Raw genomic sequence first — 72,089 nt, 5'->3', positions numbered from 1 at the left:
TTTAAGATTTATCCGAAATTTGATGACATCTGTTATTGGAGTTTTTGGGCTTAGAATTAATTAGTTAATGCTATTTGGGAGTTTTAAAGCTCCACCCTGTGACAGTTACTGGGACAATTGATTGATAAGCTGTTAAAAATCAATTGCTTATGTTATATTATAGTTATGTTCTTGAATTTTTCCTTCTGTAACTGATCTCTCTCTGATCAGAGCAATGGTCAATAGAATTGTTAATGCAATTCAATTATGTCAAGCTTTGCTATTTTCAGTCTGGTTATATGTAATCATTGTATCCTAAATGATAAGTGGACAATTAACAGGGGTCTGTAAGACTGCACCCATTTGCTTGGCTCTTCACATAGGAAACTGCTGGCCAATTTATTTTGGCCTCCTCGTATTTTGCAGCAGTCTGGTGAACTGAGTCTATCTGAGACTGATCTAATCTTTGTGTTAGATTTGTGTTTTTGTTCTAGATTTTGGTCAAATTACAGATATTGACTTGCTTCTGGAACCTGGATCAGCTTTGATCAGCTTTGATTGCCAGCATGACACACCCACTCTGCAAGGAATGAGAGCCTCCTGTCACTTCACAGCCTGAAGCAGCAGTTTTAAAAATGAGACCATGGACTGGACCCTGCATCGAGAGTACTTTGGACTGATATGAGGGACTTTGGGAATGGTGGTTGACTGACTGTTAAACCTTACCTGGATCATCTATTACTGTGTGTTTAAGACTTGGGATGGGATTTGTTAAAACTGTAATTATTGCTGTTATGTTTGAGGGCTTTTTAGGAAATGCTACTGTATTAGTCTGTTATGTACAGGGATTTTGATTTGCTCTTGGGATTTATATGGGGAATGTCATTTGATAATTCCTTTCCGTGAGAAAAAAAAAAGGAGGTAGAGATAGAACATTGGGGAAACTGATATATTTTTTTCAAAATACCTGAAAGAATGGGAACCCCTAGCTTCCTATTCACTTTGCCTTAGGCATTTCTGCCCCACCCCCTATCTCACTAGTTCAGATTGAATTTGGATGTTTTAGTTTTAGAATCCCTTATTTTGTTAAAATTTCCCTGGCAGACTCGTTTTTGGGATTATTTTTTTAGAAAAGTTTTAGAAATCAGACACCTGTCGTGACACTGGCAGTCTCTGATCTGTTTTTCCATTCCTGTAACCCCAGTTCATTAAGTATTTCAGCATTTCAAAGGACCTTGAAGTTTGGCTTGAGGCACCTAAAAGTTTGGAGTTTGCCTGCCTTGATGGTCTAACTGTGCATAATCTGCTCAGAAATCTATATTCTAGTAGCAGCGCTGCCTGTTTCTCTGGGTGGGGACGGGTGGAGCTACTACAAGCCTCATCCTTCCCCCATGGAGAGGGCTGCCTCTCTGAATGGGCCTTGGACCCTGCTGCTTTGTAAGCAGAGACTGAGTTAAGTGCACAAATGATCACAGACCTAACTGTCCATCTCAAACTGGATTCTCTGGCTGAGATGGTGCTCCAGAACTGGAAAGGGCCTGACATGCTTGCAACAAGGGAGCCTTTGTACAGCTGTTAACTCTGGGGTTATCAGGGAGAGACTTGCTCTTGCCATATAAGTCCTTACATTTTTTCTAGTTTTATTTTTGGCTCATTTGCTTTACATAAGGTGGGTCAAAGACCTCCTGGATACCTAGAGGAAGGTGCTAAGATTCAAAGGTTTGAATATTTAGGAGAAAGAGTGTGGAATGTTATGCCACAGTTTTCTTTAACTGTCCTGACTCAGTTTCCCTGTCTCAGTTTCCTTAACTGTTCTGTCTCTGACCCAGTAAAACTAAGGATTATTTGCTCTTGGGTTGTAAATTAGCAAGATAAAAGAGTAGCTCTCCTGACTCTTTTATGGATTTACAATATTCCTTTAGAATATTCCAAGACCAACCCATGATATCTTTACTTCTTTGTCTCTGGAATTTTTAGGTTTTATGGCTTCCCCTCCCTGATAAAAAAAACTTTCCCTCCCTTTCTCTTCTTTGTCTCCAAAAAGGTATTTAAGAAGTTGGGGTTCCTCCATTCATTGCTGGAGAATGGCATCTGGCAGCTGTATGCTGGACGCTGGGTTCTTTGGGTCCTCCAGCCCTGGGACCAATATGGATTCCTTGGTCCCAGTATACTTATCTCTGTCTGACTGGATAATCTGAGACAAGAGTCCTGTCCAGTCAATCTTACTCTCCCATTAATAAAATATTAAAAACTCTCTAATCTCTCTCCTGCCTCAGTTTCTCCAGCATTACAACCCTGGGCAAACCACTTAACTCAATTGCCACAGGGGGGAAAAACAAGAATGCTGCTCCTGGGTCCAGGAAGATTGAATTCAACCTCAGCCACATGACACTGGACAAGTAATTTATCCTCTCTCTCTCTCTCTCTCTCTCTCTCTCTCTCTCTCTCTCTCTCTCTCTCTCTCTCTCTCTTCCTCTCTCTTTTTCCCTCTCTTTCTCTCTCTCAGTTTGTTCATCTGTACAATAGGGACAAAAATAATGCCTATCTTCCAAGTTTTTCATAAGGATCAAATGAGATCATATTTGTGAAATATGTTCTAAACCTTTAGAGTATTAAATAAAGGCTTAGCTATGATTACTGTTCCATAATGGGAGAAGCTGTTTTATGGAGCTAATCACACATCCTAAAAGAAAATAAACACAGTCAAAGCAGTTATAAAAGACACTTTTGGCTTTTACGGTTAGTTTGTCTTATTCCTTTATATTTGCCTCATAAAACATGGATTCTGTTGTACTTGGTGATGATGGGAGTTAAGAGGCTAGCAGTGATGTAAATACTAGTAGGTTGTCCCTTTCCTACTGATCATATGCCAGTGAATCTCACAAAGAGGCCCAGGAAATTGGTTTTCCATGTTCTTCCCTAGAACTTAAACTACATTTCTTAGCTCCAGGCATTTTCTTTGGCAGCTCCCCTGGTTTGGAAAATTCTCCCCCCTCTTTTTCAATTTCTGACCTTCCTTTAAGTTCCAGTTAAAATTTTGTCTTCTACAAGAAGGGTTCCCTAAACCCATTTAATTCCACTGCCTTCCTTCTTTTAATTTAGATCCTGTGGTGTTTGGAGATTGGAATAGAAAGGGTGTTATTAGGAAAAGAGTATAGCATAGCAAGGATTAGTTAAAAATGCATTGAGTAGCTCATGGCAAACCTTGGAACCCCTGGCCTCTACTCCCTACTAGTCCCCCAATTTTCCTTCCTTTATAAAATCCCAGAGTTCTCTCCCAGCACTCTCAATCTCTTAAAAAAGATAGGTTTATTTGGATGTTAACTAAGTTACACTGGCACAGAAAGGAGGAAAGAAGTACCTCATTAAAGTCTTTTGTGTTTTTTTTTTTTTTTGACAAAGCAATTGGGGTTAGGTGACTTATTCAGGGTCACACAACTAGTAAATGCTAAGTATCTGAGGTCAGATTTGAACTCAGATTCTTCTGACTTCAGGACTAGTGCTCTATCTACTCTGCCATCTATCTTCTCCTAGTCTCCTATGAATTATTAAAAAGAAAATAAGAATAAAAATTAACTTGAAGTTTTAGCTGAAAAGGTACATGAGTCTAGGTTTTTGTTTTTGTTTTTTTTTTTAAACTAGAGGGTAGATTGATACCTGCTCAGGAGTGTTTCTCAAAACATAATTTCAGTAGGTAGCATAGAAGAAACTTCTAATCTAATTTCAGATATCACCTTCAAGAGCCTTAGTTTTTCTATCAACTGTAAAATGTGGATAACTGTATTGGATCCCTTTTGTAATTGTTGTAATGAAAGCATACTGCAAATCTTAAAGTGCTTAATAGTTGAATAATTGTTATTAATGGGAAAAAAATTGGACTGGATATAAGAAGCAGATATTCTGATCCTGACTTTATGTTGGTTTTGCAATGTGGGACAAGTTATATTCCCTACCTGTATCTTGTTTTTTTCATCTGTAAAATGGGATAATTTTTTTTGGGGGGAGGCAAAATCATCACTAGGGACCCTTCCAGTTTTGAACTCTAAAAGTATTTTCCCAGAAGTCTTCTTACCAGGTGATTCATCCCTTGCTATATACTGTGGTGGCTAATTTCCAACTAATAAAACGTTGAGAATAAGTGATCAGAATAGCTATTTAGCCATTGAGTCTTGTATATCATCTGTGAACTTTTTTTCAGAATAAGGTTGATGGCTAATTACTAATCTTTAAATCATCCTAGTTACACCTGTAGAATTTTAACTGAAAAAGGTTTCAATAGGAATGGATGTTTGGCATGCAAAAATTAATCAAAGGTTCCTTCCAGCCACGTACTGATGAAATTCATTGGCACTGGATCTCTGAGAAGTCAAGTCTTAAAAGTGGGGTTATACAATTCTCTAGACTGATTTTTGAGATGTTGGTTTATGAACAAATCCCTCTAAATAAGGAAATAAGGAATACATTGATAATCATTTGTGAATAATTTCTGTCTTTCTGTCTCTCTCTTTCTCTCCCTCTCCCTAATTTCCTTTTCTCCTTCTCTCTCTTTCTGTCTCTCTCTCAGCTAAGCAATCAGGGTTAAGTGACTTGCTCAGGGTCATACAGTTAATACTACCAAGTGTCTGAATCTGCATTTGAAATCAGGTCCTCTTGACTCCAGGGCTGGTGCTCTGCCCACTAAAACACCTAGACTCTCTTTTACACTATTTATCAATTTACTCTTTTGTTTCTTCTTCCTTCCATTTAACTCTAAGATTCCATTACTAGACAAATCTTTTAAAAATTCTACTTTGTATATCATTCTCCTGCCCAGAAACTATCAGTGCTTCCCACTACTGCCTACAGATTGAAGTCTGCATATTGTTTCAAATACTGCACAATTTGTCAAATTCTGTTTCCTACTACTTTCCTACAATAATACTCTAATTCCAAGCATTCCCCAAAGATGTTTTCCCCTTCTTCTGGATGATTGAGATTTAAACCCAATAATTTCTGAGGTCCCTCACAATTCCCCAGTACTTGTCATCTTCTGTACTCCTAGAATAGTTTCTGCTTGAGCTATTCTTCTGATATATAGCCACTTCAATTTTGTAGTTGGAGTTAACTTTTTAATGTGCATATTCTGTCTCATTGCATTTGTAAGTTTATGAATGATGAGTAGTATTATATACCATTTAGAATTTAAAATTTTCAATATCTAGCACAGATTTGTAGTCAAGGAAGATGTGGATTTAAATCATACCTCAGAAATTGGCTAGATATATGAGTCTAGTTAAAATCACTTAACTGGGTTCATTGGAAAGAAGAGTGGATTTGGAGTTGGAGGACCTCTATTCTAAACTTGACTGCCATTGGCTGTTTGTGGGATCTTGAACAATCACTTAACCTATATGCATCTCAGTTCTTCCTTAGTAAAAGGAAAGCAGCTGTTCTTAAAGTGTGATCTGGAGCCTCCTGGGAGCTTCTGAGATCCTTTTAGATGATCCTAGAGGTCCAAACAATTTTTATAATAATACCAGAATGTCTTAATTTCTAAAACAATAAGTGCCAATAGATACAATCCACATGAATGAAAGTTCTTTGGGGGCTCCTAAATAATTTTAAGTGTGTACAGGGGATCTGAGATCCCCCAAATTGAAAACCACTAGGCTAGAGGAACAGTAAAGTCCTTTTCAGCATTAATTCTGTTATCCTAGAATCATTTGAACTTTCCTGAATATGACTTTTCTCTTCTGTAAAGTAGGGGTTACAATGTCTATAAAACCTTGTCAAACAGAGTTGTTATGAGGTTCATAAGACATAATGTATATAAATATTTTACACACTTCAAAATGCCATTTAAATGTCAGTTATCTTTAATATTGTTTTTAGGTGTGTGTAAAGTATTTTAAAGACCCAGAATACTAGATAAACACTTAAACACTCAAATCTGTGATCTCTTTCATTTGGATACTCCCTCCAGTGGTGACCACAGACTATCTGTGTCTGCCATCTCACTTTTCCTTTTCTCATACATTGCTATCTGGAGTTCTACTTAAATGTTCTGGAGCTCTTTCTCCATTTCTCTTCATAGTGAGATAATACCAGTGGGGCATTAAGGATATATAAGTATAAGTTGTTATGATTATGATTATTTGGGGCAACTAGGTGGCTCAATGGATAGAATGTAAGATTTAGCATTAGGAAGACCTGAATTAAAATCCAACCTCAGTTACTTCTTGGCTGAGTGGCTCTTAATCTTCTTTTTTCTTTAATTTCCTCATCTATAAAATTAGATTAATAATAGTACATATCTCCCAGGATTTTTGTGAGAATCAAATGACATAATATTTGTAAACTTCTTAGCACTATATCTGGTACTTAGTAATATCAGCAATTTTTGTTATTCTAAGAATAATCAATAGTGATAAAGTGGTCTCATGATGGTAGAAGTAATAAGTCCAATAAAGAGATACTTGACACTAAATCTAGATTGTTCTGGAATCTGCATCCCTAAAAGAAAAAAAGAGAGTTTGCAATCTGATTATAATGAATTGTATTTTGTAAAGATCTGAATTTTTTTCAATAGTCTCTTCTCTTTGGGGTTCAGAGGAAGATGGCAATATTTTAAATTCAATAAAAACAGAAAGAAAACCCAAAAGAAACAGACAGGAATGTGTGAGATTCCAACTCCTGCTTAAAGGGTTGGCATTAATAAAGAATGAGGGCTGCTGTCATGGGTCAGAGGATCCTGGTTTTTGTTACATGTAAGGTTCCCCATCCTAGATGAAAATCTATTTCCTTAAAAAGGCTAATCATTGTGAACTGCAGGGTTTTAACTGATAAGGGAGATAGAAAGCATTGAACAGAAAGACTTGGAATTTATGAGGAGAGCTGTTTCTTGTCTCCCTGGCATTTCTTTGTCACTAAACCACGGCAAGGAACTCAATTCTGGTATAAGAGTGTGTGTGTGTGGGTGTAGTGTATAAATACATATATGTATGAAAAGAATGTAAATATACCTAATCCCTTCCAATATAACTGGAACATCTCAAAGAAGATCAGAGAAACATGAAGAAATGTTTAACCCAATAATTATGGGCAGAGGATTTTAAGGGTTTTTGGGACAAAAAAATCTTTTAGCAGTTTAGTGTCTTTACTTAAACAGATGAAAAAAAGTTTTTTTTTTTTTAATATTATTAGGATCATATAAATCTTTTGCCTTTCCATCTTTCTTTGATATCTTTAAGGGATAGACCTGAAAGTAGCATATCTGTGTCAAAAAGTATGAATAGGTGAGTGACTTGCGGGAATTTAGCTGTTCACTGTCAGTGCAGGAAGGAAAATAACTGCTTCGGATTTGTTTAGGAGGTGTTTGTTCATTTTTTCTTTGCCCTTTGGCTGATTGAAGTCAAAGAAAATCCTACTGAATTCTTTACTAAACAGGATTGTATCCCTGGCTAAAGATCAGTAGCAAAACTTCATAACAAAGAACTAGAAACTAAGTGAGTACCTTTCAACTGGGGAATGGCTGAGCAAATTAAGTTAAATGAATGCTGTGGAATACTATTGTGTCACAAAATAATGATGAAAGGCATGGTTTTTGAGAAACTTGAAAAGGTTTGTACAAACTAAGACAGAGGGAAATGAGCAGAACCAAGAGAATAATTTTTACAGTAACATCCTTGTAAAGAAAACCAACTTTGGAAGACTTAAGAACTCTGATCAAATGCACTAATCAACCACTATGTCAAGGAATTGATGATAATCCATGAAGAAAAATCTGTTATCTGTAAAACCCAATTCATTATAATTAGTTTGAAAACTTTTTTTCTTTAGCGATGCAGATTCCAGCACAATCTAGATTTAGTGCCAAAAATCTCATTACTGGACTTACTACTTTTACCACCATGAGACCACTATCACCACTCTGATTATTCCTAGAATAACAAAAATTGCTGATATTAATATGTAATAGATACTGTGCTAAAAAGAGATTAAACCTGAAAGAGAGTGTATGAATTCAAAGTGTAGAATGAGCCATAAAATTTTGGATACTGCCAATTTGATAATTTTATTTTTTAACTATACATATTTGGTTAAAAGAGTTTTTTTTTTTTTTAATTTTAAATTGATAGGTATAAAGCTTAAAAAAAGTTAGTTGCTAATTGAAAAATAAAAGAAATTAAAACAAAAGGAAAAGTAAAACATATACTATTTTCAAGATTTTCCATAACAAAGAAAGCATTATCTCCAATGTCAGCCTCTGTGCTTAATTTTAGCTTTGTAAAGGTAATTATAATGAAAGAAGTAGTTGAATCTTGAGGTTAGGTCATTGGTGAATGAAAATTGCTTTCATTTTGAAAATACGTTGATTTTTTTAGGCTTTCCATTTCCCAAATTCTACCTAACAATAACTGCATAATAACAAGAAAAATGCTGTATTTCTATCACATTTCAAAATCTGCATAATGCTCTCCTTGCAATCATCAGGTGAAGCTGGTAATAACAAAGACTGAGTACTGCTCCTCCCCTTTCCCCAAGGGGGCTGAATGCACGGTGGCCTTGATTAATTCTTACTGACTGATAGAACCGTGCTGGTAAGGTAGGTGTTGGAGTTGTCCCTAAATGCCAGCATTGTTAGAGCTGTTCCAATGTACTTTCATTTGGTATCACTATGGATCAAGGCAGATGGCATTAATAAAATAAATAATTGTTCTCTGAAGCATACTCAAAAGCATAATGGATAAATGTTTTTTTTTCCTTGATGAGGTGGACATTGTATTACTTTGGATTTCAGTTGTAATGTTACCCTTAAATACGTGAGCATTCACACACACACAGAGACAATGCACAAACACAACTCTCAACTACAAATATTACTCTGGTAATGGGCAATTGTGCAAAATAAAATTGGTTAAAACTAGATTATTGTTTGTGAAACAGTTTTCTGCTTACAGTGAGCAGAGTGTAGTCAGGCAGATCTTAGTCCAAAACCTGGCTCAGATATTTACTATCTGTGTGACCTTGGCAAATCAATTAACTTCCCTTAGATTTAGTTTCTTTATCTTTAAAATGAGGAGGTTGGACTCAATGGATTCCAAGGTACAATCCAGCTATAAACCTATAATTTTTTCCACTACAATTTGAGTCCAAAAATTACCAGTGTATCAAAATTGGATATGAAAGTCAGGGATGCTTTGGGTATGTATGAAGGCATAATATCTTTTATTTTATCAGAAGACATAATCAATAGTTCATTATTCCCCCCACACACACCATTTTATTCTGAATTTAATAAAACAAGCATCTCCCTAACATAGTAGAATAGGGGGGAAATGATTATTCAATCTTTTAAAATTGTTAAAATTTATCATAACTAACTTTTACAATTCATTTTAGAAATGAATTGTAATTGAATTATGCAATATGGGCTCATAGAAAGGAAATAGGAGTGCTTATTCTATAGAAGAAGCATAGTCTTAGGAAGGAATATACTAACTTTTCAAATATTTGAAGGCATGTCCTATGGAAGAGAGGACAGACTTGTTCTATCTGATTTGAGGATGGAACTAGGACCAACATTTGAAAGATACAAAAACATAAATCAATCAAGCACTAAATAATCATTTATTAAATGTCTGATGTATATTAAACACTATGCAAAAGAGACTCATTGAATATTAAGACAACTCAAAACTAAGATCTGTTTTAAAAAATAGAATGGACTTCCTTAGGAGAACTGAAAGTCTTTAAGTAAAAATTGGATGGTTATTTTTAGGAAAGGGATTCATGTTTCATCAAGAATTAGATGATGTCATTTCAAATTTAATGATTCAATGACTTCCCACCTGGATGTTTTATCTTCACCTCAAGCTTAATAGCTTTAAAAATGAATCAGCCATTAATTTCTTTACTTACAATAACCCCCTGAAAATCTTATTACTTTATGAAAAAAATGCTTTATAAAAACTTAATGTTAACACCCCATAATCAACCACATTTACATCATTATAGCCAACCATATTTACTTGTATTTTTATCCAAATAAATTAATTTAAATATATCAAATAACATGTTATCTCTTCTACCTAGAAAATACTTTCTAATCACCTTTGACTCAGAGAATCTTTCTCTTCCTTAAAAATGCTGTTCTACCACCATTTTTGACATCAAATTTTTACTGATCATGTATTTAACTGTTTTGTATTTTTGGAGTCTTTTACACACACACACACACGCACACACACGCACACACACACGCACACACACTCGAAAGTCTATTTATTGTCTCCACTATTAGAATATAAGCTCCTTTCCAGTAACTTATTAGCAGTCAGTTGATTGATAACCTTTTAGTCATTCCTTCTAAATTGTCATCAGTATTCTTCCTTTGTCTATCCATTCTCTTGATGTTCTCCTCTTACATGACCATAATAATAATGAGATTTATTTTTGCAAAGTTTCTTAAACTGTGAGTTGTGATCCCATATGGGGTTGTGCCACTGAATATGGGGGTCATGAAAAGTTTGGCAATGATAGAAGGTTTCTGAACACAATGACCAAAAATTAATTCAAAATCAAACATATGATGAATTTGAGCTGTTTTGCACAGCATTTGCCGTGTTGCATCGAGTAACGTCACTGCAGCCATGGTGTACAACATGCATGCTTTACACACTGCATGCTCACACACTGCCAGAAACACTTTGGCTCAGATTTGACACAAGGTTGTATAAAAATTTCTTGGATGAAAAGGAGTCATGAGTGGAAAACATTAAAGAAGTCATGATAATATATTGAATTATTATGAGGCAGCATGGTAACTGTGTGTGGCTCAGAATGGTGAGTGATCACCATTTAATAAAAAAAAAAAAAAAAAAAAACTGGAGATATCTCCAGGAGCAAAACAAAAGTTTATTATATATTTTCCCCAGAAGCGGGCATCCCTCCAGTTGGGCAACCAATCGAAAGGAGGAGGCAACTTTGGGACAGGTTTTACACTTTCAGGGGTCCTCAAACTACGGCTGCGGGCCAGATGCGGCAGCTGAGGACAATTATCCCCCTCACCCAGGGCTATGAAGTTTCTTTATTTAAAGGCCCACAAAACAAAAGTTTTTGTTTTCACTATAGTCCAGCCCTCCAACAGTCTGAGGGACAATGAACTGGCCCCCTATTTAAAAAGTTAGGGACCCCATAGTCCCTAACACAAATACCCCTCCCACCACTGACCCTCATCCTCATTGGCTGAGGGCCTTACATTCTAAATGAGAGAACTACCCAGGAAATGGAACTTTGACCAATAAATACATAGCTGCCCACATTTGATGGAAGTGGGAAGAAAATGATGTCATGGGGAGGATAGCAGGAAGAAGATTTAGGTATGTTCTTGAGTCAATATGCCCAAGGACCTTCAGGCCTACTCCAGCTCTGGGGTAGATGAAGCCTTACTCGATTTTCACAACTGTCTGGAGAGATCTCACTCTATCTCATTCAAGTGGATACATAGAGCTTTTAAAAGTAATTTTTATGTGTCAAACTCTGGGCTAAAGACTGGGAATACAAAAACAAGCAATAAGACAGTCTCTTCCACCAAGGAGCATGTCTTCTAATAAAGGAGACATTATATAAAGGGAAACTGGAAAGGAGAAGAGGGTGGACTATGTGGTCCACAGCTGAGCACCTGAGGCTCTAGGCCTGGAAGTTAGGATCAGTCTTAGTTTTGGGCAAGATAAAGCAAAATGCCAAACGTCAAGTCAGAGGGGTTTCCTTGAGGGGAGTCCAAGTTTCCTTTTTGGGAAGAAGTAGAGATGATAGTCGGAGGAGAAGTGACATGGGTTAGCTTTGGCTGTATGTTGTATATATTTAAGATTTATTTTGCTTGGCATGGGGGTGTATGTTGATGGTTCCTGCTATTGGAAAAGCTGAGACTAATGCAGCTCAAGACAGTCAAAAAAAGCTAGTTGGCTGTCAGCACTGAATGGGACCAGATGACATTTTCTCAAAAAGTCTATGAGATAGAGTAGATCAAGCCTTAGGCCTGAGTCATGTGATCAAGTTCCCAGAAATCTGCAGAGCCGGAAGATCAAGTCTTGGGCCCAGTTTGCAGGAAATCACATGATCTCTAGGCCTAAAGGTCTCTAAAGGTCAGCTACAGGAAGTGACAACATTGGTGACCATTGGTCACTGATGGTTACTTCCTTTTAGTCTATCCAATGAAAAGGCTGTTTAACCAGCTTTACTGTTTCCAGCTTGTCAGATTGGGCACATGTAGGGAGCTGAAATGCCTCTCAAGTGTGCTTCGGCCTCTCTCTGCAGGCATTCTTTGTACCTGAAGATGTCTCTGGTTAGTTAATTTGGGGAAGCACTAACATGATGAGCCTCCCTGGAAATACCAAACTGCCTAAGGAGAATAAAATTGACCCAGGACAGAAATGAAGTAGGTCGAATCTTCCATGCTGATCAGTAGTAGAATCAGACCCACTAAGGGTCTATCTTGCCTAGGTAAGAAAAAGAGATGCAGTTAAAAAATGATTTCCAATTGATGGATTCAAATAATACTGTTTAACTCTGCCAGATGTTATGGAATTTACATTTGATGGTAAGAATGTAGAATGGTGAAGGACTGAAAACATTAAATGATATATAATAGATAATAAATACTTTATTATTGATTGATTATTGAGCATATTGGTTAAACAAAAAGCAAATATTTATTCTACAGAAGAAAAGATTCTTCTGAATGGTGATGATGATAATAATGAAATAATGAAGAAGATGATGGTGATGATAATAGCTAGAATTTATATAGTGTTTTAAAGTTTGCAAAATATTTTACATATCATTTCATTTTATCCTCAAAGCTACCCTAGGAGGTAGACTTAATCCCATAATAAATTTATTAAACACCTACTATGTGATAAGCATCATGTTAAACTCTGGGGATACAACTGATTAAAAAAAAAAAGCAAAAGAGAATCTCTGCCATATGGACTTTACCATCTAATGCAAAAGCAGGCAGGAAAAAAAGGGCAGGAATAGGGATTGTATAGCAGGAAGCTCCTAGGAAGGAACCAAAACAACTTTATCTGTGAATAGTATTTTGTGGCTTCAGGTTCTATATTCCTAAAAAAAAAAAAAAAAAAAAAAAAAAAAAAAGTGTTGTTCATAAGATTTTGGGAAAATTAGTACATTTTGCAATATTTTCTGGAACATATCATAAAATATTCCATACAACTTGAGTCTATACCTTTTGGTTTTGTCATGCTTTAGTCAATAAGAAAAAACATACTTGTTCACAATTATGTAAATTTGATTTGTTCCTCATTATTGAGTATAAAAACTTCCAGTGGATGTCCTTGTGATTATAGAAGGATATTGGATCCAATTCATTACATATATATGCATGATTTACTAATAAATCAATTTATTCAAATATCGATCCTCAATTTCTAGTCAAGTTTATTTGCAACACTTTTGGCAAGGCATCCAGAGGGTCTAGAAGGGACCTTGGCCCCCAAGATGATCTTTCAGAAGAATTTGCTAAAATACCTGCAGGATGGACTTTTCCTTGACTTTGATCTCAATTCTTCTGAGCTAAAATAAGTATTGGGAAGTTCCTTTAAGTAAGGAGTGAGGAAACTTTTTTTCTGCTAAAGGCCATTTGGATATTTATAACATCATTTGTGGGCCATACAAACTTATCAGTTTATTGAATTCAAGCAGTGGAAAGCTGTAGTACCTAGTTTTCAGCTCATCATTCCTTGAGGTTGCCCTGGCAAATGATTTTGCAGGCTTTTTACAGCCTGTGGGTCAGATATTACCCAATCTTGCTTTAAGGGAATAGTGGAATCTGGTATTAGCATACTGAAAGAGACTCCCCTGGAAAAAAATTCTCATATCTTAGGACCAGGGGAAACTTTAGATTCAATTGAGAATGACCAAAAAAAAAAGTGCTATTAAATTGTATAAAACTTGGTCTAGAACTAAAAGGGATTCAGGGGATAAATTATTCTGGCCTAAATTTTGATCATTGAATACTCAAAAAATTAAGATTAGCCACTGAACAACCAAACTCCCACCTAATAAATTACTGGTTTTGTTGGGTTATTTTGTCTAAAAGATCACATCTACCACTCTTTAAAGGACCTAATTCTGTTTTCCTGTTCAGCTTTGTATCTCTTTACTTTCTTCTCCCATACTTTCTAGTTTTCCATCCTACTTTGCTTCTATCATGATAAAAGATTAAATTTCTTTTGAGCATGAGAGACTATCAGAAATTTTTTTCTAAGAAATAGCTATACATGATGCTACCACTCTGGCAACATAGTACTTTAATTTTTTGGTCCCTCTTATCTCTTCATATGAAGTAGAGATACTCCTAAATATGAGTAAGATTTGTAGCTGTTATAACTCAGTTTCAGAGATTATGGTCATACCTGGGAAAGTCATAATTGATTTAATTAAAGCCTCAATCTCCCAGGATGAAAGAATTTCCATTATATAGACTGCAAATAGACATGCTTCAGCCATCTTTGTTCCTGCTGGGCTAGTGGATTTCTCTAATTAACCTTTACAAAACCCACACTAGAACCCTAATATCCCATCCAATTACATCAGACTATTACAAGCTAGGGAGTCTTTAATGAGGTGAATGGAGGCATGTTCTGTCTGACCTCAAAACTGCAGCAAATTTCAAGAAAATGTTCAAGAGGAAAACAAAACTTCTAACCACTTTTATAAGTTGTGTGAAAGTGTTAAGTGATATGTAGGATTACATCATTTCAGTCCATGATATTCTAGACTAATTGATTCTGCCTTTGTTAATCACAGGCAGAGATAAAATGTTATTTTGATAGGAGCTGCCCTAGATGATATGAAAAGACCATTTGTTGTTATTTTTTGATAATTTTTAAGTTGCATTTAATTTTTTGTGATCTTGTTTGGTGTTTTGTTGACAGAGATATTGGAGTGGTTTGCTCTTCCCTTTTTTCAGCTCATTTTACAGGTGAGGAAACTGAGGCAAATAAGTTTAAGTAACTTGTCAAAGGTTATCTAACCAGTTAAGTATCTGATTTCAAATTTGAACTCAGGAAGATAGGTCTTCTTGATTCCAAGTCATTCTATTTACTGTACTACCTACTAACTCTGCAAAGGTCATAGATGATCTTAAAAGAATTGTCAAATATATTAAGAAAGAAAAAACAACAATAAAAAAAGACAAAATCAAAATCCCAAATGCAGGCTATTCTCAATTCAAAAAGAAAAAAAGAGTAATCTTCCAAAGAATGAAGAAAGAAAAGGTCTTCCTGACTCTAAATTACTCAATTCAATGTACCACCTAATAGTGAAAATGCATTTTTTCTTGTATATTCTCTATACAAACCTAGTTATGTACATGTTCTCTCCCCAAAATGAATGCAAGTTCATTGAGGGCAAGGAATGTTTTACTTTTGTTTTAATATATCCAGTGCCTACTATGAAGCTGAGCAAAGTTTTCATGATGTCTGTCTGTCATTTTTGAAGAGGACCATTGGTATCAGAAGATGATGTCTTGACTTGCATGTGAATTGGATTTCAGTGAAACAGAGTTTCACTAAGTCGTCAGTCTCACTCTCTCTTCCAGAGTCATTAAAGTCTAGTAGCAAGACAAAAGTCAGGACAACTGATAATGATCTGAGATGCAGTGTATGACCTTGGTGTTTCATTAGCTTACCAAGCTCTAAGCACTCTACATTATCTGATTCGATCACCTTCATGATCCTTAAAACAAATTGTTCTCATCTGCCCCTTCTTCTAAGGGAAGACTTCATATACTTAGGGTAAATACTCTACTAACTTATCAATGGTTTTGAGGCCCATCAGTTATTCTCAATGTGGGTCAGCCTGTCTGCTGAGACAGTATTGGTGTGTGGTTACTGTGCATGCTATCATAGGTAAATTCTTAATGTTGATTAGAAGGTTGGTTGGCTTATTGACTTAAAACACTAGAAGAACTGTCATGCATAAGAATGATTAGACTTGTTTTTTGTGACTCCAGAGAGCCACAAATGAGTGGCAGTATAGGGAGGGCCATTTTGCAAAAATAAGAGACTACCTTTCTAATGTCACCTTAGGATGGAAAATGGGGCAGTCATGCATGTTGTATAAGAAAATTTATGCTATCCCGTATCTGAAATGATTGGAGACTAATGTCACTGGAACTTCTATGAGACTTTAAGGAAATCAGTAGGAAATGAGCTGTTGTATTTTGAATTGAGCCACCCACCATTGAGGAAGAATGCGTGAGAGTGATGAGAACAAGAATAAGGAAAAAGAAAATTGAAACTGGGAGGTCTATTGTAACTGTGGAATCTAATGATTGGTTCTTGGTCTTTGTCCTTTATGCTATCATTGTAATAGCTATGTATATGTAAGATTGGGGACAATGGTACTTGAATCCTTTCAGGGTCATAGCTTATGCTGAAGAGCTCCCCTTGAGCTCAAACAAAAATTGAACATTAGGATATGATAAAATTGACAAAGTTCCAATTTGGAGCTCCCTACCTGATTAGTAAAAGTTCCCTATTCTGAAGATTAGACTCTAGCAACAGCCGTACAGCAAATAACAGACTTGTCCAGCAATGTTATGATTTGCTGTTTTAATTGATAAATTTGAATTAATAAGCTCCTATCAGTGTGGATATCCAAATGAAAACTAGATGCTCACATTTTGGGGCATCATGGTAGAATGGAAAGAATTTTGTATTTGGTACCAGGATATCTGAGTTTAGGGGTAAGAGGTATGCTGGTAAATGTTTAACAACCAGGAATCCTCCAAATGCACTCATGTCACACTTTTGAGTTTAATCTACATAATTAATATTTTCTCCAATCACTTTCTTAATCTAGCAAATGAACAAATCAAAAAAGCAGAGATTGTTTAAGTCAACTCAAGCATGCCTCTTTTTGTATTAGGAGTCCCAATTCCAGCAATCATAAACTGAGTTACCCTAAATAAGTCATTAATGTCATTAAGTCTCTATCTATCAAATGAGGATGATAATTGAACACTTTGCTTCACAAGTTTGTGTGAGGAAAATGTTTTGTAAATTTCAAAATGTTATGAAAATTTGAGCTATTATTACATTATGGAAGTTATTTATGAAGCAGGTAGGAGACTAGAAAAAATACTTAAGCTCTTTTTTATGCTGCTTTGAACCAGAATGTTTTCAGTCACAATCTCTCTGGATTTCTTTATGAATTATGGAATGTTTCCCACTAATTTTTTTTTTTTTTTTTTTTTTACCAAGGGTGATTGTGATTGAAGAGAAGAGCAAGTCAAAAAAAAAAAAAGAAAAGAAAAGAAAGGAAAGGAGAACAGGAGAGGAGAGAGATATAAAGGAAGAGAGAAAAAAAGAAAGGGAAGAATGAAAAAGAGAGGATTGGGAACAAATTCAAGGAGACATGCACCAAATTAAGCTAGTCTAAGTAGAAAGATTGAAGAATTGAGAAGGATCTGACAATTTTTTTTCTCAGGAGGATATTCAGGTCTGGAAGATAGAAATTTGATCATGTCTGGACCTTAGCACAGTTCCTGGAGCATAAATGCTTAACAAATGTTTGTTGATTTGACTTGATAGGTGCAGGTGGAACAATTCTATTGGAACACAAAGCACAGATACAGATCCAAATGGACCATGGCTTTTCAGTAGCAAAAAAAGAAAACAAGATCTGAGAAGAGAATGGTGTCTAGTGTGAAACAAATAAATTTGCCAAGAAACACTGTTCCATTTCCAAATATTGTAGAGAGTGTTGGATACATCCTGGTATTTCTGTCCTGGCAAGTCTCTTATTGAAGAAAGCTCTTGCAGCAGGGAGTGAGCAGCTGAACTAGTCTAAGGACTTCCTTGCCCATATTACAATCTAGTGATGAATTCTGCAGTAGACAATAGAGGCTTTTTCTGCCCTGAATGGGACTGGGAAGTCTTCCAGGGAAGAGGAGAGAACATTCCCTTCCCCCCCCCCCCCCCCCCCCCCAGTCAAGAATGGACAGCCTGAGAGTCAGTATTTGTTGGGCTTTTTTTTTTTTTTCCTCTTATTAATTCAAACTATAAATGTGATTTTAAATAAAGAGATTCCTTTGAATAATGAGGTAATGCTGAGTAGTCTTAAGGCTGATTTTGTTTTGTTTCTTACTCATTTAGATAATAACAACTGATGCTAATTCTATGGCATTTTAAAATCTGCAAATCATCTGCTTCCAAATAAATTTGTAAGGTAATACCAATTTTCTTAATTTTTCTTATCTATCTATCTATCATCTATCTGTCTGTCTGTCTATCTTCCTTCTTTCCTTCTTTCTTTCTTTCACAGATCATAGGGATCTAGTAGAGTTTGAGTAGAGGTGGACCCTGTGACAGGGTCAAACTTGTACGTTAAGAAGATCACTTGCACAGATGAATGGAGAAAGAATTGGGGAGAGATAAGGGGGAAGACTGCTGTCAGGAAGACTAACAAGCAGATTGTTTCTTTTTCCTTTTTAAAATATTTATATATTTTTTTATATTTTATTTTTTTCCGATTACATGTTTTAACAATTTTTAATTTTTCTTTTGAGTTCCAAATTTTATCCCTTCCTCCCTCCCTCAAAAAATTACTCCCCAAGATGGTAAGCAACCTGACATAGGTAAAACATGTGCAACCATATAAAATGTTTATATTAGTCATTTTATACTAAAAGACTTGAAGAAAGAAAGAAAACAAAAGAGAGAACGGGAGAGAGAGGGAAAAAGAATGGAAAAAAAGAAAGGTAGAAAGAAAAGAAGGAAGGAAGTGAAAGTGAAAATATTGTGCTTCATTCTGTTTTCAGACAATATCAGTTCTTTCTTGGGAGGCAGATAGCATGTTTCCTTATAAGTCTTTTGGATTGTCTTGTATCATTGTATTACTGAGAATAGCTAAGTCATTCACAGTTCTTCAATGTGCAGTATTACTGTTATTGTGTACAATGTTCTCCTGGTAATGCTTTCTTCACTTTTCATAAGTTTACATAAGTCTTTCCAGATTACTTGTCACTTCTTATAGCACAATAATATTCCATCACAATCACATATTATAGTTTATTCAGTCTTTCCCCAATTGATGGGCATCCCTTCAATTTCCAATCCTTAGCCATCACAAAAGTGCTGCTATAAATATTTTTGTGCAAATAGAATCTTTCTCATTTTAAAAAAATTTCTTTGGAATACAGATCTAGCAGATTGTGGACAGATTTGTAATCCTTTGGATATAGTTTCAAATTCCTCTCCAGATTGATTGGATTAGCTCACAACTCTTTCAACAATGTTTTAGTATCTTAGTTTTTCTACATCCCCTCCAACATTTTTCATTGTCCTTATTTTGTCATATTAACCTATCTGATAGGTGTGTGTAGGAGGAGTTCTTGTTCTTCTTTTAAATAATATAGTATATAAGATGATGATTCTCTCTGGGGGAGAGGGCAGGTTTCTCAGGGAGGTTTTCTTGGAGTCAGCCTTAGTATCAGTTCAGATCAATAATTACCCCAAATGCAGGCAGCTGGTAAAAATACAAATGTTTATTTCTCCTTCCAAGTCTTGTCTCTTTCCTTGGGCCTGGATAGCTAGATTCTTAGAGGCCTCTCTCTCTCTCCTTGGTTCTAAGAGCTCTTGCAGTTTTGTCCTTTGCTTCTGCCTCTGCTTTCTTCAGTCTTCAATCCCATTCCACTCTTCATGTAATTCCGCTGAAATCTATCCAAGAGCCTCTGTCTGTTTCTTTTATACGAGAGAGAGGAATTGTGGGATACGAGAGAGAGGGATTATGGGTTTTCTCCCATAGTGCTCTCTGGCCCTAAGAGCTTCAAGGGAGGTGTGAATTCACAAAGTTATACAGTTAACTTTGTGAATCTCTCATACTCGTGAACTGCAATGAGTAAAGGTGTGAACACAAGCATTGTATCAATTAGTTCTACTTAGTACCTTGTTTCAAGTTCTGGCCCAAAACATCTTCTTGTAAGATCAGATAATAATCTATCAACTCTAATGAGTTAGCAGTTTGTAAAGATTCCAACAGGTGTGTGTGGTAATAACTCAGAATTGTTTTAATATACAGTTCTCTAATCAATAGTGATTTAAAATATTTTTTCATAAGACATAGATAGCTTTGATTTCTTTGACCAAAAGTTGTCTATTCATATTTTTTGACCATTTATCAGTTGGGAAATGACTTGTGTTCTTCTGAAGTTGACTCAGTTCTCTATGCATTTGAAAAATAATGCCTTTATCAGAGATATTTTTGGAAAAAATTTAATCCAATTTTTTTCTTTCCTTATAATTTTGGCTGCTTTGGTTTTGTTTATGCAAAATCATTTTAGCTTTATATAATCAAAATTGTCCATTTTATATTTCATAACATTCTTCATATCTTTTCTAGTCCTAAATTCTTCTCTTATCCACAGATTTGAGAGATAAACGATTCCATGCTCTCTTAATTTGCTTATCACCTTTTAGGTGTAAATCATATACTTATTTTGACCTTATGTTGATTTATATGTAGTTTTTACTATACTACTTTCCCCAGTTTTTGTCAAATAATAAATCTTTATTTCAAAAGCTTGGAACTTTGATTTTATTGATATAGTCATTTAGTATAATGTATTATATACCTAATCTAGTCCACAAATTCACTAATCTACTTCTTAGCCAATATCAGATTATTTTGACAACCATTGCTTTATAATATTGTTTGAGATCTAGTATGGCTGTATCACCTTCACATTTTTTTCATTGTTTTTCTTAATCATCTTGACTTTTTGTTCTTTTAGATGAATTTTGTAATTATTTTTGCTAGCTCTATAAAATACTTTTTGGTAGGTAGGATGCTGAATAAATAAATCAATTTAGGTAGAACTGTCATTTTTATTAATTTGCTCATCTTATTCATGAACAATTAATATTTTTTTCCAATTGTCTAGTTCTAACCTTATTTGTGTGAAAAGTACTTTATGTTTCATATAGTTTTGAGGTTTGTCTTTTGGGAATAGATTCCCAAATATTTTATATTTTCTACAATTTTTAAAAGTATAATTTCTCTTTCTATCACTTCACACTAGAATTTGTTGGCAACATATGGAAATGATGATTGTGAAGAAGTGCAGGGAAACAGAATTTGCAAATTGGAAAAAGAAAATAATTCACTAAAAAAAAAAAATTCCATAGAGCAAAATGACTCAATTGGACATATACAAAAAGAAGTAAAAAAAGCTAATGAAGAAAATAACTAAAAATCAGAACTGAACAAATAGAAATGACTGATTCATTGAGACATCAAGAATCAGTCCAGCAAAACCAAAAAAATGAAAGATTGGAAAAAAATGTCAAATATTTACTTGGAAAAACAACAGACCTGGAAAATAGATCTAGGAGAGATAACCTGAGGATCATCGGACTACCAGAAAATTATGATGGAAAAAAAAAAGCCTAGATACTATTTTACAGGAAATTATCAAAGAAAACTGCCCAGAAGTAATAGAACTGGAAGTTAAAATAGGCGTTGAAAGAATTCATTGAACACCTTCCGAAAAAGACCCTAAAATAAAGATTCCGAGGAATATTGTGGCCAAACTTCAAAATTTCCACACTAAACAAAAAATTTTACAAGCAGCCAGGAAAAAACAGTTCAAATACCGAGATGCCACAATAAGGGTCACGCAAGATCTGGCTGCCTCAACATTAAAGGATCGAAGGGCCTGGAATCAGATGTTCCGAAAGGCAAAAGAACTTGGAATGCAGCCAAGAATAAACTACCCAGCTAAGCTGAGTATTTATTTGCACAGAAGAAGATGGACATTCAATGAAATAGAGGAATTCCATCTATTTCTAAGGAAAAAAACAGACTTAAACAAAAAAATTGATCTCCAACAACAGGAATCAAGAGAAGTAGAAAAAGGTAAAAGGAACTCTTGAGAACTGTATTTCTGTTGTGGATATACATGAAAACCATATGTATAATTTGATTTTACCAATATAACATAAAAAAGGGAAGTAGAAATGGAAAGGGGATAGTGTCAGAAAAAGGGAAGAGGAGAGATAAAAAGAGGGAAACTACATGCGACAATGAGGCAAAGGAAACCTATCATACATGAGGGAACTTAGAGAGGGGAAGGAACATTGTGTGAATCCTACTCTCATCAGAGTTGGCTCAAAGAGGAAACAATTGACATATTTGTTTTACAGAGATTCTTCTCTCACTTCATTAAAAAGTGGGAGAGGAAAAGGGAGAAGGAAAAAGAGTAATAAGCGAAGGGTACAAGAAAGGGGAAGAGATTCAAAGGGAGGAAGGAGGGATACTAAAAAGGGAGAGCTGCATGACGTTAGTGGGACCAATAAGTTTAATACTAGGGAAGAAGGGAAGGAGGGCAAGAAAAAGAAAAGTATAATCTGGGGATATTAGGATGGCAGGAAATAAAGAATTGGTTATTTTAACCGTAAATGTGAATGGGATGAACTTTCCCATAAAGAGGAGGCGGATAGCAGACTGGATCAAAAGTCAGAACCCTACATTCTGTTGTTTACAGGAAACACATTTAAAACAGGGAGATACATACAGACTAAAGGTAAAAGGCTGGAGCAGAATCTATTATGTTTCAGATGAAGTCAAAAAAGCAGGGGTAGCCATCCTTATCTCAGATCAAGCAAAAGCAAAGATTGATCTAATTAAAAGAGATAAGGAAGGAAAATATATCTTACTTACGAGTACTATAGACAATGAAGCAATATCAGTATTAAACATATATGCACCAAGTGGTATAGCATCTAACTTCCTTAAAGAGAAGTTAAGAGAGTTGCAAGAAGAAATAGACAGCAAAACTATAATAGAGAGAGATCTCAATCTTGCACTCTCAGATTTAGATAAATCAAATCACAAAACAAATAAAAAAGAAATTAAAGAGGTAAATAGAATATTAGAAAAATTAGGTATGATAGATCTCTGGAGAAAACTGAATGGTGACAGGAAGGAGTATACTTTCTTCTCAGCAGTTCATGAAACCTACACAAAAATTGACCATATATTAGGACATAAAGACCTCAAAATTGAATGCAGGAAGGCAGAAATAGTAAATGCTTTCTTTTCAGATCACAATGCAATAAAAACTACATTCAACAAAAAGTTAGGTGTAAATAGACCAAAAAGTAATTGGAAACTAAATAATCTCATCTTAAAGAATGATTGGGTGAAACAGCAAATTATAGACACAATTAATAATTTCACTCAAGATAATGAAATGATGAGACATCGTATCAAAATTTATGGGATGCAGCCAAAGCAGTAATAAGGGGAAATTTTATATCCTTAGAGGCTTACTTGAATAAAATAGAAAAAGAGAAGATCAATGAAATGGGCCTGCAACTTAAAAAGTTAGAAAAAGACCAAATTAAAAACCCCCAATCAATTACTAAACTTGAAATTCTAAATTTTTTTTTTAATTTTTATTTAATAATTACTTTATATTGACACTCGTTTCTGTTCCGATTTTTTTTCCCTCCCTCACTCCACCCCCTCCCCTAGATGGCAAGCAGTCCTTTATATGTTGGATATGTTGCAGTATATCCTAGATACAATATATGTTTGCAGAACCGAACAGTTCTCTTGTTGCATAGGGAGAATTGGATTCAGAAGGTATAAATAACCCGGGAAGAAAAACAAAAATGCAGATAGTTCACATTCGTTTCCCAGTGTTCTTTCTTTGGGTGTAGCTGCTTTTGTCCATCATTTATCAATTGAAACTCAGGTCTCTTTGTCAAAGAAATCCACTTCCATCAAAATATGTCCTCATACAATATCGTTGTCGAAGTGTATAATGATCTCCTGGTTCTGCTCATTTCACTTAGCATCAGTTCATGTAAGTCTCGCCAGTCCTCTCTGTATTCATCCTGCTGGTCATTTCTTACAGAACAATAATATTCCATAACATTCATATACCACAATTTACCCAGCCATTCTCCAATTGATGGGCATCCATTCATTTTCCAGTTTCTAGCCACTACAAACAGGGCTGCTACAAACATTTTGGCACATACAGGTCCCTTTCCCTTCTTTAGTATTTCTTTGGGATATAAGCCCAGTAGAAACACTGCTGGATCAAAGGGTATGCACAATTTGATAATTTTTTGGGCATAATTCCAGATTGCTCTCCAGAATGGTTGGATTCGTTCACAACTCCACCAACAATGCATTAGTGTCCCAGTTTTCCCGCATCCCCTCCAACATTCATCATTATTTTTTCCTGTCATCTTAGCCAATCTGACAGGTGTGTAGTGGTATCTCAGAGTTGTCTTAATTTGCATTTCTCTGATCAATAATGATTTGGAACACTCTTTCATATGAGTGGTAATAGTTTCAATTTCATCCTCTGAAAATTGTCTGTTCATATCCTTTGACCATTTATCAATTGGAGAATGGCTTGATTTCTTATAAATTTGAGTCAGTTCTCTATATATTTTGGAAATGAGGCCTTTATCAGAACCTTTAACTGTGAAAATGTTTTCCCAGTTTGTTGCTTCCCTTCTAATCTTGTTTGCATTAGTTTTATTTGTACAAAGGCTTTTTAATTTGATGTAATCAAAATTTTCTATTTTGTGATCAGTAATGGTCTCTAGTTCATCTTTGGTCACAAATTTCTTTCTCCTCCACAAGTCTGAGAGATAAACTATTCTATGTTCCTCTAATTTATTTATAATCTCGTTCTTTATGCCTAGGTCATAGACCCATTTTGATCTTATCTTGGTATATGGTGTTAAGTGTGAGTCCATGCCTAATTTCTGCCATACTAATTTCCAATTATCCCAGCAGTTTTTATCAAATAATGAATTCTTTTCCCAGAAGTTAGGGGCTTTGGGTTTGTCAAACACTAGATTGCTATAGTTGACTATTCTGTCTTGTGAACCTAGCCTTTTCCACTGATCCACTAATCTATTTCTTAGCCAATACCAAATGGTTTTGGTGACTGCTGCTTTATAATATAATTTTAGATCAGGTACAGCTAGGCCACCTTCATTTGATTTTTTTTTCATTAATTCCCTTGAGATTCTCGACTTTTTATTGTTCCATATGAATTTTGTTGTTATTTTTTCTAGATCATTAAAATATTTTCTTGGAAGTCTGATTGGTATAGCACTAAATAGATAGATTAGTTTAGGGAGTATTGTCATCTTTATTATGTTCGCTCGGCCGATCCAAGAGCACTTAATATTTTTCCAATTATTTAAGTCTGACTTTATTTGTGTGGAGACTTTTTTATAATTTTGCTCATATAATTCCTGACTTTCCTTTGGTAGATAGATTCCCAAATATTTTATGGTATCAACAGTTATTCTGAATGGAATTTCCCTTTGTATCTCTTGCTGTTGGGTTTTGTTGGTGATGTATAAAAATGCTGAGGATTTATGGGGATTTATTTTGTAGCCAGCTACTTTGCTAAAATTATGAATTATTTCCAATAGCTTTTTAGTAGAATCTCTGGGGTTCTCTAGGTATACCATCATATCATCTGCAAAGAGTGATAGTTTGGTTTCCTCGTTGCCTACTCTAATTCCTTTAATATCTTTCTCGACTCTTATTGCCAAGGCTAGTGTTTCTAATGTGATATTAAATAATAATGGTGATAGTGGGCAACCTTGCTTCACTCCAGATCTTACTGGGAAAGGTTCCAGAAATTCTAAAATTAAAAGGAGAAATTAATAATATAGAAAGTAAAAAAAAAAAAAACTATTGAATTAATAAATAAAACTAAGAGTTGGTTTTATGAAAAAACCAATAAAATTGATAAACCTTTGGTAAATCTGATTAGAAAAAGGAGAGAGGGAAATCAAATTAGCAGTCTTAAAAATGAAAAAGGAGAACTTTCCACTGATGAAGAGGAAATTAAAGAAATAATAAGGGGTTACTTTGCCCAACTTTATGCCAATAAATTTGATAACTTAAGTGAAATTGATGACTACCTCCAAAAATATAGGCTTCCCAGATTATCAGAGGAGGAAGTAAATTGCTTAAATAGTCCCATTTCAGAAAAAGAAATAGAACAAGCTATTAATCAACTCCCTAAAAAAAAATCCCCGGGACCAGATGGATTTACATGTGAATTCTACCAAACATTCAAAGAACAATTAGTCCCAATGCTTTATAAACTATTTGAAAAAATAGGGAATGAAGGAGTCCTACACAATTCCTTTTATGACACAGACATGGTACTGATACCTAAACCAGGTAGGTTGAAAACAGAGAAAGAAAATTACAGACCAATCTCCCTAATGAATATTGATGCTAAAATCTTAAATAAGATATTAGCAAAAAGACTACAGAAAATCATCCCCAGGATGATGGTCCAAGATCAAGTAGGATTTATACCAGGAATGTAGGGCTGGTTCAATATTAGGAAAACTATCAATATAATTGGCCATATTAATAATCAAATTAACAAAAACCATATGATCATCTCAATAGATGCAGAAAAAGCATTTGATAAAATCCAACATCCATTCCTATTAAAAACTCTTGAGAGCATAGGAATAAATGGACTTTTCCTTAAAATAATCAGGAGCATCTATTTAAAACCAGCAGTAAGCATCATATGTAATGGGGACAAACTGCAACCATTCCCAATAAGATCAGGAGTGAAACAAGGTTGCCTACTATCACCATTACTATTTAATATTGTATTAGAAATGCTAGCTTTGGCAATAAGAGTTGAGAAAGAGATTAAAGGAATAAGAATAGGCAATGAGGAAACCAAATGATCACTCTTTGCTGATGATATGATGGTATACTTAGAGAACCCCAGAGACTCTACTAAAAAGTTATTAGAAACAATCCACACCTTCAGCAAAGTTGCAGGATACAAAATGAACCCACAAAAGTCATCAGCATTCTTATATATCACTAGCAAAACCCAACAGTTAGAGTTACAAAAAAGAAATTCCATTTAAAGTAACTACTGATTGTATAAAATATTTAGGAATCTATCTGCCAAGGGAAAATCAGAAACTTTATGAGCAAAACTACAAAACACTTTCCACACAAATTAAGTCTGATCTAACCAACTGGAAAAATACTAAATGCTCTTGGATTGGGCAAGCAAATATAATAAAGATGACAATACTACCTAAATTAATCTATTTATTTAGCGCTATACCAATCAGACTCCCAAGAAACTACTTTGATGAAATAGAAAAAATAACAACAAAGTTCATATGGAAAAACAAAAGGTCAAGGATTTCAAGGGAATTAATGAAAAAAAAATCAAATGAAGGTGGCCTAGCTGTACCAGATCTAAAATTATATTATAAAGCAGCAGTTACTAAAACCATCTGGTATTGGCTAAGAAATAGACTAGTTGATCAATGGAATAGGTTAGGTTCAAAGGACAAAACAGCCAATAACTTTAATAATCTAATGTTTGAGAAACCCAAAGACCCCAGTTTCTGGGATAATAATGCATTATTTGACAAAAATTGCTGGGAAAATTGGAAATTAGTATGGCAGAAACTAGGCATTGACCCACACTTAACACCGTACACCAAGATAAGGTCAAAATGGGTTCATGACCTAGGCATAAAGAATGAGATTATAAATAAATTGGAAGAGTATAGGATAGTTTACCTCTCAGACCTATGGAAAAGGGAGGAATTTATGACCAAAGAAGAACTAGAGATCACTATTGACCACAAAATAGAAAATTTTGATTATATCAAATTGAAAAGTTTTTGTACAAACAAAACTTATGCAGACAAGATTAGAAGGGAAACAATAAACTGGGAAAACATTTGTAAAAATCAGAGGCCCCTGATAAAGGCCTCATTTCCAAAACATATAAAGAATTGACTCTAATTTATAAGAAATCAAACCATTCTCCAATTGATAAATGGTCAAAGGATATGAACAGACAATTCTCAGATGAAGAAATTGAAGCTATTTATAGACATATGAAAATATGCTCCAAATCATTATTAATCAGAGAAATGCAAATTAAGACAACTCTGAGATACCACTACACACCTGTCAGATTGGCTAGAGTGACAGGGAAAGAGAATGGGGAATGTTGGAGGGGATGTGGGAAAACGGGGATACTGACACATTGTTGGTGGAATTGTGAACACATCCAGCCATTCTGGAGAGCAATTTGGAACTATGCTCAAAAAGTTATCAAACTGTGCATACCTTTTGATCCAGCAGTGTTTCTACTGGGCTTATACCCCAAAGAGATCATAAAGAAGGGAAAGGGACCTGTATGTGCCAAAATGTTTGTGGCAGCCCTGTTTGTTTCCGGCTAGAAGCTGGAAAATGAATGGATGCCCATCAATTGGAGAATGGAATGGTTGAGTAAATTGTAGTATATGAACATTATGGAATATTATTGTTCTGTAAGGAATGACCAGTGGGATGAATACAGAGAGGACTGGCGAGACTTACATGAACTGATGCTAAGTGAAATGAACAGAACCAGGAGATCATTATATACCTCAACAATGATACTGTTTGAGGATGTATTCTGATGGAAGTAGATCTCTTCGATAAAGAGAGCTAATTCAGTTTCAATAGATCAAAGATGGACAGAAGCAGCCACACCCAAAGAAAGAACACTGGGAAATGAATATAAACTGCTTGCATTTTTGTTTTTCTTCCCGGGGTATTTATACCTTCTGAATTCAATTCTCCCTGTGCAATAAGAAAACTGTTCAGTTCTGCACACATATATTGTATCTAGGATATACTGTAACCTATTCAACATATAAAGGACTGCTTGCCATCTGGGGGAGGGGGTGGAGGGAGGGAGGGGAAAAATCAGAACAGAAGTGAATGCAAGGGATAATGCTGTAAAAAATTACCCTGGTATGGGTTCTATCAATAAAAGTTATTAAAAAAAAAGAAATGATGATTGTTTATACAGGTTCATTTTGTATCCTGCAAATTTTCTAAAGTTATTAATTATTAAAATTGACAGAATCTGGATAGCCGGATAGAAGAATCAGGAGACGGTAATATTCCAAAAACCTAGGAGGAATTGAATATCAAGGAGAAGAGGATAACTGACAAAGTCAAAAGTTGCGGAGAAGTCAAGGAGAATGAAAATTGAGAAAAAGGTTATTAAATTTATTAATTCGAATATACTATGTAATTTAGGAAAGAATAGTTCCAGTTGAATAGTGTCAGAAGGTAGACTACAGAGAATTAAGGAGAGAGTAAAAGAAGTAAAGATTTTTAAAAAAGAACAAAAAAAGGAGTAAAGATACCTGTTTCAGATGGCTTTCTCAAAAAGTTTAGCCATATAAAAGGGGAGAGATATGGTGATGAATGGACCAAGTGGAGAGTTTTTGTATGGGAGAGATATGGGTCTATTTACTTAGTAGGAAGCAGCCAGTATACAGGACAGAGTAAAGATAAATGATAGAATGAGGAAGATAGATAGGTAGTCTACTGGACAAAGCTAGATGGAATAGGATTATATTATTCACAAGAGGGCTTTTTTTTTTGGTAAGGAAAAGGAATACCTCTATGTGAGATGAATGATGGTGGAGATAGTGACAGAAGATATTTGGAACATGTGCTTTGGGAAGGAGGGAGAAATATCCTCAAAAATTTTTCCAGTGAAACACTAGGCAATGTTCTCAGCTGAAAATGGAAATGGAGAGGGAACTTTTGAGAGGTTTAAGGAGAGTGAAAAGGTTTTGGAAAGCTTCTGTGATAAGAGAAATAATGAATTAGGGATATATAAAAGAATTGTTTGTTGGAGTGAAGGTCCAGTTGAAATTATGTAAAACAAACTTATAGTGGACCCAGTCAGCATGGTTTCAAGCTGCTTTGTTCAGTAGTACATGAGTTGGGGTGAAGGCAGCAGATGGTAGGACTAATCCAGACCTGAGAATAATCCATTTTATATTCTTTTGGAAATAAAATTCCAATATTATTAAAATTTCTTTTTGTACAAGACACTCCAACTCTTCTGTTTTATTTTATTTTATTTTTTTAATGTTGTTTTTATACGGCTGTTCCCATGCCTGGGATATTCTCCATCAATTCTCAGTCAATATTTATTAGTGCTTCCCATATGCAGAATGCTATCTAAGGTACTGTGTGGTGGAATACAAAGTTAGAAAAGACATAGATAGGCATGGTAATTTTATTGGTAAAGAAAATTGCTAGATGAAGCAACAACTCCCTTTATCAATGAAGGTTGTTACTTTTTCTGCAACTTACATTCTTAAAAGCTTGCCTAAAGCAGGGCTTCTTAAATTATTTTCAATTGTGACCCCTTTTTGCCTGAGAAATTTTTATGTGCCCCTGAGTACATAGGTATGCAAAATAAATATCAAACATTTACTGGTAATAAACCACAGTTTCACAACCTTCATCTTCAGTTATGAGACCCATATGGAATTGTGAACCACAGTTTAAGCTCTCAAAGGTTAAATGACTTGTCTGTGGTCATATAGCAACTATGTGGCAAAAGTGGGGCTTCAACTCAGTTTTCTTGGTTCCAAAAGCATCTTGCTATCCACTATAACTCTATTGCCTCTAGATAAGATTCAATTTTCACCTCCTCTGAACTTGTAATAATAATAACAACTTTCATATATTTTTGGACGTCAAGTCTTAAAATTCAAAAATGACAAACATAAGTAACCATAAAGAATATAAAACTTTAGTGCATTAGGGAGGAATAAACAAAACACTATGTGAGATGTGAAGGGTAGTTATTAATAATGATAGCCAGCATTTATATAGCTCTTTAAGGTTTGCAAAGCACTTTCTTTACAAATATTTTCTCTCTTTATTTTCACCACAACTCTGGAAGATTGGTGCTATTCTTCAATTTTAAAGATGAGGAAACAGACATACAAAAGTTAAATCACTTGCTCAGGATCATAATTCTTCATAAGTCTTTAAGGCTAGATTTGAACTCAAGTCTTCTCAGCTTTAAGTCCAGCTCTCCATTGTACTCCTAAATTGCCTTAATTACTTCCAAGAAGAGGTTGCATTTGAGTTGAGTTTTAAAGAATATGTAGGAATTCAACAGTTCAAGAAAGAAAGAGAGAACATTCTAGGAATGGGAATTAAAATGAATCAAGGCATGGGGGTAGACAACTTCATGGTATGCCTGGGGGCAACAAAGTTGTTTGAATGGAGAGAAATAGTATGAATTAAGACTAGAAAAGACAGAGGAGGGTGAGGTAGTAGAATGCCATGAATTATAAACAAGTGAAGAATTTAAAACTTCACTTGGGAAGCACTAGGGAGCTACTGTAGATTTTTGAGCAAAGCAGTGACTTGGATAGATCTATGCATCAAAAAGATTAATCTCCTATATGCATGAAGCACAAATTGGAATGGAGAGAGAGGAAACAGGAAAATTATTACAATAGTCTAACCAGTAGTAATAAAAAGATAATAAAATAGTCCAGATAAATAGTAATGAAAACCTGACTAAGGTGATATCAGTGGAAAGAGACAGTCCCAAGACATACTACAAATGTGGAATGACTGAATTCCACTTGCTGACTGACTGAATTTGAAAAGTAAGGAAGAGAAAATTGTCAAATATGAGGCCAAGATTTTGCCCATTGTAGACTTCATAAATACAGTAATTCCACAGATAGAAATAAAAAAGTCCAAAGGAACAGTTGTTTTAGGTAAAAGGATAATAAATTTAGATATATTAAGTTTGTAGTTTCAATGGGGGAATCTAGGTGGAAATGACCAGTAAACATTTGAAGATCTGATGATGAGAAATAATTCTCCTAATTGGCTTTCCTAACTCTAAATTCTCCCTTCTAATACATCCTTCACACAGCTGCCAAAGCAATCTAGGTATTGGACTAAACTTGCTATTTCTCTGCTCAAAAATTTTTCACTGATTCTCCATTGCTTTTATGATTAAAAACAAAACAAAACAAAACAAAACAAAGTATATCATTAAAAGATCTCCACATTTTGGCCCCAACTTCCCAGTTTTATTTCACTGATGCTTATTTGTTCTTTTTATATTCCAGTTGAACTTAATTACTACCCAGTCTCCAAACTACTGGCCATCTTCAGGCCCCAAGAATTATCATAGGCAACAGTTTTCCAGGCCTGAAATAGATAATTTTCAACATTCACTCTTACAAACCCTGTGTTTTCCCTTCCTTTCCCCCCACCTCCTCCCCTAGATGGCAAATAATCTAATATATGTTAAATATTCAATTCTTCTATATATATTTCCACAGTTATCATGCTACACAAGAAAAATCAGATCAAAAAGAAAAAAAAATGAGAAAGAAAACAAAAAGCAAGCCAACAACAAAAATAGTGAAAATATTATGTTGTGATCCATATTCAGTCCTCATAGTCTTATTTCTGATTGCAGATGGTTCTTTCCATTACAAGTCAGTTGTAACTGGCTTGAATCATCTCATTTTTAAAAAGAGCCACATCCATCAGAATTGATCATTTTGTTGCTGTATACAATGTTCACTTGGTTCTACTCACTTCACTTAGCATCAGTTCATATGTCTTTCTTAGCATCAGTTTATGTAAGTCTCTCCAGGCCTTTCTGAAATCATCCTGCTGATTGTTTCTTATAGAACAATAATATTCCATTACATTCTTATACCATGACTTATTCAGGCATTCTCCAACTGATTCACTCAGTCTGGATTATACTTTTTATCTCTGTCATCCAGATTCCTTTTCATCTTCAGTTATTCCTAACCCCTTCATTTAGCATTTCTAGATGGCCCTCCTTGGTTATCTCACCCTGATCAATTGTTATCACCTTAAATGTTCCTGAAAAACTTTGCCTGGATCTTTCTTTTGCCTCTGTTATTCCCTACAGAATGGATTTTACTGAATATTCACTGTATTCTCTATTATTCCCTTCCTACTCCACTCCACCTTGTAACCTCAAACCCCTTTCTCTTCCCAGTGAGTTCTTGTAGGACTGGTACTTTTTTCCTTTTGTCTTTTTATCTCCAGCACTCATCATAAATTCTTGCACATAGTAACTATTTAATAAATATTTGCTATTAGAATGCAGACAGATCAAGAGTAGAGATCTAGATTTTTGGAGTCATCTAAAGAGAAGTAGTATCCATGAAAGATATCATCAATAGTCATGATTCTTATCTGGACAAGAACAAGGATTGATGGACATATCAAACTTAAAAACTTTCAATAAATCATACCATTAATATTAACTGAGTTCAGATAGGAGTCTATTCTATATGACTACAGGCACAAAATAAAGTAAATAAAATTTAGAGAATTATCTAGGTAATTCAGGTCCCCAAATGCATTTTTTCCCTAATGACCATGTCAAAAATCAAATTAGGGTTTGAATTTTCTAGATAATTGTCTCAATTTTATGTATCCATGTATAAATAGACAAACAATCTGGTTTGGATAGCTAAGTACCTGGGATTAAAAAAGAAATATAGCAACTTTTATTAAATGGTTAAATTTCTAGTAAACTGGGGGATCTAGAACAAAGTTGGAAGATTAAAAATAAAGGAGAAAAAAGAGTAAAAAAATATCTTATTTGATGCAGTTAGTGGAAGTGCAGAGTTGTGGGAATCCCCTCTGGTCAGCGCAGGTCCAATATGAAAGAATTCATGAACCCGAAAGTGTGACTGGCAAAAGTGAAGTTTATTTTTGGCTGAGAAGCCAACTTTGCTAGGAAGACAGACTTCTGAGTAGCAAGAGGTCCTGGCAAAGAAATAACAAAAGATTGTCACTGAATAGAGAATGTCTTCACAGTGGATCAGAGTCCTGGTAGGCAGCTCTGCCAAGAGGAAAAGTCTCTTGGCAAAGCATAATTCCTACTTCAGACTTCTGCAAGGATTTGGAGTTCAAAATTTTCCTTTTATAAGAAATCCGAGACTGGGTTTCTATTGAATGAGATTCCTTCAATTTTGTCACTGCCCCTAGGCCTAGATTTCTAGTTGAATGAGAGCATTTAAATTCTAGCTAAGGGGAGTGGTCCTGGGATAATCTTAATGAAACCACTTAACTAACCTTAAGGGTGGGTCTCTGTCAAAGGAGAGTTTCAGAGTTTACCCCAAAAGTCAAGGAGGACAGTTTCAGGGGTCACCCCCATCATTATCACAGAGCTCAGGGATTAGAATCCTAATGTTAACTCAATGGAATTGATAGAAACAATGTTTATGTAATTGGTTCACACATTAGAGCTCACACCTTTAAGAAAGTTTATACATTGGCTCACATGTTGGAGTTCACAAGTTGGGAGATATCCAAGTTTATACCTCTCACAATCCTCCACAAAGGAGGTTCATACCTTTAAGAGATCATATATAAGAAGATCTCAATCTCAGAGAGGGTTGGTTGGAGATATTGAGAGCCACAAGTCAGTGAGGAGACTTGGGGAAATTGAAAAGCCAGAGACTGCAGTCGGGCAAAACAAAGGATTCGGAAGAGGAGAGGCTGAAGTTGGCAGAAGCAGAGGCAAAGGACTAGCAACGAGAGCTCTCGGAACTAAAGAAAGCTAACTGGGCTATTTTGAAAGAGACAATAAAGAAGTGGATTTTAACTCCTGGCTGCATTTGAGGTGATTATTTTTCTGAATGGAAACTAAGGCTGCCTCCAGAAGCCTCCCTAAGAAATCTGTTCACAGAGAATGATCATATTTTTGAAAAGAAGAGAACACCATATTCCGGCATTTAGATTTTCTCCACATCCCAACCTTAAGCACTGTTCCAGGCACATAGTAAGATAAATGCATTGGTTTCCTGCTTGTTTCACAATTAAGCCTTTCTATCCCTTGCCACTAGTATTCTCTCTTGGGGGTCTTCCATATCTGGAATACTCTCCCTCCTCTGCTCCACCTATTTACTCTTCTTTTAAGTCCCAAATAAAATCCTACCTCTTATAGGAAATCTTCCCCAACCCCTTTTAATTCTAGTACGTTTCCTATGTTAATTATTTTCTCTTTATCTTGTATATAGCTTGCTTTATATTTGTTTACATGTTATCTTTCCCATTACATCGTAAGCTCCTCGAGAGCTTAGGGACTGTCTTTAGTCTCTTTATGCCACCTTGAGTATTTAGCACAGTACCTGGCATATAATAGGCACTAACTAAATATTTATTGAATTGATCAGTGGAAAGCCACTTTTTGGGAGTCATAATTAGGATCTTCAGGGGTACCTTCATAGGAGAATACTAGGCCAAGCCCACCTCACTGGAGGATATTCATAGGCTTTTGTTCACTCAAGCTACTGAGGTATGTAGAGCATTTGCCTCTACACTTAAGAACCATGGTTTGTCTTGCCTTTATTCATTATGAGATGAAATGACTTTAGAGGAAAATGTGCAGAAGTTAAGTCAGAAAGACTTGGATTCTAATTTCACCCCCGATACTTCCTTGCTATATGATGCTGGTAGGTAATTTAACTTTTCCGAGCATTAGTTTCCCCATTTGTAAAGTGAGGATTGTAATAACTTTATCTCCTAGGTGGTGTTGTAAAGATTAAATAGAATAATGTAGAGAGTGTATTTTGCAAACTTGAAAGAATTATATAAAAACAAACTAATATTGCTACTGCTATAATACTTCCCTGATGTCCATGGTCCTTTTTACTGTTAACAATTTTTTCCCCCAAGCCAATGCCTCATTTGTCACATAGAATTCTGGCTGACCTTTACCAACCCCAGTGTCTAATAATTCAGAAGTTCTGCATATCCACAAAACTACTCTCTTAGATATTGTTTATGGACTCTAGGTACCAATTGAAAAAAGAATTGATTATCCAAACATGATCCCAAACAAATTTGTCTTCAGACACAATGTGTGAGAAATGGGTGGGCATTTTGGGTTTCCAGTTATGAAAATTAAGTTGGAGATGAAACTTAAAATAGAAAACTGAAACTCACAAGGACATCAAGTAATAATCAAAGGTGAAGTTTATCTTCTCCAAAAGAATGTATTTTTGTAGTCAGGGGTAGCAGCCTGAAATTTGAAAATAATCTTTTATTCTTTGCCCTTAACCCTCCTCTGTTACCTTTCCCCTTTCAGAATGTAAACTCCTTGGGAGCAGGGACTAGCTATGTAATGAGAGGTGGAGATTCATGTAGAGTAATTAACTTCTGTAACATTTCATTAATGGAGAATCAGGGGGAGGAACTTGTGCTTCAGGATAAGAAATAAAATGCTGTCTTTGGAGTTTCAAAGGTGTGTCTACTTACTCACTTAGACACTTATTCTTGCAAGAATGTAAAATAAATCTTGCATTCATCAGTGAGTCAGTGGAGTTCTTAGTAAAAATTTTTTTTCTTACAAATTGGGGCTCTGTCCGGGACCCAGATATTATGAGCTCCTGGCAAAGCACAGGGAGTTATGTCCTATTGATTTCAATGGCTTTGTGGCTCAGCTTGGGCTTTCCCCTCTCATAGATTGTCCAAGATCCCAAGACTTTGTTAGTAAGTAAGGCCACTGATGAATCCAGGAATCAAGATGGGAACTAGAGTAGGTTCTGCAGCAGCCAGGCAAACTCTGCGCTCAGACCAAAGGTAAGAGGGTAGACTACCTATTATTGCCTTTGATGGCTGGGGCCATCTTCCAGGGTCTGAGGTCAAACAGATTAGTAAGATGGGGACTTTAATGGTGCCAAGGAGTGGGAATTCCTGGGACATACCTCTCATATAGTCCATAAGAGTGGGGATGTCAGGAAATCTAGAGTTGAGTAAATATTAATGATCTGAGATCACTGGAGTGTGGAGATCTTCATGCTGGGAGATAGGAAGGATCTGCACTAGGGAAATTTGGAATAAACTTCAGTAAAGAAAGAAGTAGGGTTCTCCTCTAGGAAAGAGGCAAGGAACAACCCTGTAAGAGACAGAAAGAAAAGTGATCTAAAAGCAGTTTGTGTTTGTGTGTGATTGTGAGTCTGTGTTTTGTCTTCTGTGTTTTTCTCAAAGTAAAAGAAATGGCCATTTTGGGATTTAAAGGTGCTTGTTTTGTGCATCTTGATGCGAACTAACCTGAATTTTTCTTAAGCTTTCAAGCTTCTCTTCCTAGAGAGGACTGGAAATGACCAGGGCTGCTGAGTGTGGACTTATGTCCAGTGTAGTGTCTCCAAAAGATGATAAGTTCCCCTAAACCCCATGCTCTGGAATTAGCTTCAGTTTTTCTCTAGATGGGTCCCTATGTTCCCCAACTTCCCAGAGTTCCAAAACTCTTCTCAGGGGACTCTGAATTCTGTAAAAGGGTATGGCTTGAGGAAATCTAGGGAAATCCATTTCACACTTTAAAATCTCTCTCCCTTCCCAATATAGTGGTCCACATAGGGAAAAGTACAAAATTTAGGGGGAGATAAGAGCCATTGCCATTTTGCTTCCAGGGGCTTGTATCTCCATCAAAGATTTCAAATAGTTTGCTGCCATTTCAAAGATTTTGGGCAGTCTAGGACAATGGAGTTTTTGAGGTGGAAGAAAAATTTTCTCCCAAAATTGTGACCTAAATTATTGTGTGTTTATTTATTTTTTTAGTAAGACATTTAGGGTTAAGTGACTTGCCCAGGGTCACACAGCTAGGAAGTGTGAAGTGTCTGAGACCAAATTTGAACTCAGATCTTCCTGACTTCAGGGCTGTGCTCTCTCCACTGAGCCATCTAGCTGCCCCCATGTGTTTAAATTTAAATGGTATGTGATAGAATTATTATTGTTATTATTTTTTGCTGAGGCAATTGGGATTAAGTGACAGCTAGGAAGTGTTAAGTGTCTGAGGCCAAATTTGAACATAGGTATTCTTGATTTGAATGCTGGTGCTCTACCCAGTGCACCACCTAGCTACCCTAGAATTACTTTCAATTATATATTTGGGAATAAGATTTTAGAAATATGTGTGCATTAATATAGTGTTGCTACTAAAAGTTTAAGTCTTTATTTGATTTGATTTTAAAGTAAAAAATGGTTATTAAAACAAAATTCTCTGGTAACTTACCTAAAGAAATCACATGTTTGTATCTCCTAATTAGATGAAATAGTTGCATTCTAAATTGTATATTGAGTAATTTGAAAAAAAAAATTATGAGCTGTGTTTTAAAATTTAGTCAGCTCTGCTGGACATATACACAAGTTTTATGAAATTTGGTCCAAAGTTATTTAGACATTACCTATATTGTGAATCTTAAAAGTTTAAAAAAGTAGTTTTAAAATCAAGGGACAAAATTGATTTGTGAAAGCAATTGATAGTTTGAAGAAGCTCTCAAGCTAAAATATTGACAGACTAACCCAAAGGAAGGCAGCAGCCATGAAATGGTCCATAAGTAGATTTTGTGGGGAAATTTAACCTCAGAGTCATAACTGGGATTCCTGATAAAGCATGGCAAGGTGAAATTGTTGAAGACTTTTACAGAGGGTAGGTCTCAGGAGTTTGACATAACTTGGATTTCAGACTGGACCACCTCCCCAAAGGTTGGGACCATGGAGGTAGATTGAGCCGATGCTCTTGGGTCCATTCTGCTGGTTTGTGAACTTGCTAGGTTTGGAAAAAGCTTGGCTCTGGATGTAAAGTTCCAGTCTCACCTTTAAGCTTCTGAAGGTTTTTGATTGGGACTTTTGGCAGTTAATCTGAAATTTAGGATTGAAAACTGTATACTAGCTATTTGCATGATCTGTTGAGTTGGACAAGTGAAGTCTTAGTCCACCTTTCTGTCACTGGGTGTGCACTCTCTAAAAGTGAGAAAACCCACTCACTGCAGCTCTTTCCTTCCCCTCCTCTGTCCCCAACTTCTGCCTCTTCCCACTTTAACATTGCTTCTATTGTTTAAAGGAATAGCTTACATTTACACAGTATTAATAACTGAATGTTTTTATTTTTCAAGTCTGTGGTTGTTTCAAGGTAAAATCATTTTGTGATTCTATATCAAAGGTTCTACCCACTTAGCAATGCAAGGGATTTCTAAGAGAATTTTGTTAGATTTCTGGTTAACTGCAAATTCTATGAAAATAGTTATTTCAAAACCCATTCAGCAAAGTATCTAACAATATTAAGTGCATTATTGTCTCCTTGTTTAATGAATATGATAGCAAATGTGCTTTCTTAAGTACTTAGAAGAGGATTTCAACCCTACTGTCCAAGCATCTAGCGTTGGCTGTGCTGCTATGCAGGCACATGGGATTATGATCTAAAACCTCTGATTAGTGAAATTTGCTATCAAGATGAAATCTCTTGGGGTTATAACTGATACTGTTTTGAGTTTTGAATTTGGGAATGATTATTCTGAATTAAGCTAGTAATCCATCATTTGAGAGAAATACCATTAAGTTACTCAAACAGATTCCTGAGTTGGCTATAAGGTGGGATTGTTAGCTATTATAATCAGTCCCCTGCTTTTTCCTCTTATAGCAAATTTCTATAATCAGAGTACGTGGTCAATAAAAGCCATAAGTACAATTCAAGTATGTAATAGTTAGCTGTTTTTGATCTGAAAATATGTAGTTATTATATCTTATAATTAGGTAGAGAGTTTAGTCATTTATCTATTGCTAGATATATATGTCTGTATGAAAGAAAATCCTTAAAGAACCTTATGTAAATGTAAAAACAATTGATACAATTGTTTATGGAAAGTTATTTTATTATTGAAACTGAAGCTAAATTATTTTTTGTATGGTTTAGAGAAGAGGATTTTAGTATACTCAAGTTTTCTTAGAGGGATGTAAACATGGAATATTTTGCAACAATGGGTAAGTCACTTTTATTTAAGTTTGGTACTAATGTGGAAATAACATTTGTTTGTATAGTGTTGTATAGTGCTTTCTTTTGAATACTTTATATTGAAAAGCTGCTGGCTAATCTATATTGGCCTTTCCCAGTCTATCCTACAACAGACCTTGGCAAACGGGGGGAATATCTTTTAAAAAAAAATACCAGTAGAAGGCTTTTCACATATACTTCATGTAGAAGTTTTAGATTAATCTTTCTATCTCAGTATCCTGCTTTTGACAGGTAAATGAGACCTGTTACTGAAAAATTTTGTGAATACTTCTGTTATTCTGATGGGATTCCCCCTTTTCTCAAAATTTCTTTTGGATTATAATGTAATCTGTTTTAAAAGAGATGATGCTTAACTAGCTATGCAGAATCTTCAGGGAAAATATAAGCACACCTCCCAAGAATGAGGATTCTGCTCTTTGTACTTTCTCTCTAGTTCTCTTAGGTTTGTTTTCCTTTAGACTTTGAGCAATTCTGCTTCAAATGACCAGCACTAGATATATACATTAACCAGCTTCAGAAGTCTGACTCAACTCACTGTATCTTCAACCAGCCCAAGCCCCTTCCAAATGGGAACCTGTGGGATGACCCAACTCATTCTTAGCAGGTAGTTTCAAAAAATAAGATTGTTGCCTTACATCCCAAAGGATTTTGGGGCCCATTTGGCAGGGAAGGAACTGGAACTGATTGGTGAATGGACCCCAAATTACCCAGTGTCTGAGAGGGTTCTCTGTAAGGAGTCCATCAATCCTGTGAGGTGGGGAGGTTATTAATGCTAGTCCCCTGCTATAAAAGTATTTGGGACTTAGGATGGAAACATCAGGGTAAGATTTGGGTTAATGTTACTGGGAAAGATATCCCACAAACAATTCAGTTTGATGCTTGTCAAACTGTAGAATTATAGAGGCTTGACTAGTCATATATAAGTAGGTGTGACAAGTATTTGTATCCTAATAGAGAAAAAAGAATTTTATGGAACTGTCTGTCCAATTTGGAATAATGTTTGGTTTGCTGCAACAGCTAGACATTTAGAAAATGCACTTCAAAGAGTAAATCGGTTATAAATATATGGAACTCTTAGAAAAATTTGGAATTAAGTTAAGGATTTAAGGCAAATAATAGACACCAATTCCTGCGTAGAATTGGCAAAATACTCTGTAAAAAGTATGAACAAATAGCAATTTCTATGTCTGTGCTACAGGTTGCCCTGTGCCCAGATAGTACCATTCCTTTTGGGTATAGAAAAACATGAGAGTGAATTCCTCCTGTTCCCCAAATAACATTCTTGAGAATTGTGGTGCTTTGTTTTACGTGCTTTGTTCTACCTTTCCCATCTGTGAGAAATAAACCAGACTACACTAGCCCCTTAGCTCTGGAGATTAATCAGCTTTCCTCTCATGGCAGGATGGAAAGTTCCAAAATCGGGGGATTGTAGTGACATGTATTGAGGGTAGCTCTGGCAATTTCTCACAGAATGAGCATACCCCAAGCAAACCTTGTGTGGTATTGTGGAGACAACACTCTCAAACCTGCTTTGCCCAGGAAGTGAGTGGGTGCCTGTGCACTGATCCAATTGGCTATTCCTTTTATTTTGGCATTCAATGAAGTAAGACTAAATTAGGAAGAATTAAGTCAAGGATAGTAAGTGATGAATTCAAGGCTAGAAATGCAGTTCTGGATTTGGATCATTCCTATTCTGTTGAGTAAATATTATTGGATAAGTTACACTAGAGGGGCAGTGAAGGGCATAACAGAACAGTTAGATACCACTAGCAGAATGGCATGGGAAAATAGAATGACTCTAGAAAGGCTATTGGCAGGAAGAGAAAGAACATGTATTACAATTGGAAGTTTCATTCCTAGTACAGCTCTATCAAAAGAATGAGCAAAGAATTCAGGAATTAATTATCCATCCTGTGTAAGGAGATCTGTGCAGGGGTTAATATACTTTTATGAAATGAGATATTAAAAATTAGCCAAATATGAGAGGTTAGAAAAGGATGTAGAAACCAAATTATTAAAAAGAAAAAGGGAGGAAAAATGTGAGGAAATGGATGGGCATTTTGGGTTTCCAAAGTTATGAAAATTAAATTGGAGAAATGAAACAAATGAGAAAACTGAAACTTGCAAGTGACATCAAGGAATAATCAAGGATGAAGTTTATCTTCTCCCAAAAGAATGTAAGCTCCTTAGGTGTGTAATATTGTCTCTAAATGTAATGTTTTCTGTGGAGTTTTTCTTGGGGTCTCTGGAGGCAAGCCTTCCTTTCAGTTCAGTAATCACCACAAGTGCAGCCAGGTATTAAAAGTCCAAATCCTTTATTGTCTCCTTCAAAGTCCTCTCTCCTTTACTTGGGCTTGGTTAGTTTTCTGGAAGCTTTCTGGATCTTGGTTTCAGTGGAGAAGCAAAAGGACAGCCTGCCACCACTTCTCTGTCTTCCCTAGTCCTGATTCTGAGTTTGTCCGAGCTTATATGCTCTCTTATCAAAGGTGTGAATCTTGCAGAACTATAGTAAGTACTAAGGAGATGTACTGAACTAGAGAACTGTTAAGCACCATGCTAAATTAGATAACTATTGTCTCTATCAATTCCACTGACTTAGTACCTTGTAAGAATCCTTTGTTTCAAATTCAGAATTCTGGCCCATAACACTTAGGGGCAGGGACTGACTTTTGTAAAAAAAAAAAAAAAAAAATTTTTTTGAAAAAAATCTTTTGTTCTTTGCCCTTAGTCCTCCTCTTCAGTTACCTTCTCCTCCTACTAGAATGGAAGCTCCCTTGAATCAGGGACTGGCTATGTAATGAAGGATGGAAATTCATATTGAGTTAATTTCTGTACTATCCAATTAATGGGGAATCAGGGGAAGGACTTGTGCTTCAAGACAGGAAATAAAATGCTGCCCTTTGAGTCCCAAAAGTGTGTCTACTCACCTTGGCACCCATTTTAGCAAAAATGTAAAATAAATCTTTCCTGCTTTCATCAATGAATCAATGGAGTTCTTGGTAAGAAATTTTGTTTCTTTCACAATGTACACTGAAACCAGAATTTTCCAGATTGTTTGTGAATGAGGAAATAATGTTCAATTACAAAAAGTTTGGTGGCACACTTCTTTCTGATTAAGCATGGACATGTAAGCAGGGACATGTCATAAGCAGGGCAGGTAACATGATTGAAATAATTATCCTGTTCAGCTCTGAGAATACCAGGCTATTAAGCAAAAGCAATAAACATTAAGTGCTTACCCTCTGACAGATACTGGGCTAGCTTTGGGGGAATACAAAGACAAAGAATGAAAAAAGCCTTACTCTCAGAGTTCACATTCTCATAGGGAAAGAACAATTATAATGATGATGGCTAGCATTTATATAGTGCTTTAAGATGTGCAAAGGTTTTTTATCAATATTACTTCATTTTGTCCCAACAATTATCCTAGAAAGTAGGTATTTTTATTTTCCTAATCTTACAAATGAAGAAATTTAGTAAGTTGCCCAGGGTCACACAGTTAGGAAGTGTGTGAGACTGAATTTGAACTGAGGACTTCCTGACTCTAAGCCCAAAGCTTTATCTATTGCACCACTTAGTTGCCTATGATAAAATATTATAATAAAAATATTAATCATAAGTACATATATAGATCAGGAAAAACAATGCTCATGTACTTTCAATTAATATTTCTTGAAAAACAGCATTGGAAAACTAGGCTTTGAAAAAGCCCATTGGGATTCAAATGGAGCAAGCTGACCATGCCCTAAACCCAAGTCAGTCTGGCTCTCACTTATTGGCTAAGAGTAGCTGCTCACAGTGAGCATAAAGAGCAATTGTTGCTATTTTGGCCAGAAATCTTAAAGGGTTGTCCTCTCCCAGATTTTTTTCTTTTTTGAAGAGGCAACTTTTGGACTTGTTTCTTACCAGCCTTAATCACTGAATGCATGTTGTTTCACACTGAGACCTGGGAAAAATCTTAAATTATAAAAGCCCAAAATCTCTTACTGCATTCAGGACCATCTCCAATAGTCCTAATCTATATCTTGCCAATGAACCCAGAAGACTGGAGGAGGGAGGCAGGCTCGTGACCTTGCACATCATTACACTTCCCTTAAATTCAATTCCTTTGCAAATCAAGACATCACCCTCCTCATGTCATTGGTCTTCTTTGAGAAGAACAAATGGCAAGTACATATATGGATAAAGGAGATTATCATATGGTTAAAATGCATTGATGTGCTTTTCTGATTCAAATTCTCCATTTGAGAAAGGCTGAGTTTCTTGCCGAGTTATGATAAACTAAGTGTTTCGAAGAGACATTGGGACTTGCATATGCAGTTTGAAATTTTCTGGTCTGCTTACCACGTGCTGATTGGAAGCATGTTTATTTGGTATCAGTTGTGGAAATGGAACTGGAAGCACTTTCAAATGATCTTATGTCTTTTTTAATGCTAGATTTTGGTAGAGATATCTATATAAAGGGAAGCATCTTGGATCTCTTTCTTTTTGAGATGGATATGTGTCCTTAAAACTGCCTCAGGTTTGTTTGTTTTGTTTTGCTTTTGTTTTCTGTACTTATTTTTTCCATTTTAGGTAAATAGATTGGAGACTGATCTGTGAGTTTTAAAAGGTCAAGAGTTTGAATCTCTGGATATCTGGACACTTCAGCATCTGGATTTTGTAGTCAGTTCAGAGTTGATATTTTAAAGAATAAGAAGGAGTAACCTATAAGAACCTGCCCAATTATAGCTGAGTCAAAGACTTATCTGATAGTCATGCTGCTTCTAGATGTGAATTTGGTGGATTCAGTATTATTTAGAAATTGTGCTAAGTCAGCCCACTTTCTGCTGAATCTGGGAAGGAAGAGAGAATTATTGGCCCCTCATAGAGGGCATGTGTTGTACGGGAAGGGGTATTTTTATCTTTTTTTCTCGCTACATCTTTAAGTCAACTATCTCTTTGAAACAGCTAATTGATGGTAAGAATTTAAAGGGGATTAGGATATGTTAGTCATTGGCAGCAAATAGTATGACTGAAGGTGTCACAAATGGTGAGGGTTTGAGCCGATGGCTTAGAAAAGACATATCTCAAATCCTGTAGAGTATCCCTAGAATCCTGAGAGGAATATTTAGCCAGGATGGCTATGTGATAGGAGACAGATCATATGTATTACATATAATTATATACAAATATCTAAAAGAGATGAAAAGTAACCTTCCAAGTGAATGCACTAGCATTTGGAGGTAGTTCTTCAGTTGGGAAAAGCTCTACCCATCTTAGATAAAGATTTGGTGGTTGTGACCAAGATGATTATTCTCTATTATAACCAAATTATCTTGAATTTATTATGAGGCAGCTAGGTGGCACAATAGATAGAGTGCTTGTTCTGGAATCAGAAGACTTGAGTTTGACTTCAGATGTTTATTAACTCTGTGATCTTGGGCAAATTACTTAACCTTTTCTTGCCTCAGTTTCTCATCTCTAAAAAGAGGAAAAAATCTATTTCATAGGATTATCATAAGAATGAAAAGAGACTATAATTTAAATGCTTGGCACATCATAAGCTCTGTATGTGTTGTTATTTTTGTTATTATTATTATTACCACTACTACTATTTTCCAGACATGTCCAATTCTTCATAACTTCATTTGGGCATTCTTTGCAAAGATATTAAAGTTGTTTGCTATTTCCTTCTCCATCTCATTATCAGGGTAAAGTGACTTGCCCAGCTAGTAAGCATGTAGGGTCAAATTTAAGTCTTTCTGATTCCAGATCAAGCACTTGATCTACTATGCCACCTAGCTGTCTCATAATAAATTCAGTGAAGCCAGAATTAAACTCAATGAAATGAGTTTCTGATTTTAGGTCCAGCACTCTAATCTAACTATAACACATTTCCTCCTCTTTCTAGCTGTGTGATTCTGGGAAAACACTTACCTCTACCTCTAATCTCAGTTTCTTTATCTGTAAAATGGGAATAATAATACCACCTATCCCCAGTTATTTTGAAGACCAAATGAGATTGTCATTGTAAAGAGCTTTCTTAGTACTAAATCTAGCACATAATAGTCTTTATATAAATTCTATTGTATAGAATCCCAGAGGTACAGTTTTTGCTTTTTCAGTTGTTTTTCAGTTGTGTCCAACTCTTTGTGAATCCTTTTGGGGTTTTCTTTGCCAAGATACTGGAATGGTTTGCCATTTCTCTCTTCGCTTTATACATGAGGAAATTGAAGTAATTAGTATTAAGTAACCTGCTCAAGATCATGCAGCTAATTAAGTGTCTCAGGCCAGATTTGAACCCAGGAAGATGAGTCTTAGTTTTCCCTTCAAAGAGTTATAGTCCTCTTTAGGATGAAAGAAAGTCTCTGTAAGCAAAGATTCTTTCTTGTCTACTTTTGATTCTTCCAGTGCCTAGTACTTGGGCACTCAATAAATGTTTGGTAATTGATTGATAAATATGAAGTATTGAGCTCTACAGGGTTGGAAAGATCAAAACCAAATCCAAACAAAGCAAAAAACAGAACCTGTCTACATTGAAATCACCACTTAAAATCTACACTTTTACATGTTTATGTTTTTTAAAAATACTATTTTGCCTTAAGAAATTAAATTTCTTTCCAATTAGAAAGGTTTTTTTTTAAGTTCAAAAAAATTTTTTTTCTGAAAATACTTTTCTGAAGCAAAATAATTTCTCTTTGTAGACAGTGTTCCCTAACAAGGAGGATTGGAAATTAGAGTGGAGAACTGGGGGTGGGATGGGGAGTAGGAGGAATGGAAGTGGGGATAAATGTAGAGCACAGCAGAGGAAGCCAATCTGTTCCATTTACTTTGATCAACATACTATTGAGAGCCAAACCCATAATCATTAATTGCTATGAGCATTATTATTGAGACCAATTAGACTGAAATCACAGACTTAAATGAATATCCCACATACAGTCTCCTTTAGTGAGAATTCAGACTTGGCTGTTCCCTGAGACACAGTTCAGCTCCATTTTGATTGTCACCATAACTCCAAGTTGAAGATACAACAAAGCCCTTTTTTTTTCTGATTAGCAGTGAGGACTTCATCTGTTCTCACCATGTGGAAAACAGCAAAACTGCAAATGGTAAAAAGACAAACAAACCCATACAGACGGTATTTGTCAGTACATAATTCAAGAATAAACAGAGAGGGAAAGATCATTTCTGGCTGAGAGAATCAGGCAAAGCTTCATGGAATTGGAGAGATGTGAAATAGATCTTGAGGAATGGGTCAAAACCAAAATAGAAGATGCAGTCTCTAGTCTAAGGGACCCTCCAAAACAACTGGAAGTGGGATAGATTGAGTTGTCACTACTTTTATATTTAAAATGTATGTTTTTATGTTTGTGGCAGCCCTTTTTGTAGTGGCAAGAAACTGAAAACTGAATGGATGCTCATCAGTGGGAGAATGGCTGAACAAGTTATGGTATATAAATGTTATAGTATTATAGAACAATAATATTTGTTCTATAATTGTTCTAATATTGTTCGATAGGAAATGATCAGCAGGATGATTTCAGAGAGGCCTGGAGAGACTTACATGAATTGATGCAAAGTAAAATGAGCAGAACCAGGAGATCATTGTATACTGCAACAATATTATGTGATGATCAATTCTGATAGACATGGCTCGTTCCAACAATGAAATGATTCAAGTTAGTTCCAATGATCTTGTGATGAAGAGAGCCATTTATACCCAGAAAGAGGACTGTGGGAACTAAGTATGGATCACAAGATAGCATTTTCATTCTTTTTGTTGTTGTTTACATTTTATTTTCTTAATTTTTTTCCTTTTTGATTTGATTTCTCTTGTGCAGCAAGATAATTATATAAGTATGTATGTGTATATTAGATTTAACATATTTTTTTTACCATGTTAAACATATATTGAATTACTTGCCATCTGGGGGAGAGAGTGGGGGGAAGGGGAAGAAATTGTAACACAAGATTTTACAATGATTAATGTTGAAAAATTATCCATGCATACATTTTGAAAATAAAAAGTTTTAATTAACTAAAAAAATAAAATTTATGTTTTTGATGTGATTCAATTTCAGTCATATTCAACATTTCATGACCCTACTTGGGATTTTCTGGGCAAAGATACTAGAGTGATTTGTCATTTCCTTTTCTGCTTCATTTTATAGAGGAGAAAACTGAGGAAAACAGAAGCAAGTGACTTATCCAAAGTCACCCAGATAGTATCAAAGGTCAGATTTGAAACTCAAGTCTTCCTGACAGCAGACCTAGTGCTCTATCCAGGAGAAAACATGAAATACACACAACTAAACTTGGAGCCAATATCTATGTTCCAATCTTACTTGATACACGCTGGCTGTTTCATTCTGAATAACTCAACCATTTAACTTCTCAGTGAGTCAAGCAATTTCCTAAGGCCTTCAATCAGTCTATTGTGCATTTATTAAGGCCTTACTATATCTTTTTTTTTTAATTGTAACTTTATATTGACAGAATCCATGCTAGGGTAATTTTTTACAACATTATCCCCCTTGCACTCGCTTCTGTTCCGATTTTTCCCCTCCCTCCCTTCACCCCCTCCCCCAGATGGCAAGCAGTCTTATACATGTTAAATATGTCACAGTATATCCTAGATATAATATATGTGTGCAGAACCAAACAGTTCTCTTGTTGCACAGGAAGAATTGGATTCAGAAGGAAAAAACCTGGCCAGAAATACAAAAATGCAAACAGTTTACACTCATTTCCCAGTGTTCCTTCTCTGGGTGTAGCTGATTCTGTCCATCATTGATCAATTGAAACTGAGTTAGATCTCTTTGTTGAAGAAATCCACTTCCATCAGAATACATCCTCATACAGTATCGTTGTTGAAGTTGAATACAGGATCATTATACTCCTGGTTCTGCTCATTTCACTTAGCATCAGTCCATGTAGGTCTCTCCAAGCCTCTCTGTATTTATTCTGCTGGTCATTTCTTACAGAACAATAATATTCCATAACATTCATATACCACAATTTACCCAGCCATTCTCCAATTGATGGGCATCCATTCATTTTCCAGTTTCTAGCCACTACAACCAGGGCTGCCACAAACATTTGGGCACATACAGGTCCCTTTCCCTTCTTTAGTATTTCTTTGGGATATAATCCCAGTAATAGCACTGCTGGATCAAAGGGTATGCACAGTTTGATAACTTTTTGGGCATAATTCCAGATTGCTCTCCAGAATAGTTGGATTCGTTCACAACTCCACCAACAATGCATCAATGTCCCAGTTTTCCCACATCCCCTCCAACACTCATCATTATTTTTTCCTGTCATCTTAGCCAATCTGACAGTGAATAGTGGTATCTCAGAGTTGTCTTAATTTGCATTTCTCTGATCAATAGTGATTTGAAATACTCTTTCATATGAATGAAAATAGTTTCAATTTTATCATCTGAAAATTGTCTGCTCATATCCTTTGACCACTTACCAATTGTAAAATAGCTTGATTTCTTATAGAATCAATTCACTATATATTTTGGAAATGACGGCCTTACTATAATCTTGAGCCCTGTGCTAATTGCAGAGGATACAGAAAAAAAAGGCAAACAGCATTCTCTGCCCTGGAAGAGCTTACTTTCTAATAGAGAAGACAGCATATAAAAAAAAACTATAGATAGATACATATATATTATATTACCAGAGATTACTTCCTATTTATACTGCATATTATAAAATAATCCTATTTATATAATAATAGTAATAATGATAATAATTATTAATGTAAGTAATCTCTGGTGGAGGAAAAAGGCAGCCAGGAATCAAGAAATACCTTTTGTAAAAGATAAGATCCAATCTGAGTTTTGAAGAAAGTCAGGGAAACAAGAGGTGAAGATGTTGACCTCCATATGTAAAGAGAATTTCTTCTTCTAGGAATTCACATTACTGAAGAAATAGAAAGCTTCATTCTCATTTATATAAAAGAGAGTTACCTATATTTACAAAGAGTCTATGGGGCTCTATAGGCATTGGATCATCAAATTGGAAAGTAGAGTTAAATCTCTATTGTATGTCTTCATACTAGCAGAACACTTGTTTTCTTAGGATTCTCAAGAAATATGAGTGTAGTCCCTAAGAATCCTTCCCTTGTATAATACCTTGTGTACTTTATATGTCTTTTGTCAGTCAGTCATTAAACCTGTATTAATACCATTTACTTTCCAGCCAGTAGGCTGCTATATTACAAGCTGTAAGAGGGCAAAGATCATGACTAATTTACATTTGTTTCTACTCCAAAACACAGAACAATGTTCTTTTAGAATATCAGCAACTTCATAAATACTGGTTCAGTGAAAGAGTAATTATACTTGGCTTTTACTCTTTAAAGTATGCAAAGAACTTTACATTTACCACCTCAAAACAATAGCAACTACAACAAAAATTTTGTAAAGCAAGCACACTACAGGCATTATTATCTGTATTTTGAAACTGAGGAAACTCAGGGAGGTTAATGACCCACAGTGAGGCTACATATTAGTAAGTATCCGAGGTAGAATTTGAACTAAGGTCTTCTTGTCTTCAGTATTCTATCCATAATGTAACATTGTCTCTTGTTAAGGACCACCCCTAAGTGTGAAACCTAGAAAGCCTGTAAAGGGTTAAAGGGAATTGTACTATTAAGTGGCAGGTCAGTTCTCTGAAAGCCCCCACAGCTGTGAATCATAAGACACTTGAAGGAATTGCAAATCAACCTTTACTGATGCAGATGTTGCTTGTAGAATTGAGAATGAAATTGGAGGCAAGAGGAAAGAGGAGAGATCAGAGAATGCAACTGCCTCTCTGTCTCCCTGTATTATCATCATCCTCTCACATGAAAGGATCTGTTCTGCTGGTCAGAATTAGATCCCCAGCAGCCACTAGCAAGTGGCTCCCATAACAGTCTCTAATAAACAAACTTATATGATTGATTCTTGTTCTCTCTCTCTCTCTCTCTCTCTCTCTCTCTCTCTCTCTCTCTCTCTCTCTCTCTCTCGCCTTCTTCCTCCTCTCCCTCTCCCCCTCTCCATTTCTCACTCTCTGTCTCTGTCTCCATCTCACAATCTCTTTCTCTTTTTCTCTTCACTTTTTCTCATTCTCTCTCTGTCTCTCAATCTTTTTCTTTCTCTTCTCTCTGTTTCTCTAAATCTCGTTCTATGTTCTCTCTCTCTCTTGCTAGTTCTCTCTGTGTCTTTCTCTCTTCTTTCTCTCTCTGCCTCTTGTGTCTCTGTCTCTGACTTTCAATTGCTCCATCTCTCCTCTCTCTGGCTCTCTCTCTTAATCTTTGTCTGTTTCTCTCTCTCTCTCTCTCTCTCTCTCTCTCTCTCTCTCTCTCTCTCTCTATATATATATATATATATGTATACATACATATATATATATAGTACAAGTTTAAATTTATGAAAAATAATGAACAAAAATGATTGCTTCACAAAGTGATAGAATCCATTAATGGTTATCAGAAGTTCAAAAATGTCCATCAGTATTATTGAATTCTCTCTCTGTCTCTGAGACTATATAAGATGGGGGAAAGGAAAAACAAAGGGAAAGTTGGGGAAAGGGAAGTGGCTAAGGTTACTGGGAAAAGTTTCATGGAGAAGTTGATACTTGACCTGAGTCTTGAAGAAAAAGGTAGCAGTTAAGACAAAGTACATTTCAAAAGAATCTGTCCTGTGAACTTAAGAGGGAAAAAAAGCAAATCTTTGTTTTTCAAATAATTGGTTTCCTTTGTAATTTTAATATTATATTTATGCATTTAAATAGTATTCTAAGAAGAGATGCATAGGCTTTACAAAACTGCCAAAGGGGGAGGATATTAGTAAAATAAAACAAACAAAAAACTGTGAAAAACTCTTGCCCTAGATAGAAGTCAGTTTCTGAGATCCTTTGGTCTCCACAATGTATCAAAATTTTTTTGGTCAGATATATACATATGTAAAATAGGAACGCTTGTCTTTCTAAATCAACCTAGTTCAGGAGAATATGAACACATATAATGCCATCAGAGAAAAAATGCATGCTTTTGGTGAGGTGCAAATGATGAGGCTAATGGTAGTGAAGAGGTTCCAGAATTAGAGTAGGGAATCTCCTTTGGTCAGCGCAGGTCCAATTCAAAAGAATTCACAAACTGGAAAATCTGAGTGGCAAAAAGTGGAATTTTATTGTTCACTAAGAAGGAAGTTTTCTTAGCTGGCAAAACTCCTCTCATTAGGAGTTTGGCAATGAGAAGTCAGCTTTGCTAGGAAGACAAGCTCCTTAATGGCAAAAGGTCCTGTCAGGGAGATAACAAGTTAACAACACTGAGAAGAGAATATCTTCACAGCGGGCAAAAGTCCTGGCAGGCAGCTTTGCCAAGAAAAGAGCTTCCTTAGCAAGCATAATCCTGTTTCAGACTTCTGCAAAAATTCGTTGTTCAGAGTTGTTTTTTATTAGCTATCTGAGGCTTGGGCTTGCATTCAAAATTGAATGATATTCCTTCAATGTTGTCAGTGCTCCGGGCTTAGATCTCTAATTGAATAAAATCACTTAACTGGGAGTTTAAAGGCTTTTCCCAAAGTTTGAGAACTCCCTGAAGGAGATCTGTGCCATCCCGAAAAGATCTCAGTTTCAATCAAGGGTGATTTGACCAAGATCTCTGATTGAATGAAATCACTTAACTTGGGAATGGCTTGTCTGGGAAAGGTATGCTTTTTCCAGGATTTGGGAGCTCCCCAGAAGGGGATCGGGACATCCAAAAGATCTCAGTTTACTTCACTTTCATTCATTCAGTTAATAAGTATTTAAGTTCCTACTATGTATCAGCACTGAGCACAAAACAAATAAAGAAAAACAATTGCTGCCCTTAAAGAAGGTATATTTTATATGAATGGAGGAAAGAGAAATATCCCACACTAAGACATGAATGTCTATATGATAATTTGAGAATGGAGGGAGATAGTACTGAATTGTAGGGTAAACAAGAAAGACTTCTTAGGAGGTAATACATGAGCTAAGCCTCAACAGAAGCTAATGATTCCTAAATTAAAGATGACAGAATCATCCTTTCCACATCATGTCTTGCCTCCTTTTTTTACATTAGATTCTCCATGATGATATTGAAACTTATGGAAGTTTAGTGAGAGGCTTTCTTTCCTTTATAATTTAGATCAAATGATGGAAATACTCTGAGGATTCCACGAGGGTTTTCCTTTCATTAACTCTAACAGTATTCTGGAGCAATGGACCTGAAAGAGTTAATATCTGACTCACTACCAGGCATTGACTTATGGTTTTGGGGGAATAAAAACCTATTATACTTAGAAGTGAAAGAATTTTCCTGATATTGAGAATCTTTATCCAAACTAAGTTCATTGAGCTAAATTCTAAAATGCTGACTTATAATTCTCCACCCTTTCCCCTCCCCTCTCTCCCCCCTTCAGAACTTTGCATCAGTACTATCCATGGTTGCAAGACCTAGCATGGACATCTCAGATCTAATAAGCTCATCCTGGTTTTATTACAGATTTCCTGAGTAACCTGGTGAAAATAACATCTTTCTTCAGATCCCAAATTCCTCTTTTGCAAAATGAGAGAGTTAATTTCTATAGTCACTTTTAGACTTAAGTGTAGTTTAATGGGAAATGGGAATTGTTTAGTTTTGATGGAGGCATTACAGATCCAATCTTAGGGCTACAAAAATCCAGAATCCTAGTTCAACTATGCAAGATGAATTTGAGATTAAAGGGGGACCAAAATTGCTTATATTATTTTAACTTTTGGTGCCCCAGTGATCAGAGTGCAGAAGGAGGAAAGAGAACATTAAAAATTCAAGTAAATTCATTTGCCAGCAGGCCAGTGCCAAGTTTAGAGAATAAAGTTAATTTAAAGATGAGCAATGTGAAGGAAAATATTATCACCCAATTAGCCTGAAAGAAAAGAGAAAAACACCATAAGGACTTACAGTTATTGGTAGTAATAATAATCATAATCAAATAACAATCAAAGCATTTATGTAGTGCTTTGAGTTTGGCAAAGCATTTTGCATATTATCTCATTTGATTTCTTAGTGAAATCCTCTGAAAGTATTTATTGAACATCCATTTGAATCTAGCCTAGAAAACACATTACTCCCTTATGGTGGCCTGTGAGGTTGGTGCTATTATTATTTCCATTTTAAGATAAGGAAACTGAGGTGGGAAGAGATTAAGTGATATACTAAAATAATCCAGTTATAGTTGGGATATGAAGTTAAGACTTCCTGACTCCATGCCCAACATATTATCTGTCTGCCTTGTAGATCAGATAAATATTTTATTTGGGAAATAAAAGTTGAACATGAAGATCATAGAACATGATGGAATATTTAACCTAGAAAACATTTAATATTTATTAAATATTAATCTAATATTTAACCTAGAAAAAGATTTGGCACTATGTGGGAAACAGCCACAATCTTCAAGTTTTCAAGAGAGCTCAAAAGTCTGCAGTGAGTCCCCATTGTATCTTGAGTTGTTTCAATCCCTTCTCATGACATCCTTCAAAATCCATTGCTGGTTTGATTGCTTTGCTCTCTCCATGGCCATGGTATACTATAGATATTAAATTTCCTCCTATCTTCTTTGCTTTTTGAATAGTTATCCATTATTTAAAGCCCTATTCAAATGCCATCTCTTCTAAGAAATCTTCCCTGGTCTCTAGTGGGAAATATTTTGTCTCTTTGGACTTCGGACAGCTCTTTGTTTGCATAATTTTCTAATATATCAATCGTGCAGTAACTAGTTAATTGTTCATTTGTTGGATATGGAAAAAAAATCCAAAAGGCTGTCATATGGAAGAAGCAATAAATTTATTCTACTTGGTTCCAAAGGACAGAATTAAAAAAAAAAAACAACAAAAAGGATCGTTGGAAGCTTTAGAGACAGATTTTGATTAATTATAAGAAAAATTCCCTAATAATTAGAGCTATTTAGAAGTAGCCACCATAAAGGGGTAGTGCATTTTTCATGACTAGAAGTCTTCAAATGGATGTTCAATAGACACTTTCAGAAGATTTCACTGAGAGTTCATGTTCAGGTGCACATTTGATTGTCTAGAAGACCTCTAAGGTCAATTCAAACTCTGATTCTGTGGCACAGATCCTTGAGTTTTAAAGCATTTGGAAATCAGCCAATCTCACTCACTTTTTTTTTTTTGGGAGGCAGGGTGGGGGGAAGAAATTGAATTCTCAAAAGGAAGAACCCAAGGTCACTAACTATTGAGTGGCAGAGCTGTGACAACGACCCAAGGCCTTCTGATTTCTAGCCCAGTGCTCTTTACCTTATTGTCAATATTACCATATTGACTCTGACTTTTTTTTTTTTCCGTCTTTGGCCTTGAATCCTTACCTTCCAGGTCTAGTTGGTTTTCCATTGATTATCATTGTTCACAAACCAGAAATACACCACCTAAAAACAAAACCCAGCTGTGGCAAAGTGAACAGAACAACAACTGAATATTACATTTTTACTTATCTTCATTTATTTGGCCTTGTTAATAAGGGAAGAATAGAATAATCAGTCTAAATAGAACTTATGCATCAGCTTGCAAAAATGAGGAGGGAGAAAAAATTAAGGCTCCATTGTAAAGACAAAGGAAGAACACTGGGAGAAGATGAGAAGGATAAGATCAGGGAGAATATGATGTATAAGAAAAAATGTGAGCCAATGTTTTGTGTGATGATGAAGCTTTCAAATGAGGCTATTATTCCTAGATTTTTCCTTCTTACATGAATGGATTCCTGATGTCACTAGTGGGGTGATTTCTCCCATTGATGCTAACAATAATCCTGCTGTGCCAATGTTGATTTTTAGTCATTTTTTTTCATCCCATAAACTTTCAATAAAGTACCTATCCAAAATGGCAATAGTACCTTCCTCTTGATCTTTTAAGATTTTAGAGGCACAATTTAAGACTAGAACTATCTGACTTTCAATTTTGTTACCCAAATATCTTTTTGATGACCAATAATATCCTATTTGTATACTTGCTGTTAGTAATAGATGAAGTCATTAAATCTTGGCAATTAGAAGAAAACTCTGGTCCAGTCTAGACTTGAGAAAGAATCCTCTTGACAGAATCCATAGCAAGTGGTCATCCAGTTTTTCTTGGAAAAGGGAAAAGAAAACATTAACTCCTTAAGCAACCTATTCAATTTTTGAATATTTATAATGATTAGAAGTTTTCCCTTGCACTAAGTTAAAATATGACTCTCTTTGACAACTGTCCTTTGCTCTATTGCTGCCCTCTGGGGCCAAGTCTAGTAGCCTTTTCTCTGTCTAAATCCTTTTTTTTTTTTTTTTTTTAACCTCACTATTGCTTCTTATATTGTTAATCATTTCTCTGCCAAGCAAAACAATTCTTTTTAAAAAATAGCCTTTTGTCTTTCCAAATGCAAAGATGGTTTTTATCTTTGCAAAACCTTGTATCCCATTTTTTTCCCTTCCTTCTCTCCTCTCTAGACTGCAAGCAATCCAATATATGTTAAACATATACAATTCTTTTAAACATATGTCCATATTTGTCCTCCTGCAAGAAAAATCAGATCAAAAGAAAAAAGATATAAGAAAAAAAAAACAAGCAAACAAATAATCACCACTACAACAAAAAAGTGAAAATATTATGCTTTGATCCATATTCAGTCTCTATAGTTCTTTCTTTAGATGCAGATGGCTTTTCCATCACAAGTCTATTGGAATTCAAGTAGAACAATTCTAATACTTGGATTCGACTGTCTTTAAAATACTTGGATTTAATGTCTTCCCTAAGCCTTCTCTTCTCCAAGGTAAGGATTCCTAGTTCCTTCAGTCAATTTTTGTCTAATGTGATCTTAACACCTCTTACTCTACTGATTCACTGTTTTCTACTCCATTATCAATCTCCTAATCTATAGTACCTAAATTTGAACACAGTATTCCAAATATATCTGACCAGGGTAAAGTATAATGAAATTATCATTGCCCCTAGTCCTAGATACTATTTCAGTTCAAATTTAGTTTAAGATTTACAATAGTTTTTTTTTTTTTTCTGACTGCTATTATACTGGGTTTGTATCATATACTAAAACTACATGATCTTTTTTTTCAGCGAAATTTGCTTAGCCATGTCCTCTATCTTGTTCTCCTCTCACTCTTTTCTTAGCTCTCTTTAGTCTGGCTTTTGATCTCAACATTTCACTAACACCATTCTGAAGTTACCAATGGTCTCTTGATTGTCAAATCCAATGGCCTATTTTCAGTTCTCATCCTTCTTCACTTTCAGAAGCCTTTGATGCTCTCTACTCTTTAACCTTTTCTTTTCTGGGATGCAATCCTAGATCTCCTACTGTTCTTCCTTAGTTTTTGCTGGTTCTTCATCATATCTACTACTCATAGATATTCTGAAATGTCTGTTCCTATACCTTTTCTTTTCCTTCTCTACCATCTCACTTAGTAGCTTTATGAATTCTTTTGAACTCATTTATCATTACTAAGCTGATAACTTCGATTGATTTATCTAATTCTAATCACTCTCTTGACATCCAGCCTCACATCTTCAACTGTCCATTAGACATGTCATATTGGATGTTCCATTGAATCCAATATTATTTTTCCCCCAGTTCCTCTCTCTTCCAAACTTTCCTATGATTGTTAAGGGCACCATCATCTTTCTAGTTACCCAGTCTCACAATCTAGGTTTTATCTTTGACTCTTTACTTTGATATTACCCTCCACATATAATCTCTTGCCATTTCCATCTTTTCTACTTTTGAAATTCTTTTAAATTTCAATAGCTTAAAACTATACCTAAGACTTCTGGAAACCACTGTATACAATCCTGTTCACATCCTGCTGTCATCAGAGACTAGGTCTTCATCGCTTCTCACCTGGATTGCTGCCACTCCTTCTCTTGATGTTATGTCTTTGTACTGATTGATCCCTATGCCTGGAATGTTTTTTTTTTTAACCTAATTTCTGACTCTTAAGTTTTTTTGGTCTCTTTCATGACTTCATGACTCAGCTTGAATCCTACATTCTTCAGTGAGCCTTTGCTCAGGGACTACATGCAAACAACTTTTATAACTATAAGATAGTTAGCATTAAGGGCAATAAGAAAATTTGAAAAAGCTTCTTGTTGAAAGTGAAATTAAAGTAGGATTTGAAGGAACCCAGGACACATATGAGAAAGTTCCAGGCTTTGGGGATAGCTGATGAAAATACACACTGTCAGGAGATGGAGTGTTGTATATGAGGAACAGCAAAAAAATCAGTGTCACTATATCACAGAATACATGGAGTGAATTTAAGATCTAAATAGACTGAAAATATAGGAAGAGACCAGGTTGTTATGAGGAACTTTAAAAGTCAAATAAAGGATTATATATTTGATTGTGGAGGTAATCAGGAGATACTATAGTTTATCAAATAGGGGGTGACATGAATAGGAAGTTAGGAAACTTTAAGAAGAGCAATTTGGCAATGGATCAGAGTAGGGAGAGACTTGTGGAAGGGAAGGTAACAAGAGTTAATACAATAATTTAAGAGTAAGGTAAAGGCCTACACTAAAGTTGTGCCAGTGTGAAAGGAGAGAAGGAGACATTTATAAAAGGTGTTATGAATGTATAAACTACAGGACTTAGTGCCTAAAAGAGTAAGGAGTAAAAATTAATCTTAAGATTGTGAGCCTTAGATGAGGATTAAGAAAAGTTCATTGTATTTGAAGATTAGGAGATAACTATAACTTCGGAAAAAACAGTTTTGGTTAAATGATGAAATTGAAAATCAGACTAAATAGAGTTAAGAAGACAGTGAGAGAAAAGGAAATGGAGGAACTAGTTATAGATGGTCTTCTTAAGTTTAGATGGAAAGAAGGAAGAGATAGAGGGTGATGGCTAGTGAAGATATATGGCTCAAGTGAGGGTAGAGGAGTCAGTCATAGGAAAGGGAAAATAAGTAATTTGAGGAATTAAAGGTTAGGAGTTTTTAGTAGAGGAAAGAAATATGGTGAGCTGGAAATTGAATTCCTTGAGGAAAGAAGGATAATGTCCTGGAGTTTAGTAGATGATATCTACTAGAAACTATATTGTATGATAAATATGGATTGAGTTATCCTCAAAAATAGAAAGATTGCTGAATAATGATGGTAAAGAAGAGCTTGAGATGGCTATAAGGAACAAGAATTATTCCAACTCCTTTACCTTAACCAATGAGTAAGTGAAACCAGTGCTGGAAAGGGTGGCCAAGGAAAATGTGTTATCAAAAGGAAGCCAGGCAATGATGTGTTGGAACCAGATTAGACCAGTCTTTAGAGTTGATTTTTAAATTTTCAATGTCTTTACTTTTTCTGAAACAAGGAAATACTACAAAACAGGGCTTGATTTATTGTTTTGATGATTGTCTAGACTTGAGAAAGCAATGGGAAAAATGTTAATGATACAGGGTTAAGAAGAAAGTGAGAGAAAAGGAAATGGAGGAACTAATTATAGATGTCTTCTAAAGTTTAGATGGAAATAAAGAGGAGATAGAGGGTAATAGCTAGTGAAGATAAGTTAAACTGAAAAATGTGTCCTACCATCTATTTCCACCAACCTTAAGAGTTGGTAGTTAACATTTATCAGCATACTCCTGGAATAAGATCTCAGTGAGTAAAAGAAGTTGGAAAGAGTAAAAAGAAAAAGGTTTAAGATGAAAGCAGATTGATTACCTGTAAAGCAAGCATTCCAAAGAGCACAGTGAGAAAAAATAGGTAGCTCTGGAATGTGACAGTGGGGTGAAGTTAGGTTGAGGTAGATGGGAATAAGGGAGCAAGCTGTGAGGAACAGAAAACAGATTTTAAATAATATCCAGGGGTTCAGAATAACTGAGATGAGGAATGCATAATAAGGTAGGAGTTCGTTACAATCAAAGAAGTCTAAGATAAAATAAGCTATCAACTTCCTTAGGGGATTAGGATGGATAAATATGACAATAAAGCTATGGCCACTGTAGATATAGGCCTGGTATAACTGAGTTCTCTTGTAACTTCCCAATGAGAATATAGAGTTCCTGGAGTGATGGAAATAGATACAGAGCCCACATGCAAGTGTCTTTTGGGAAGTCAAAATTCCATGTTATTTGTCATTTTGATTATTCCAAAATCATAGATTCTGTTGTTTCATAGACATGTTGCTTTTCTAAAAGAATTTTCATGATGAAAAGGTGAACTTTTGTATTTGGAATCATTAAATGTATTATAGCTTCCAAAATGTGATACACTTTATTCAATTTTGATCCCAGCTCATTATTCACTTGAAATGCCTAAGCAAAGTACTAGAGAATCAGTGGACAAATTTATAGATAGTACACACAGTTATTTATACATACTACACACATAGCTGGGTAATATAGATGTGGAGTGTGTGTGTGTGTGTGTGTGTGTGTGTGTGTGTGTGTGCATATAATCTGCTTAGTTTTCTAATAAGGATGATGGGAATGATCTTTTCTACATTCTTACAGATTTCACTGAGGTGAACTTTGTCTTGCTGGGGGCCTTGATATCTTAATCTTAGGTCATCTTATGCCAAGGTATCTTTCATGAGACTGGTAAATCTCATGGATAAAGAAATCTCCTGTATTGTATCTCACTTGATATTAGTACTTCCTGGATTGTTGAATAGTTATCTCCCAGACACATATCATGAAGTATTATGTTGTTTTAATATGTGTGTGGGAGACATTTTGAGGTAGTTTTCTGTTCTTACTGAGTCAAATGCTTTTAGTAGATATTAGACAGAATATGGTGTTATATTCTCTGCATTTTTCAGTTAATTGTGTTACTTTATAGATATGTTCTGCCAGAAACAATCATCTCCAAAAGCCTGATTGCCTATTCCCCTTTTCATATTTTCATCAAGGATGCCCTTGATGATGTATAGACTGCTTTTGAAAGGGTTTGTAATTGCATTGTCCAGATTGCCTTTCCAGATTGATCAGATTATCCTCAGATGATCTCAAATCTCCATTTCTTGATTTTAATTCTCAATTTCTTCTTGCCAGTGGAATCAGAGCCATAGGGTGGTCCTTATAAAGGCTGACTGATTTCATGTTCCCAGGGCATGAAATGAAACTGCTTTGAAAAAAGGCTGTTTTGGAAATTTATTTAATGGTTTCTCCATCTGCTCTAGCATTTTACAAAACCAATTTCATCTTTGGCATTTAGGAAATCATTATAAGAATTTCTTGTCATCCATCCCAATCAAAGCCATGAAGTTGAAATGCTCAGTGCCAACTACGAGACATTGTTGAGAATTTCTACATAGGCAGAATCTTTGCTTTACTTATTGGGGGGAGAGGGAGTTGTTTTAAAAATGAGAACCAAAATCTCACAAATTCTATTGCGGAATGTTTGCTTTTCAAAATCCAAATCATTCACATCAAGATGAGTGAGAAACATGAGCAATCTGTTCTATTTGGTATGATTACGCCTCCAGCAAGCACCCTCCACTCCCAGTGTCTTCCAAATGTAGTGACCCTTGATGAATTCCAACAAACCCATCTGGTCTGCTGGAAGAAGGAATACAATTCTCCCACATTCACCTAGGATGTAATGGGCTGAAGCTCAAGTTGAGGCACTGAGGTCCCAAGCACCTGAGACTAAATAGTAATTGGACCATACTCTATTAATATATGCTTGGAGAAAGAATGGGCCCTGATGTATTGTAGAGGAAATGACATAGGGACGATTTTGGTGGGTGGAAAGAGAGGGATGGGGAGAGAGGCAGAAAGACTGCTGGCTGGGTTTGTGTCATGGCTACTCACATCCCTATCACCATCCCCCTTCACCTCCACAAAGAATAAAGATCAAAGATTTTCCCTTAACCTGAAAATTCCTGACTCTGGCTGATTTTAAAATACATGGTCATCACACTAGGAACTTCTCTGGTTAGCACCTAGAGTGGAGACCCAAAGCAACCTCATACTGCTAGCCACATTCTAAAAACTAAAGGTTACTCCAGTTCTAAAATGCAATAAGCCCCTGAAATACATAAGTCATCAAAATCTAAGGGGCTGAACACTTGACTTGGAGCTATCCAGAGCAATGAATGCCTTTCTATCTTCCTCCAATAGGAGGCAACATGGTCTAGAGGAAGAACACTGGATTTGTCTTTTTAGAAGATTTAAATTTGAAACTATGACTTTTCTTCTCACACTTACATAACCTTGGACAATTGATTTACTACTTCTGTGACTCAGTTTCCTCTTCTATAAAATGCAGAAATAAGACTTCCTCTAAATTCTCTTCCAACTTTTCACACATGGTGCTCCTGTTCCCCTATCATGTTTTCATATTATGTCAGAGCTAAAAGAAAATTTATGGATCGTCTAGTTCAACCAGATCACTTTATAGAAAGACACTGAGAGATAGTGAGACTTTAAACAAGTAATGAAGCTTTCTTCAGGTCTCACAGTTACTAAGTATGAGAGCCAGGATTTAAACCCAGGTCTTCTTGATCCTTTCCATTATAGCATTATGCAGAAGAGAAACAGTTTGTTAACTAGTCAATAAGCATTTATTAAGTGCTTTTTGCCCAGCACTCTGCTAAAGTTTAGGGATAAAAAGAAACGCTAAAATGAACCATATTCTTAAGGCGCTCCCATTTTTATGGAGAACAAAGTGGCAACAACAATATACAAACAAACTATACAGAAAGAAGATAGAATATAATCTTAGAAGGAAAACGCCAGTAATGGGAGAAGAGACCTGAAGGATTTATGGAGAAGAGTACTTGAGCTGAGCTTCATAGGAAACTAGAGATTTTTCAAAGGCAGATGTGAGAATGAAATGCTTTCCAAATGCAGTCAGTACAAAGTCACAAAGTCATGGAGAAAGGAGATGAGCTGTTACAGACTTTTGGTTAGCATGTTAAGACAGTTGATTCATAGTAGTCTTATTATTGACTAAGACCCCCGGATCTTTTCACATGAGCTATTATGTAGGCATATTTCATCTATCCTATAGTTGCACAATTGATATTTTGAACCCACTTTACATTTTCTCCCATTAAATATCTTATTCCATTATATGTGAATATAGGTTACATGGCATAGTAGATAGGAAAAAAAAATCTATTTTGAAAGTCAGAATGATATGGAGTCAAATTCTAGCCCTTGCATGTAAAATATTTATGGTGATAAGAAGACTGAAAAACAATGACATAGAATGGTTGATTGTTTGGATGAAGGGAATGGCATTATATAAACTAGAGAAGAGAAGCTTTGAGAATTTGGTAGCTATTGGAAAAAATCTGAAGGTCTGTCATGTAGAAGAGGTTTTGAAATTGTTATACTTGATCTCAAAGCCCAATGGATAGAAAATTTAGAAGCAGATTTCATTTAAAAAAATAAAATTGTAGAAGGATGTAATGGGCTATCTTATCAAAGAATTAACCCTGGAGATATTAAATGGGGGTTATATTGTAATGGCAGAGAAATTGAAGCAAGATAGAGATAAGAAAGTTTTTAATATTTTGTTTGAGAGGGAGAGATTGTGCTGAGGGCATGTTGCCCCCAGGGCTGATGTCTCAAAGCATCCAGCAGCAAATGTGAGTTCTCAATGACATATATATGGCTCTAAAGCTGGGTAGATAAAGGTGGGAGTGGGGGTGGGGGGAGGGAGGAAAGGGGAATCCAAACTCTGGTGAGAGGGAATTTCCAAACAGAGACCAACAATCTGGTTCTGACAGGTTGAGGGTAGGACCATAAATTCTTACAAACTGGGGGGACTTAGGCAGTGTCCAACTAGCGCCGGGAAGTCTGAAACTTAAGAGATATAGACAATGCCAATTAGGTATCTGAGATAGGACATCTGGAGTCATATGTTCTGGAATGTCAGATCTCCACAACCCTAATTATCTCAGTTTTAATGAGCAGAAAGGAGAGGTTGCAACCAGGGGGGATTGAGGCAGAACAATTCAAGGAACTGAGGCAAAACAATTGGGGAAACTGAGGCAGAATAATTTAGGGAAACTGAGGCAGGACAATAAAGGGAATTGTGGTACAACACTATAACTACTTATGAGGATCTTGAAAAGAATATTCTTTAACCACATTTGAAGCTCTTTCAGATTCTAACAATCTGTGATCTGTGACTTTTACTTTGATTATAAGCATCAGAAGATGCTTAATAAATATTATGATGCCAGACACTGTATTAAGTGGATACATATATTTTAAAAAGAAAGACAATCCCTGGTCTCAAAGAGTTTTTATTCTAATGGCATAAGAGAACAAATAAAAGTAAGCTGGAAAGATGAGAGAATGAAGGAGGAAGAGAAAGGACCCAGCATGAAGTCATGATGAAGTCTCTTCCAAGGAATGTAAAGTGATGGGAAATTAAAAAATCACTGGCCAGAGAGTCCTCTTTAAATGGAGGCTTTAGGATTTCTTTGCTCCACCCTCCAGTTATTTAATCAGTCTTGATCTGATGAGAAAACTATAGATGAAGGAGGTGAAATAGCTTATACAAGGTTTTTTAGTTTATTATTGACAAATGTTGGATGTGGTGCTAGAACACAAGTGTTCAAGGGATTGTATTCTTTCTCATAATAGGTTGTCATTTCCCTGAAGGCAGATAATCTTAAATTTTTCCAGACTCCTTGCCTGTCTAACCTTGGAACTCCCAGTCCTAGTATTTGGCATTTGTTAGTTGCTAATTAAACATGTTTGATGGATTTCTATTCTATTCCACTTGGGGTACAACAAAAGATAATGGTCTTAAACTGCTGTCAGAGAAATGTGAGTTAAACATGTCACAGAATTACAAAAAGAAAAATTCTATGATTGTGTGTTAATGTGGAGTCTGGGTTAGACATAAGAAAATCTTTTCTGGATCAAAAATAAAATAGTGAGCTAGGAGAATTAATGACAACTTCTTGCAATGTTATATTGTCCATGTCCTGTTCAGGCAGAATGTCCAAACAGTACTGATCTGCTGGCCAAAGAACAACTTGTTAGCTGACATGCAAAAATTAGATGAAATAGTCCTACTTATATACTTATGTGATTGAGTGACATTCTCTAGGCAAAGAGATAAAAATCCTTTTTGGATTCCTTCTTAGGGACAGTATATTCTTAGGAATCTACAATTATGTTAATTCCTTTTTGTGTCAAATGAAAATAGGTTATAATATACATACTCCTCTCTTCATGGCCTAGCTCTGATCTGTGGCCTCTGGCTTGGTTCTCTGGTCTGTGTCCTCATGGCCTGAGAATTCCCTCAGAGATTCCATGAGGAAAAAAAAAAAAACACTCATAGATTTTTATGAATCTGTCACCTTGCCAAGAGAAATAGTAAAGGCCGTTGGACCTAGTTTACTCATAGAGGGGACAGATGGTAGACTGAGACTGTGTTACTATGAAAAGTATGGAAAATGCAAAGGAGAGAATTAGTTCAATGGCAAACTTTATCTTCACAATTGAGCTTAAGGCCAGCCCTTCTTCCTTATGAATTTGGGGGTTCAGCAGCAATGTAACTGGCAATTAACTTTAGCAGGACATACAGAATTTATAGGCAGGTTTGGAAAGTGTCAATTTGAGATTCTGAACACTTTTTCATAGGGTGCAGTAAAGATTCAATGAAAAAGCATAAATATTTTGCAAATCTTAAAGCCTATACAAATGGTAGTATTATTTACAAAGGACTCTAGATGCATTATCTTAATGGATTTTTTACAACAACCCAGGAATGTGGTAATGAAGTTACTACAGAAATTAATATTCTATTGTTGAGTTGGTTCATTTGTGTTTGACTCATAATGAACCCATTTGGTTTTAGTCATACTCTGCCACTGCCACCTCCACCACCACTGCTTCCTCTAAATTAATACTGATAATAAGATGAATATTGGAATCTATAGTTACCTCCCTCTAGAAAATCATCAGCATTCTGTCATTCCAAGGTTGGATCTTGAAGGAGTTCCTCATTCCTTTGCAGTATATTCTCCAATTCTTAGAGAAATTCAATGAGAGGTGCCTCGAAATTGTCCTCCACTTCTGACATCAGCACTTGTAGATTCTGGATCTTTTGGGACAATCTGGACTGGCTCTCCTCAAACTTTACCAAGTTTTCTCTTGCTTCCTGGGCTAGTCTTTGCAGATGTAGCTGTTCTTTCTCCAAGAAGAACTGGTGCTTGTTCTCATATTCAGACACAACTAACTGTTTCATAGACTCATAGTCCAAAATACATTGTGCTTCTTTCTCTGTCTCACATTCCAATTCAATTTGAAGTTGTTCCTTTTTTCTCCTTAAAGTATTCCATGTCCTCTGGGGTTTCTGCTTGAGGATGGGCAGCCTCTCAAAATTCTCTTCCATTTCTAAGATCATCATTTGACAATTGTGGATCTGTTGGGAAAATCCAGCCTTACTCTCCTGAAATTTTGTCAAGTTGTTCCTTGCTTCCTTGTCCAGTCTTTGCAGATGTAGCTGTTCTTCCTCTAATAACAACTGGTGCATTTTCTCATATTCAAATATAACAGATTCTTCCAAAGTCTGGCCCTCCGCCTTGTAATGAAACTCTTTTAATTTCTCATATTTCAAATCACTTTGAAATTTTTCCTTCCTTTTCCTTAAAATATTCCATATAGCTCGGAGCTTTTCCACACACTGGCCATCAGCATCTTCCAAAGAAAGGACTTTGTGCTCCTTGTGATCTGTAGTTAAAAAACAAGTCCAACACAAAAACCTATGGTCATCCTCACAGAACAGGGTCTCTTCTTTTTCATGTGTATCACAGATGGTCAGACTGCTGATGTTCTGTGGTAAATGAAATCTAAACAACTTGCCAGTGATAGCCAGATTCTGTAGATTCTTATTGCACAAAATGTCTCCAACTGAGATAACTGTCCTGCACTCTGGGCAGACTTCTGGTGTATTGGATTCCCCAAACCACCTGAAAAGACACTTTCTGCAGAAGCTGTGGCCACAATCAACAACCACTGGGTCAGTAAAATAGTTTAAGCAGATGGAACAAGTGAGATCCACGCTGAAGTTTTCAGACATCTCCATGGCAGCCATGTTCCTAGGCCTTTTATTCCTTTTTTTCAAGGAAATTTGACTCAGGAACTGTAACTATAGCTCTCTCTTCTCTGAGCTCTGGCAGCAGAAGACTACAGGACTAGGTTGCTGGGGCCTTTTGTAGGACTTCCCTTATCTGGCCCCTCCCCCTCCACTGACAAGCAGGTGTGAGCTCACAAGAGAAACAAAATGCTCCAATGGCCTGATGGTGCTTCATCTCCTTTCAGTGATCTCTCACATTAGTATTTATTTGTATTGTATTTATTTATTATCAATGAGTTCTCACATTTGTATTTAATTTTAATGATGGACCACAGTATTCACAGTGGTGTTCAAATCTAGGTGTGGATTCCATGGCAACACTTATTTGGGATTTCTAAAATCTTTTTTTAGCTTTTTTTTTTTTGTGTGTTCTCTCCTTTCCCCCTCTCCCCCATTAGACTGTAAGCTCTTAGAGGGCAGAAACTGTTTTCTCTCATGTTTGTATCTCAAAAGTTTACATAATGCCTGACATATAATGCTTAATAAATATTTACTGACTACCAACTAAATAATAACAGTGCCAATATGAAGAAATATTTCTGTGACAACTAAGGATACTAAACCTAAAAAATAGTGATTTAATATTCATTTCAAGCCAATAAATTAAGATAAACTCTTTTTTTTGCTTTTCTTTAACAAAAAAATTACATGACATTTACCAGATAATCAAGCAAATTAAAAACACAACATAGTTTTTTATGTACTATTCCCTCCCCACTAATTACAAAAAAAAAAAAAAAAAAAAAGAAAAGAAACTATAATACAATAGGAATTTTAGGAAAAATATAACTTTGGCAGTCTCAGCAAAGTTTAATTTATTCCCAGTTTTGCACAAAATAGAACTATATTAAATATTACTTAGCACTACTATACCAAGAACACATTATAGTAATATTTCCCTATGATGTTATATGATTTAAATCAGGTTGGAGCTAGGTCAAAGGTTGAAGTAGCTACTAATTTTGAAATAGAGATACGTTTCTGATATAAAGCCAACATTATTAAAAATCATACAGATTCATTTAAGGTATATAAACATCATGGGAAGGGATACTTTAGCTTTTAATTCAATAATTTATTTTGTAAAAAAACAACCAATTTATGGCGTTCAGCATCTCATATATTTGTTCATCTTGAACTCCCTTTTGATGAGAAAGACAAATGACAAGAAAGCAAAAAATACAATTCATGCTTTGGCCATAAGACATTTTGAACTGAATGTCCTAGAGATAAGTTAAATCCAACATGCCCCAAACTGTACTCATTAGCTTTCCCCCAAAACCTTTCTTCCATCTTTCAACTTCCCACTATCTTGGTAGTCATCCTTCGAGTCTCCCCAATTGAGTGAGATCATTCTCAATTCCTTAGTACCCCTTCACCATACATATCCAATTAGTTGACAAATTTTGGCATTTCTACTTTCATAGTAGTTCTTGTACTCTACTCTTTCTTTCTACTCATACAACTACAATTTTAGTTCAGCCTCTCATCATCTCTTGCCTAGATTTCTGCAACAACCTCCTAACTGGTCTCCCTGCTTGCTAGTTTTTCTCATGCCTCATCTCCTTCTGCTTAGTGAAACGTTGCTGACTGAGGTGCCTTTTTTATTGCTGCCTGTGATAAATGTTCTTCTCCCTGGCCAAGCATGGGAGAAGAGGAGGGGGAGAAAATACATTGCTCACCTTGTGATAAAAGTGAAATATTCCTCAGGATTGCCATAAATGCTTTCCTACACTTGGAGATTAGAGTCAGAGCTACAAGCAGAAATTTGTCCACCAACTCTTCCTTGACCTCCCTCACCTATACAGAAACATTCTAAAGAGAAAAGATGTTTGGCCCTTATTTAGATTTAAAGGAAGTGATTACTTATTTCTTTTGTTTTTAAGACCTTCTTCCTCAGATACCTAAATTCATTCCTGTACAACTGATATTTCTACTTCCATGAATATTTGCTTTAGATAGGACACTTGAAAATTGAAAAGTTTCAGAGATCAAAAGGAATGTATTTGAAATTATGGAATTTTAGTTACCATGGGCAGGTAATTGGGGAAAAAAGAAGATAATGATAATGATGATTTTTAAAAAGATTTTTAAAAGATTCTTTTAAAAGAAGAAACTCTACTTTTGGGATCCTAGGCAAATTAAGTTCTTCATTCCTCATTTATAAAATAAAGGACTTAGTCCAGATTTAATCAAATTCAACAACTTTTGTTAAGTCCATGATGAATGATGAAGCTAATGAAGACAGAGACACAAAAATGAAATAATGCCCTCTCTCAAGGTATTTATATTCTATTTTTTTTGGGGGGAAGGAGGATATAAAGTGTACAAAGATAAATACAATATGACATAATATATGTTACAAATATAATCAAATAAAAATGATCAAATAAATCAAAGTTTTCAAATGAAGGAAAAAAGTGGTGGAAATCAAAAAAGATTTGTGGGAGGAAGAAACAAGTTTTGGAAGCAGTTGGGAGTTTACAAGATAGAGGTGAAGAGAGAATGTCTTCCAGAGCTGAAGCATGTGCAGGCACAGCTTATTTCATCAGAGTGGGCATCTTAGGAGTTTTAAAGATGAACATCAGTTTTAAAGAACCTTATTTTATTCATCAAATACTTAGCTAATTATATTTTAAAACTTAATTATACTAAACTTTACTTCAAAAATACAAACCTCTAAAAGGTGAGGAAAAAATATGCATATTTTTTGTGATAATAAAAAGTACATAAAGATACAGTTTTCTTGGTCTTTAACTTGGATAATGAAATTAACCCAAAATGACTAAAGAAGATTAAGGTTTCTTTAGCTTCCTATTCTAAACAATTTGACATTGCTAACCACATGTTATAAATTTAAATTCCGCAATCATGTAATTACAATTACATGAGTAAATCAATACTTTTTTGCATGTACAAAATTATGATTCAAGGAATTATTAAGCATTATACCCTTTAGTGTGATTTTTATGTATTAACATTGAAAACGTTCTTTCACATGAACAACTTATTTAAAATAAGATTGAAAGGTATTAGAAAGGTTTGAAAAAGGCTTGAAACATGAGAGACTGATTCATTCAAACAACCATTCCCTGCTGGTGGTCACAGGAAGACATACTTATCATAACCTTGAAGTAATCTGACATCAATTTCCACTTATCCAAGGACACTAAATTTATTGGCAGTGATTCTCATATCATCTCTGCCAATGTCTAAGCTCAGCAGTTTTCCCCTTGAATTCACAATTTTATGCCTCCTGTTCATAAAGCTACTCAACATTGGTGACCAGTAAGTCTATGAGACAGTTTTTGTTCAGTTGTTTTTCACTTGCGTCTGACTCTTCATGATGACATTTGAGGTTTTCTTGGCAAAGATATTGGAATGATTTGCTATTTTCTTTTCCAGATCATTTTATAGATGAAGCAACTGAGACAAATAGAGTTAAATGACTTTCCTAGGGTCACACAGTAAGTGTCTAAAGCCAGATTTGAACTCAGGAAGATGAGTCTTCCTGACTCTAGTCCCAATGCTTTAACCAATATGCCATGTAATTTATCCCGTGAATTAGTGTATTGAAGTTGTGTGTGTGTGTGTGTGTGTGTGTGTGTGTGTGTGTGTATGTGTGTTTAATTTTGCTCTTATTTTTATATAAAATCCATGCTGGCATTTAAATGTATCATCAGTAAGAGTAGACATTTTTCTCTTTTTGACAGAGAATATATTATTCCCTATCCATATTTCCAAATCATCTTTCAAAATAAATTGAAAATATTTTAGACTAGTTAGTCAACAAGCATTTTTAAAGCCTTACTATGTGTCAGTTTCTATACTACATGTTAAGGATATAAAGAAAGGCAAAAACATGGTTGATGTCCTGAAAGAGCTCATCTTCTAATGGGCAAAAGCATGCAAGCAGCTTTGTTTCTGCCCCCCACCTTCCTTCTCCCCAAGACAGCAAGCAATCTGGTATAGGTTAAACAAATGCAATTCTCCCAAACTTTTTTCCATATTTGTCATGCTAAGCAAAAAATCTTCAGATACAAAGGGGGGAAAAAAAAAAAAAAAAACACAAGAAAGGAAAAAAGAAACCAAGCAAACAAACAACCACACACAAAAATAGTGAAAATATTATGCTTTGATCTGCATTCAGTGTTCAAAGCTCTCTCTCTGGATATGGATGATACTTTCCATCATGAGTCCATTGGAATCACCTTGAATCATCTTATTGTTGAAAAGAGCCAAGTTCAGTACAATTAATTATCATATAATTTTGTTGTTACTGTGTACAATATTGTCTTGGATCTGGTTACTTCACAGTTCATGTGAGTCTCTCCAGGCCTTTCTGAAATCAGCCTGCTGATAGTTTTTTATAGAACAATACTATTCTATTATATTCATATACCATAACTTATTCAACCATTCCTCAACTGAGGGGCATCCATTCAATTTTCAGTAAAAAATTAAATTCTTAAGTGAACTTTTATGCCTCTTTTACCATTAAGTCAATTATATTTTTCAGAATTTTTTTCAGTATTTGTGTGTATGTGTGTTTTACCCAGTTATTAATTCTTCCCCTTCCCATACTTTTCTTGCACCACTCATTTCTTTTTCTATTTGATTTCTTTAATGTTTCCAGAAATTCTTGTTGGACATGTGTCCAATTAGCATTTTTCTTTAAGACTTTGGTTACACAAACTGGGAAAACATTTTCACAGTTAAAGGTTCTGATAAAGGCCTCATTTCCAAAATATATAGAGAACTGACTCAAATTTATAAGAAATCAAGCCATTCTCCAATTGATAAATGGTCAAAGGATATGAACAGACAATTTTCAGAGGATGAGATTGAAACTATTACCACTCATATGAAAGAGTGTTCCAAATCATTATTGATCAGAGAAATGCAAATTAAGACAACTCTGAGATACCACTACACACCTGTCAGATTGGCTAAGATGACAGGAAAAAATAATGATGAATGTTGGAGGGGATGCGGGAAAACTGGGACACTAATGCATTGTTGGTGGAGTTGTGAACGAATCCAACCATTCTGGAGAGCAATCTGGAATTATGCCCAAAAAATTATCAAATTGTGCATACCCTTTGATCCAGCAGTGTTTCTATTGGGCTTATATCCCAAAGAAATACTAAAGAAGGGAAAGGGACCTGTATGTGCCAAAATGTTTGTAGCAGCCCTGTTTGTAGTGGCTAGAAACTGGAAAATGAATGGATGCCCATCAATTGGAGAATGGCTGGGTAAATTGTGGTATATG

Source organism: Antechinus flavipes, chromosome 1, assembly GCF_016432865.1.
Source record: "Antechinus flavipes isolate AdamAnt ecotype Samford, QLD, Australia chromosome 1, AdamAnt_v2, whole genome shotgun sequence".
Lineage (NCBI taxonomy): Eukaryota > Metazoa > Chordata > Mammalia > Dasyuromorphia > Dasyuridae > Antechinus > Antechinus flavipes.
Note: the sequence above shows the minus strand (reverse complement) of the source record.